This window comes from Oncorhynchus mykiss, chromosome 19, assembly GCF_013265735.2.
Source record: "Oncorhynchus mykiss isolate Arlee chromosome 19, USDA_OmykA_1.1, whole genome shotgun sequence".
Lineage (NCBI taxonomy): Eukaryota > Metazoa > Chordata > Actinopteri > Salmoniformes > Salmonidae > Oncorhynchus > Oncorhynchus mykiss.
Window position 1 is genome coordinate 63,244,071 of NC_048583.1, and position 72,089 is coordinate 63,316,159.

The window sequence follows — 72,089 nt, forward strand, 5'->3', positions numbered from 1 at the left end:
CAACCAGAATTCATGGATTACAGGCAACATTCCAACTGAGCTAAAGGGTAGAGCTGCTGCTTTCAAGGTGCGGGACTCTAAACCGGAAGCTTATAAGAAATCCTGCTCTGCCCTCCGAAGAACCATCAAACAGGCAAAGTACCAATACAGGACTAAGATTTAATCATACTACACCGGCTCGGACGTTCGTCGGATGTGGCAGGGCTTGAAAACCATTACAGACTACAAATGGAAGCACAGCCAAGCTGGTGTAACTGGGGTAGGTCTGAACACCACTGTTGCCATTCTCGTGTCAGATCATCCATTTGCAGAGGTCCATGCCTGCAATCGACAGCATTCGCTTTGCAGTTGTTGTGGTAATTCTCTTCAACATTGCGTGAACTTGCAATGAAGTCATCTACATAGAGTGACTCTCTCAGTATCTCTACAACTTCTGGTTGTTCTGTTTCATATTGTTTCAGGTGCTTCCTGGTTGTAGCTGCCAGCAAGAATGGACTTGGCGAAGCTCCAAATACCACTCTTTTCATCCTCAGCATGCGCAGCTCCTCTTCATGTTCTCCCCTTGGTGGGCCTCTGAGCCATAGAAATCTCATGGCGTCTCTGTCTCTCTCTGCTAGGGATATCTCCAGGAAAGCCTTCTTGATGTCTGCCATGAATGCGATCTCATGTAGTCTGAACCTTATCAGAACGCTGAGCAGATCCGGATTCAGGTTCGGTCCTGTGAGTAGACAGTCATTGAGGGATGGACAGCCATCTTCATGGGATCTCATGTAGTCTGAACCTTACCAGAACGCTGAGCAGATCCGAATTCAGGTTTGGTCCTGTGAGTAGACAGTCATTGAGGGATGGACCGCCATCTTCATGGGATCTCATGTAGTCTGAACCTTACCAGAACGCTGAGCAGATCCGGATTCAGGTTCGGTCCTGTGAGTAGACAGTCATTGAGGGATGGACAGCCATCTTCATGGGATCTCATGTAGTCTGAACCTTACCAGAACGCTGAGCAGATCCGGATTCAGGTTAGGTCCTGTGAGTAGACAGTCATTGAGGGATGGACAGCCATCTTCATGGGATCTCATGTAGTCTGAACTTTATCAGAACGCTGAGCAGATCCGGATTCAGGTTCGGTCCTGTGAGTAGACAGTCGTTGAGGGATGGACAGCCATCTTCATGGGATCTCATGTAGTCTGAACTTTATCAGAACGCTGAGCAGATCCGGATTCAGGTTCGGTCCTGTGAGTAGACCGTCGTTGAGGGATGGACAGCCATCTTCATGGGATCTCATGTAGTCTGAACTTTATCAGAACGCTGAGCAGATCCGGATTCAGGTTCGGTCCTGTGAGTAGACCGTCGTTGAGGGATGGACAGCCATCTTCATGGGATCTCATGTAGTCTGAACTTTATCAGAACGCTGAGCAGATCCGGATTCAGGTTCGGTCCTGTGAGTAGACCGTCGTTGAGGGATGGACAGCCATCTTCATGGGACGAGGCATCAAACATTACTCTCAGTTTTGTCGTCACCTTATCTTCTCGGAGTACTGCATGGTGAGGTAAATAGTATTTTACTTTGTCTGCACTTGGTGCGTTGTCCTTGGGCACGTCCTCTGCCATATCCTGTTGCAAGTCGTCCTCTACCACTTCATTGGATCTGCTGTACAACGTCAACGTCTTTTTCTTCAGACCTTCAAACCGTTTCTTGGCGATTCTACAGTCGTCTTGGAGTTCTGGCATTTCTCGTTTCCATGGCAACTCCACGTGGTATCGTCCATCTTTTGAAGGTGGTTGTTTCCTCGAGGAACCTCCGCCTCTCGGTTTCCTCTGGGTTCTGTGTTTTCTCGCTTAGAATACCCAGAGACTCAAGCTCCCAGAATGCATGCAGTTGCTTGGAGACTAGTGTGTCTTCATCAAGTGGGATGAACATGCAGGTTGCCTCGGCGACACTTGACATGGACACGGGTCCCTGCACCGACCATCCAAAGGTGCTCTCTAAAGCAACTAGCGTCTCCGTCAGTCGCTCCACTCTGCCTGATACTATCTGCCAGTAGTAGTCTGCTCCTATCAGGACAGAGAGTTCAGGATCATTGTCATCTCCTGGAAAGTCTGCGAGCTGCAGTCCCCTTTTTACTGAGCTCATGCTGAATCCGTTCACCAGGAACCTTCATCACAGCTGTGCACACTTGTGGGGTTTCAATTGCCTCTGTCTCTATTCTCTGCTGTTTGTCCCAGACATTCTCCAAGATGACTTTCACTGTGTTGCGTTGGGATGTTGCTGGGGCAGAGGAGCCAAACGTGTGAAGAGTGAGTGCCTCTTGTCTGATTACTGGTAGCTTCAAGCCCTTCACAAGGTTTTCATGTATGAAGCTTCTCTGACTGCCTCCATCTAGTAAGCAACGAGCTATCTTCCTGCCCGATGGGCCTTCTACCCATGCCTTTGCCGTTTGTAGCAACACAGTGTTCTGTCCATCTGGTTTCATCTTCACTGAATGGGGAATAACTGAGGAAACAACAGCATCTACAGAAACAGTAGGGGGTTGCACCTCACTCCTCTTACTGGTACACACAGCAATGTGATGTCTGCTTCCACATGTTGCACATGACACATCTCTGACTTTACAGAATTGTGCAATGTGTTTCTGTCCTAAACATACAAAGCATCTTCCCATGTTCTTTAGTTTCTCTTTGCGTGTAGCAATATTGTAGTCAGGGCAGTTTTCTGATTTGTGGTCTGCACTGTCACAGAATAGACAGTTTTGTTCCTTCTGGCTGGTTGTATGCAGTGCTGCAGCAGAGGGCATGTTGGGTCTTTTTGTTTTCATTTCATTGGAGAAGCATGACTTGTTCCATGGTTTGCTCTCTTTCTGTTGGTTGTATGATCTTGTCATTTGTAGCGCTCTCTCCCTGCTCTGAACCTCTTTCTGTAAGAAACTGACGATCTCAGACACTTTCCATTCATCATCTACTCCCCTCTGACGACTATAGTCAAGAGCTATGTCCTCTGGAATCATCTGCAGGAAGATTGGGCAAAGTAGGCTTCCATAGGTTTCTGACACTACACCCAGTGATTCCAGGCTCCTAATCTGAATTACACATTCATTATATAGCTGCCTCTATGCATTTAGATCAGAGGATTTCTTCACAGGTGTGAGATTCAGCAGCTTTGACATATGAGCACTAATCACAATATCTTTCCTTCCAAATCTGCTCTTGAGTAGAACGATTGCATCATCATAGTTACGGTCTGTTAACATCCGTCCTGCTACTGCCTTTGCAGCTGGTCCAGTGAGATGTGTTTTCAGATAGGTAAACTTCTCTTTATTACACAGTGAATCATTGTTGTGAATAAGCAGTCTCATACTGGCTCCAAAACTCCTGCCACATACTGACATCTCCATTTCTCAATAATCAACTTTGATTGTCTCTGTGATCTGTTTGAGTTAGCATCACGTAGTGGATTGACGTCCTGTTTTTTCTTTATCACTCGTTGTGCACGACTCTTTAGCATGATAACGCGCTCTTTGTAATCCTCCGCAATCTCTGCCTCCAATCCGTCCAATGGCGTTAACTGTTCAATTCCACGATCAAGTTCAAACAAAAAAAAATACAAGTGTATTGGAAAGGGTTTCCGTACTGTATCATGACACTGCAGTAGTTTGTCTAGACCAGGGACATATGCAATCTTTTTTTATTTTTCAACTAGGCAAGTCAATTAAAGAACATTGTTATTTTCAATGACGGTCTAGGAACAGCGGGTTGATTGCCTGCTCAGGGGCAGAACGACAGATTTGTTTGTAGCTGTTTGAACTTGCAACCTTGCGGTTACTGGTCCAACGCTCTAATAACCACTAGGCTACCCTGCCGCGCCAAATGATGGAGAGCCAACGAGAACGGTATAAAACCAGGAACATTTCACCCTAGTTCCATAGTACACAGGGGCAGGTGCTGAATTGAGTGGGTTGGATGCTCTACTAAAACTAGTCACGAGGTATCTACGGTGTTCAGGATGTCGCTGTACAATTTCTGCTGAGCAGTCCAATAAAATCATTGTTTTTCATAGAAATGGGTCACAAGACGGTGCCGATTTGGGAGTTTATGGAGAGACGAGCGAAGTGCATCATATTTGTATAAATTGTGCACATCAGTGTTATTTGGGTGACTTACAGTATAACACATCGGTGACTAAAATAAACACCCCTTTGCAGTTATTCAAACATACATGTTAACATTACTGTTTTCTTTATGCATACATATAACACATCGTATAATAAGTGTCTTCCTCGTAAAATGAAATCAAAATCAACCTTTGTCCAAATTGTTATTACAGTATAACCTAATATAGGAAAGCTAGATTTAACACAAAATGTCCTGTTGTGTTTGTTTAAACAGTAAAGACAGTACTTTCAAAGACGCTTATTTTTATCAAAGAAAGAGAAAAATCAAATTTCTTTGAATCGCAGTGTTTACGGTCATTGTCCCCCCCCGCCCTTCCCCGCTCTTGGCGCAGTCTGATTGGCTGTCGGCCAAAACCCTCACGGTTTCCCCATCTCCAACGTGTATAAAAGTCCTGTCTCCTAGCATGTCCCAGCTACACACGTTTTTGGAGTCTTCCTGATAGCAACAAAGAGGTTTTTTTTTTTTTTAAAAAAAAGGTAATCAAACGTTTTTACATTTTCTATGGCACCTCTAAATATAGCTAACTTTAGAGAATTTACAGTGATATAATGTGCTACTTGTAGCTAGACCTGTGCTTTAAAAATGCTGAAGTAGGTAACAGCTAACTTAGCTAGCAATGTTTGTTGGCAGCCATAGGATCAACAACACGTATGATGCTTTTAGATGGTACTAGGTAGACGGCAAACCGGATGTCAGTGTTTTATTTAAACGTTTTATTATTAACATCAAATCAATACAGGAAGTACATGTGGGAACACACGTATATATAAATAACATACAAAGGACAATTGGGGTGTATAATATCCCATTACACAAGGACTTTAAGGGACATACAGACACTCATAAATCTAACAGCTTTTTTGTTAGTAGATTGTCTTAAAATACAGTTCAATTTATTTTTGTAAGGTAAGAAAATGTGGTGTTTCGTTTGTAAATTTACATTTGTGAATATGGAATTTGGCCAAAAGAATAATGAAATGAATTACATAAAATTGTTTCAGCTTATTTCTATCATAGGTAAAGAATCCAAGCAGTACATCCCTCCACAATAGTGTAAAATCTTCATGAATGTGCTCAATTATAAATCTACTGATGTCTTGCCACAGTTTTCTTACATTAATACAATGCCAAAAAAGATGCAACAAAAGATGGTCATTACAAAAGGAGCTTCTTCATATAGTGGTTGGCAGGACAATAACCAGTAGGTATATGCGTGTCAACATCCAAATGTTTTTCCAACAGATATTACGAATAAATCTGTTCCATTAAGGCATGACAACATCCTGCTGAAACAAGGTTCGTATCGCTCTGTTGTTCAATGGACCAAAAGAGAAACAAATCTTTCCTACTGATGAGTCAACAGGGTCAACAGAAGGTAGGTTCTGAGGGTCAGGTCTTTCCTACTGATGAGTCAACAGGGTCAACAGAAGGTAGGTTCTGAGGGTCAGGTCTTTCCTACTGATGAGTCAACAGGGTCAACAGAAGGTAGGTTCTGAGGGTCAGGTCTTTCCTACTGATGAGTCAACAGAAGGTAGGCTCTGAGGGTCAGGTCTTTCCTACTGATGAGTCAACAGGGTCAATAGAAGGTAGGCTCTGAGGGTCAGGTCTTTCCTACTGATGAGTCAACAGGGTCAACAGAAGGTAGGTTCTGAGGGTCAGGTCTTTCCTACTGATGAGTCAACAGGGTCAACAGAAGGTAGGCTCTGAGGGTCAGGTCTTTCCTACTGATGAGTCAACAGGGTCAACAGAAGGTAGGTTCTGAGGGTCAGGTCTTTCCTACTGATGAGTCAACAGGGTCAACAGAAGGTAGGTTCTGAGGGTCAGGTCTTTCCTACTGATGAGTCAACAGGGTCAACAGAAGGTAGGCTCTGAGGGTCAGGTCTTTCCTACTGATGAGTCAACAGGGTCAACAGAAGGTAGGTTCTGAGGGTCAGGTCTTTCCTACTGATGAGTCAACAGGGTCAACAGAAGGTAGGCTCTGAGGGTCAGGTCTTTCCTACTGATGAGTCAACAGGGTCAACAGAAGGTAGGTTCTGAGGGTCAGGTCTTTCCTACTGATGAGTCAACAGGGTCAACAGAAGGTAGGTTCTGAGGGTCAGGTCTTTCCTACTGATGAGTCAACAGGGTCAACAGAAGGTAGGCTCTGAGGGTCAGGTCTTTCCTACTGATGAGTCAACAGGGTCAACAGAAGGTAGGTTCTGAGGGTCAGGTCTTTCCTACTGATGAGTCAACAGGGTCAACAGAAGGTAGGCTCTGAGGGTCAGGTCTTGACACGTTCCTGAATAGCATAGCAACACCTGAGGGAATGGCATCTGAAAACAATTACAACATCTTTAGGTGTTACAGGGACCTTGTAAAATGATAAGAATTCTTTATAACTGAGTAAAAGACCCTCTGCATTTACCAGTTGGCTCACCAATAGGATATTATTTCAGAACCAATATTCTAAAAACAGAGAGGTATTGTTATACAATATATCCCGACTATTCCATATATAATATCTGTGTGGAGGAAATTATGTTTATAAATGAAGGACCATGACAAGAGAACCTGCCGATGAAAAGCAGAAAGTTTCACTGGAACTTTGTCAATGTTATAATTGCAAAACAACATGAAGTTAAGGCCACCAAAAGTAGAGAAGACATGATGAGGAATAAAATTCCACATAGAAGTGCGTCTTATTCTTAGGAATTGTTTTATCCAATTGATCTTAAAAGTATTATTGAAAAGTAGTAAAGTCCAGAGAACTCAGCCCACCATAATCATAAGTGTTCATTACAACAGTTCTCCTAATGTAATGGGTACGGTTTCTCCACAGAAAGTTGAAAAGCATCTGGTCTATCTCCTTGCTTATTTTACCATCAAGATATAAAGACAGAGCACCATATGTTAGTTTAGAGATACTTAATAACCGAGGACGAAGGTCTCTTCCTTTGAAAAATACGTCCCTCTGTAGCCATTGATTTAGCTTCTTCTGGTTTTTTTTTTTTTTAATAAGAGGGTTAAAATGTAGTAAGCCTCTAGACTCCTGATCCTTTGTAATGGTTATGCCTAAATATGTAAGTTCTTATTTTACTGGAATACCATAATATGAAGGTGTCACACAATATTTGACAGCTATGAGTTCACATTTATTAATGTTAAGATACAGACCAGACGCTTTGGAAAAGGATTGTGTCACATCGATCGATATGGGAATTTGGATATCGTCTTTCAGAAAAAAAAGTATAGTATCGTCAGCCAGACTGTCTGGCACCTGTTTTGTTACTCTAAGTGAACAGAAAGTTGGCCGGAAACCTCTCTCTCCATATATCAGTAATATTAAACCCACATTCTGATTGGTTGGCCTACCTGGTGGCCATCTATCAGTTTAATTATCTATAGTGATGTTAAAGTCCCCTCCTATCAATAATAACGAATTGGGAAATTTAGATAACCAATGAAGTATATGTTTCCCTATAGATTCAAGCAACTTATCATTCTCATGTTTGGTGTTGTACCCGTAGAGGTTTACAGTAATGAGCGTAGGGTCATTGTAACGGATCACAAGAAAAATAAAGTGACCAAAGGGCTCACAGAGTGTAGAATATTACCACCAATATTACCACCAAAGGGATCACAGAGTAGAATATTACCACCAAAGGGGTCACAGAGTGTAGAATATTACCACCAAAGGGATCACAGAGTAGAATATTACCACCAAAGGGGTCACAGAGTGTAGAATATTACCACCAAAGGGGTCACAGTGTAGAATATTACCACCAAAGGGGTCACAGAGTGTAGAATATTACCACCAATATTACCACCAAAGGGGTCACAGAGTGTAGAATATTACCACCAATATTACCACCAAAGGGGTCACAGTGTAGAATATTACCACCAAAGGGGTCACAGTGTAGAATATTACCACCAAAGGGCTCACAGAGTGTAGAATATTACCACCAAAGGGGTCACAGAGTGTAGAATATTACCACCAATATTACCACCAAAGGGGTCACAGAGTGTAGAATATTACCACCAATATTACCACCAAAGGGGTCACAGTGTAGAATATTACCACCAAAGGGGTCACAGTGTAGAATATTACCACCAAAGGGGTCACAGTGTAGAATATTACCACCAAAGGGGTCACAGTGTAGAATATTACCACCAAAGGGGTCACAGTGTAGAATATTACCACCAAAGGGGTCACAGTGTAGAATATTACCACCAAAGGGGTCACAGAGTGTAGAATATTACCACCAATATTACCACCAAAGGGGTCACAGAGTGTAGAATATTACCACCAAAGGGGTCACAGAGTGTAGAATATTACCACCAAAGGGGTCACAGAGTGTAGAATATTACCACCAATATTACCACCAAAGGGGTCAGTGTAGAATATTACCACCAATATTACCACCAAAGGGGTCACAGTGTAGAATATTACCACCAAAGGGGTCACAAAGGGGTCACAGTGTAGAATATTACCACCAAAGGGGTCACAGAGTGTAGAATATTACCACCAATATTACCACCAAAGGGGTCACAGAGTGTAGAATATTACCACCAATATTACCACCAAAGGGGTCACAGTGTAGAATATTACCACCAAAGGGGTCACAGTGTAGAATATTACCACCAAAGGGGTCACAGAGTAGAATATTACCACCAATATTACCACCAAAGGGGTCACAGTGTAGAATATTACCACCAAAGGGGTCACAGAGTGTAGAATATTACCACCAAAGGGTCACAGAGTGTAGAATATTACCACCAAAGGGGTCACAGTGTAGAATATTACCACCAAAGGGGTCACAAAGGGGTCACAGAGTGTAGAATATTACCACCAATATTACCACCAAAGGGGTCACATAGTGTAGAATATTACCACCAATATTACCACCAAAGGGGTCACAGTGTAGAATATTACCACCAAAGGGGTCACAGTGTAGAATATTACCACCAAAGGGGTCACAGAGTGTAGAATATTACCACCAATATTACCACCAAAGGGGTCACAAAGGGGTCACATAGTGTAGAATATTACCACCAAAGGGGTCACATAGTGTAGAATATTACCACCAATATTACCACCAAAGGGGTCACAGTGTAGAATATTACCACCAAAGGGGTCACAGTGTAGAATATTACCACCAAAGGGGTCACATAGTGTAGAATATTACCACCAAAGGGGTCACAGTGTAGAATATTACCACCAAAGGGGTCACAGTGTAGAATATTACCACCAAAGGGGTCACAGAGTGTAGAATATTACCACCAAAGGGTCAGAGTGTAGAATATTACCACCAATATTACCACCAAAGGGGTCACAAAGGGGTCACATAGTGTAGAATATTACCACCAAAGGGGTCACATAGTGTAGAATATTACCACCAATATTACCACCAAAGGGGTCACAGTGTAGAATATTACCACCAAAGGGTCACAGAGTGTAGAATATTACCACCAAAGGGGTCACAGTGTAGAATATTACCACCAAAGGGGTCACATAGTGTAGAATATTACCACCAAAGGGGTCACAAAGGGGTCACAGAGTGTAGAATATTACCACCAGAGGGGTCACAGTGTAGAATATTACCACCAAAGGGGTCACAGTGTAGAATATTACCACCAAAGGTATTTTCTATTGTAGCAACACCAGCGGAGCGTTCAGATCCATGGGAAAGACAAATATCGCTGCCCCACTGTGACCTCCAGAAGTTGGCATCAGCCAAAATTGAGCGAGACTCTTGGGAAAAAGCAAAAATCTGTTCGAAATTGTTTAGCAAATAAAAATAAAATAAGACATTGTTTCGTAACCCCCCTAGCATTAAGAGTAAAAGTTTAAACCGTAGCAGCAGTGGAACGTAAGCTGCACTTTTAATTCAACTTAAAGCGAAAATAGTTTGTCAGTGTTTTCAATGGTACATTTTATTTAACTAGGCAAGTCAGTTAAGAACAAATTCTCATTTTTCAATGACTGCCTAGGAACAGTGGGTTAACTGCCTGTTCAGGGGGCAGAACGACCTTGTCAGCTCAGGGGTTTGAACTTGCAACCTTCCGGTTACTAGTCCAACACTCTAACCACTAGGCTACCCTGCCGCCCCTCCACTCTAACCACTAGGCTACCCTGCCGCCCCTCCACTCTAACCACTAGGCTACCCTGCCGCCCCTCCACTCTAACCACTAGGCTACCCTGCCGCCCCTCCACTCTAACCACTAGGCTACCCTGCCGCCCCTCCACTCTAACCACTAGGCTACCCTGCCGCCCCTACACTCTAATCACTAGACTACCCTGCCGCCCCTACACTCTAACCACTAGGCTACCCTGCCGCCTCTACACTCTAACCACTAGGCTACCCTGCCACCCCTACACTCTAACCACTAGGCTACCCTGCCGCCTCTACACTCTAACCACTAGGCTACCCTGCCACCTCTACACTCTAACCACTAGGCTACACTCTAACCACTAGGCTACCCTGCCGCCTCTACACTCTAACCACTAGGCTACCCTGCCACCTCTACACTCTAACCACTAGGCTACCCTGCCGCCCCTACACTCTAACCACTAGGCTACCCTGCCGCCCCTACACTCTAACCACTAGACTACCCTGCCACCCCGACACTCTAACCACTAGGCTACCCTGCCGCCTCTACATTCTAACCACTAGGCTACCCTGCCAGCCTCTACACTCTAACCACTAGGCTACCCTGCCGCCTCTACACTCTAACCACTAGGCTACCCTGCCTCTAACCACTAGGCTACCCTGCCGCCTCTACACTCTAACCACTAGGCTACCCTGCCGCCTCTACACTCTAACCACTAGACTACCCTGCCGCCCCTACACTCTAACCACTAGGCTACCCTGCCGCCCCTACACTCTAACCACTAGGCTACCCTGCCTCCTCTACACTCTAACCACTAGGCTACCCTGCCGCCTCTACACTCTAACCACTAGGCTACCCTGCCACCCCTACACTCTAACCACTAGGCTACCCTGCCGCCTCTACACTCTAACCACTAGGCTAACCTGCCGCCTCTACACTCTAACCACTAGGCTACCCTGCCGCCCCTACACTCTAACCACTAGGCTACCCTGCCGCCTCTACACTCTAACCACTAGGCTACCCTGCCGCCTCTACACTCTAACCACTAGGCTACCCTGCCGCCTCTACACTCTAACCACTAGGCTACCCTGCCGCCTCTACACTCTAACCACTAGGCTACCCTGCCGCCTCTACACTCTAACCACTAGGCTACCCTGCCTCTAACCACTAGGCTACCCTGCCGCCTCTACACTCTAACCACTAGGCTACCCTGCCGCCTCTACACTCTAACCACTAGACTACCCTGCCGCCCCTACACTCTAACCACTAGGCTACCCTGCCGCCCCTACACTCTAACCACTAGGCTACCCTGCCGCCTCTACACTCTAACCACTAGACTACCCTGCCGCCCCTACACTCTAACCACTAGGCTACCCTGCCGCCCCTACACTCTAACCACTAGGCTACCCTGCCTCCTCTACACTCTAACCACTAGGCTACCCTGCCGCCTCTACACTCTAACCACTAGGCTACCCTGCCACCCCTACACTCTAACCACTAGGCTACCCTGCCGCCTCTACACTCTAACCACTAGGCTAACCTGCCGCCTCTACACTCTAACCACTAGGCTACCCTGCCGCCCCTACACTCTAACCACTAGGCTACCCTGCCGCCTCTACACTCTAACCACTAGGCTACCCTGCCGCCTCTACACTCTAACCACTAGGCTACCCTGCCGCCCCTACACTCTAACCACTAGGCTACCCTGCCGCCCCTACACTCTAACCACTAGGCTACCCTGCCTCCTCTACACTCTAACCACTAGGCTACCCTGCCGCCTCTACACTCTAACCACTAGGCTACCCTGCCACCCCTACACTCTAACCACTAGGCTACCCTGCCGCCTCTACACTCTAACCACTAGGCTAACCTGCCGCCTCTACACTCTAACCACTAGGCTACCCTGCCGCCCCTACACTCTAACCACTAGGCTACCCTGCCGCCTCTACACTCTAACCACTAGGCTACCCTGCCGCCTCTACACTCTAACCACTAGGCTACCCTGCCTCCTCTACACTCTAACCACTAGGCTACCCTACCTCCTCTACACTCTAACCACTAGGCTACCCTGCCGCCTCTACACTCTAACCACTAGGCTACCCTGCCGCCTCTACACTCTAACCACTAGGCTACCCTGCCGCCTCTACACTCTAACCACTAGGCTACCCTGCCGCCTCTACACTCTAACCACTAGGCTACCCTGCCGCCTCTACACTCTAACCACTAGGCTACCCTGCCGCCTCTACACTCTAACCACTAGGCTACCCTGCCTCCTCTACACTCTAACCACTAGGCTACCCTGCCGCCCCTACACTCTAACCACTAGGCTACCCTGCCGCCTCTACACTCTAACCACTAGGCTACCCTGCCGCCTCTACACTCTAACCACTAGGCTACCCTGCCGCCCCTACACTCTAACCACTAGTCTACCCTGCCGCCCCTACACTCTAACCACTAGGCTACCCTGCCGCCTCTACACTCTAACCACTAGGCTACCCTGCCGCCTCTACACTCTAACCACTAGTCTACCCTGCCGCCTCTACACTCTAACCACTAGGCTACCCTGCCGCCTCTACACTCTAACCACTAGGCTACCCTGCCGCCTCTACACTCTAACCACTAGGCTACCCTGCCGCCCCTACACTCTAACCACTAGGCTACCCTGCCGCCTCTACACTCTAACCACTAGGCTACCCTGCCGCCTCTACACTCTAACCACTAGGCTACCCTGCCGCCTCTACACTCTAACCACTAGGCTACCCTGCCGCCTCTACACTCTAACCACTAGGCTACCCTACCTCCTCTACACTCTAACCACTAGGCTACCCTGCCTCCTCTACACTCTAACCACTAGGCTACCCTGCCGCCTCTACACTCTAACCACTAGGCTACCCTGCCGTCTCTACACTCTAACCACTAGGCTACCCTGCCGTCTCTACACTCTAACCACTAGGCTACCCTGCCGCCTCTACACTCTAACCACTAGGCTACCCTGCCGCCTCTACACTCTAACCACTAGGCTACCCTGCCGCCTCTACACTCTAACCACTAGGCTACCCTACCTCCTCTACACTCTAACCACTAGGCTACCCTGCCTCCTCTACACTCTAACCACTAGGCTACCCTGCCGCCTCTACACTCTAACCACTAGGCCACCCTGCCGCCTCTACACTCTAACCACTAGGCTACCCTGCCGCCTCTACACTCTAACCACTAGGCTACCCTGCCTCCTCTACACTCTAACCACTAGGCTACCCTGCCGCCTCTACACTCTAACCACTAGGCTACCCTGCCTCCTCTACATTCTAACCACTATATTGCAACTTGTAGCGTTATTTTACACCGGATGTTGATTTGCGCTGTTTGTTTACTGAAATCACCACAACAACAACTGGCTTGCTTTTTATTTTATTTAACCTTTGACTAGGCAGTTCCATGCAATAAGGGCTCTATATTTGTTCTGGATTTGGGGACGATGAAAAGACCCCTGGTGGCATGTCTTGAGTAAAAGTAAAGATACCTTTTTTAATAGAAAATGAGTCACCCAGTAAAATCCTACTTGAGTATTTGGTTTTAAATATACTTTAGTTTCAAAAGTAAATGTAATTGAATATTAAAAATAAAAAAAATAATATAAATATAATAATAATAATAATAATAATAATATAAGAATATAAAATATTCTTAAGTAGTATAAAGCAAACCAGACAGCACCATTCTTTATTTAGGCTACCCTGCCTAGTGGTTATTTAGCCTCAGACATCATTTACAGATAGCCAGGGGGACACTCCCAACACTCGGACATCATTTACAGATAGCCAGGGGGACACTCCCAACACTCAGAGATCATTTACAGATAGCCAGGGGGACACTCCCAACACTCAGAGATCATTTACAGATAGCCAGGGGGACACTCCCAACACTCGGACATCATTTACAGATAGCCAGGGGGACACTCCCAACACTCGGACATCATTTACAGATAGCCAGGGAACACTCCAACACAGACATCATTTACAGATAGCCAGGGGACACTCCCAACACTCAGACATCATTTACAGATAGCCAGGGGAACACTCAGACATCATTTACAGATAGCCAGGGAACACTCCAACACTCAGACATCATTTACAGATAGCCAGGGGACACTCCCAACACTCAGACATCATTTACAGATATCCAGAGGCACACTCCAACACTCAGACATCATTTACAGATATCCAGAGGCACACTCCAACACTCAGGCATCATTTACAAACAATGCGTTTGTGTTTAGTCTGCCAGATCAGATGCAGTAGAGATGACCAGGGATTTTCACATTAAGTGCGTAAATTAGACAATTTTTCTGTCCTGCTAAGCATTCAAAATGTAACGAGTACTTTTACGTGTCTGGGGGGTAATGTATGGTGTAAAATGTGCATTATTGTCTTTAGGAATGTTTTAGTGGAGAAAGTCAAAGTTGTCAGAAATATAAATAATCCCCCAAAAACTACTTAAGTAGTACTTCAAAGTATTTTTTACCTTAAGTTCTTGACACTACTGCTCTGTAGCTAACTAGTATTTTACAAAATAATGTGAGTATCATCGTTCACTGTGTAAGGACAGTGGAGACTAAAACTAAACATTTAGTTAGTAACCTGTGTAACACATGGAGCTGTGAAACCAACTCCCCGGCCTTGTGTCCACGTTTTGCGCTGGTCAGTTGCTAGTTTTTTTTGAGTGGCTGCGACCGGTAGGAAGACACTTAAGTGTTTTTTTTTTTTTGAAGCAGAGGTGAGGATTTTGAGCAATGTGTAGGTGCCCGAAATCAGGGGAAACTGGAAGACGCTAAGCACCGTAACATCCGGTCCATATGCAGTGAATGTGATCAATGTCATTTATCCTTTTCCAGAAACACAAGACGGACACCGGGAGAGGATCATGTTGACGTTGACGCTAGCCCTTCTGGGCCTCAGTATAGGACTGGTGGCTAATGCTTTCCCCACACAGCAGTCTGGAAACGGGAAGAACTGGGTGGTGATTGTCGCTGGCTCCAATGGCTGGCACAACTACAGACACCAGGCAAGCGTACAATCTGTTACCACATTTCCACCATCGGTAGACTGAGTATTTACTATTTGAGACTATGAATACAGACCTGCCATTGACCTCTGTTATGTAACTACAGGATTGTCTCTAGCGTTGCTGGAAAGAAAAAAATACATAATATACTCAATAACCCAGTAGGGGACTGAGCACGCACCCCTGAGGGGCTCCAGTGTTGGGGATCAGTGTGGCGGAAATGTTGCTACCTACCCTCAACACCTGGGGGGGGCCCGTCAGGAAGTCCAGGATCCAGTTGCAGAGGGAGGTGTTTAGTCCCAGGGTCTTTAGCTTATTGATGAGCTTTTATGGCACTATGGTGTTGAACGCTGAGCTGTAGTCAATGAACAGCATTCTGACATAAGAGTTCCTTTTGTCCAGGTGGGAAAGGGCAGTGTGGAGTGCAGTAGAGATTACATCATCTGTGGATCTGTTTGGGCGGTATGCAAATTGGAGTGGGTCTAGGGTTTCTGGGATAATGGTGCTGATGTGAGCCATGACTAGCCTTTCAAAGCACTCCACGGCAATGGATGCGAGTGCTACGGGTCTGTAGTCATTTAGGCAGGTTACCTTACTGTTCTTGGGCACAGGGACTATGGTGGCCTGCTTGAAACATGTTGGTATTACAGACTCAATCAGGGACATGTTGAAAATGTCAGTAAAGACACCTGCCAGTTGGTCAGCACATGCCCGGAGCACACGTCCTGGTAATCCGTCTGGCCCTGCGGTGTTGTAACTTTAATGGGTTACAGAGTTGATGTTTACAGTTAATTCATTGAGCTGTATCTACAGATATTTTCTTTACAGTTATTTACATATGTAATTGTATTTGAGAGAACTACATAAATATTTGTGTTTGTATTAGTTAGCATTGGATTACTCTTTTGACTGCAAGTTCCAGAATGCCTTGCGACAGGAAGTAGAGAGAGAACGCGGCAGTTATGTACAAGTGATTATTCTGACTTTCGCTAGCAACTTTCTTTTATTGTTTTGTAGAATCTAAAGTTGTTAAATGTAACGTGAACAAGTAGTATTACTTAAAGAAGCTTTCATTTCAAACCCGACGTCCCGAGTCATTACTTTGAAGATAGTTATTCTATATGCGGCCTTGTGAATGTTGACCTGTTTAAAGGTCTTACTCATGTCGGCTACGGAGGGCATTATCACACAGTCGTCTGGAACAGCTGATGCTCTCATGCATGCCTCAGTGTTGCTTGTCTCGGCACGAGCATAGAAGGGATTTAGCTTGTCTGGAAGGCTCGTGTCACTGGGCAGCTCTTGGCTGTGCTTCCATTTGTAGTCTGTAATGGTTTTCAAGCCCTGCCACATCCGACGAGCATCAGAGCTGGTGTAGTATGATTCAATCTTAGTCCTGTATTGGTACTTTGCCTGTTTGATGGTTCGTTGGAGGGCAGAGCAGGATTTCTCATAAGCTTCCGGGTTAGAGTCCCGCACCTTGAAAGCAGCAGCTCTACCCTTTAGCTCAGTGTGAATGTTGCCTGTAATCCATGGCTTTTGGTTGGGGTATGTACGTACAGTCACTGTGGGGACGACGTCCTCGATGCACTTATTGATTTTCATTCATCAGAATGTGATGGAGTTCATTTGTTGACTTACAGTACCTTATTTTTTCTTCCTAGGCCGGTGCTTGCCATGCGTACCAGATCGTCCACAAGAATGGCATCCCTGACAAGCAGATTGTTGTGATGATGTATGATGATCTGGCAACCAATAAGACGTGAGGATTCACTTCCTTGACATTTCTGTTCTCCATCTGAACGGTGTCCTAGGGTTGGACGACATCAACAATAATTTAATCAACTATCTTCTAAGCCTATATACAGTGGGGCAAACAAGTATTTAGTCAGCCACCACTTGTGCAAGTTCTCCCACTTAAAAAGATGAGAGAGGCCTGTAATTTTCATCATAGGTACACTTCAACTATGACAGACAAAATGAGAAAAAAAATCCAGAAAATCACATTGTAGGATTTTTTAATACATTTATTTGCAAAGTATGGTGGTAAAAAAGTATTTGGTCACCTACAAACAAGCAAGATGTCTGGCTCAATAATTTAATCAACTATCTAAGCCTATATATAACGATATAAAGGATGACTGTCATCACATTAATTTAGGGCTAGGCGGTATACGGTATTTTACTATATACCGGCACTGATGCATTGACTGGTTTGGGCTTTTACCATCTATAATGGTATTTTAATGTTTGGTTTGTTAAATGTGCCGTGTGTAACGTCCATTAAAAAAAAAATAGTTTACACACACTTGCCATGACGCTTACCACAGATCTAGGCCCACCCCCTGTCACTCAAGGAGCGCATCTGTTTGGCCACAAGACACTTGTGTTCAGTTCAGCAAGTTTTTTGCCAAAATTGTCTTAGCTGCTAATTTAACCGTATTCAAAGTGCTATACTATTATTTATATTCTAAATATAGAATTAATATGATAGTTTCCTGATTCCAACAGTTCACCCAAGTGATTTGATCTAAATCACAAGTCAAATCAAATCGCAAATGCAACATTTGGTTAAAAATAAGGCCTAGAGTTTTTTGCCAATATCGTGCAGCCCTACATGGCAGTGTGGAAATTCTCTAGTGCAGGAAATGCAGAAAATTATTTTTGGTTGAATTTGAATTGAACAGTATAAAACAATCAGAATGGAGAAAGACCCATTGACATCACTTATAATGTGTGTGTTGCCCAGGGTCTCACTACTCCCATTTAGAAATGTTATTGTTAGACAACATAAAATACAGTCAAATGTGAAAAATATTGTGATGTTATCTTTACCATATCGCCCAGCCCTACATATAAACTCTGTATTTCAAAGACAATTGGTTAGAAATCCAAGTAACTTCACAGATCTTCATTGTAAAGGGTTTTAACACTGTTTCCCATGCTTGTTCAATGAACCATAAACAATGAATGAACATGTTGTTAATACACTAACAGCTTACAGAAGGTAGGCAATTAAGGTCCCAGTTATGAAAACTTAGGACACTAAAGAGGCCTTTCTACTGACTCTGAAAAACACCAAAAGAAAGATGCCCAGGGTCCCTGCTCATCTGCGTGAACGTGCCTTAGGGATGCTGCAAGGAGGCATGAGGACTGCAGATGTGGCCTGGGCAATAAATTGTAATGTCCATACTGTGAGACGCCTAAGACAGCGCTACAGGGAGACAGGACGGACAGCTGATCTTCCTTGCAGTGGCAGACCACGTGTAACAACACCTGCACAGGATCGGTCATCCGGACATCACACCTGTGGGACCGGTACAGGATGGCAACAATAACTGCCCGAGTAACACCAGGAACGCACAATCCCTCCATCAGTGTTCAGACTGTCCGCAATAGGCTGAGAGAGGCTGGACTGAGGGCTTGTAGGCCTGTTGTAAGGCAGGTCCTCACCAGACATCACCGCAACAACGTTGGCTATGGGTACAAACCCACCATCGCTGGACCAGACAGGACTGGCAAAATGTGCTCTTCACTGACGAGTCACAGTTTTGTCTCACCAGGGGTGATGGTCGGATTCATGTTTATCGTCGAAGGAATGAGCGTTACACCGAGGCCTGTACTCTGGAGTGGGATCGATTTGGAGTTGGAGGGTCCGTCATGGTCTGGGGCGGTGTGTCACAGCATCATCGGACTGAGCTTGTTGTCATTGCAGGCAATCTCAACGCTGTGCGTTACAGGGAAGACATCCTTCTCCCTCATGTGGTACCCTTCCTGCAGGCTCATTATGACATGACCCTCCAGCATGACAATGCCACCAGCCATACTTCTCGTTCTGTGCATGATTTCCTGCAAGACAGGAATGTCAGTGTTCTGCCATGGCCACGAAGAGCCCAGATCTCAATCCCATTGAGCACATCTGGGACCTGTTGGATCAGAGGGTGAGGGCTAGGGCCATTCCCCCCTGAAATGTCTTGGAACTTGCAGGTGCCTTGGTGGAAGAGTGAGGTAACATCTCACAGCAAGAACTGGCAAATCTGGTGCAGTCCATGAGGAGGAGATGCACTGTAGTACTTAATGCAGCTGGTGGCCACACCAGATACTGACTGTTACTTTTGATTTTGACCCCCCCCCCTTTGTTCAGGGACTCATTATTCCATTTCTGTTAGTCACACGTCTGTGGAACTTGTTCAGTTTATGTCTCGGTTGTTGAAGCTTGTTATCTTCATTCAAATATTTACACATGTAAATAGTTTATAATCACCATAGCCATACAGTCCTCTGATGTCACCAGCACTAGATGGTTAGTAGGAGTTTGTTCTGCAATAGTTACGTTCTTGAGACTAAGGCAGAGCATGTACATAATCCTATCTGTGGATGCACAGGCCTAAACCCTGTCCTCGCCGTGCTGTGTTGTGCAAACGGCCAGGCCCACGGGTAAACCGTTTGGAACTCGTGGGACGCTGCTGTGGAAGTCACAAGGGCGTCATTTAGCTCCTCTCCTCTCGCCAGGCCTGGGAGTTATGGGCCCTAGATGGGAGACACGAGACTTGCCAGGCCTGTGAGTTATGGGCCCTAGATGGGAAACACGAGACTCACAAGCTGTGTTAGAGGCTGAAGATCTAAGAAAAATAGGATTGCGTCATTATGTCTCTAATTGTTTAGTAGTTTTAGTAGCAACATCAGTCATTGGTAAGTCATAAGCAGTTATTGGAGCTGTTCATCTCTGTCGTTGGTAAGTCATAATGTTGGTCAACCTTTGGTTAACTTTGTCAAGTACTTTGAATGATTTAAATGCTGCTTCGGTTAAAGCTGGTTTTCAGTATCGGTGGGTTTCGATTGAACAACTCTTGGACTAAATGACAGTGTGATTCCTGTTATTGGAGGACAGAGGAAGTGATGTTATATGTTTTTGATAAGGAGACTATAGATTTTTCCAAGCTGTCACCTAATAACCTAATCACCACTGGCATTTGGAATTACCCATGTTTTACAGTACTATTGTGTATTGCCATAGAGTTGTTGGGGTATGTTCCTTGTCAATCATTGGCTTATTGGTGAAATCAGCAATTAGACAATATCTTTATGTAAATCAATCAAACTTTTATTAATGCAATTGCAGACTAGAAGTTGACAACGGGAACATAGCACGCATGTTTCCGAGTAAGTTCTGCCAAATAGGAAAGGGTCCGAGTTGCTTTAATTACGCTTGCAGTCAACCCCTAGTGATGTCACTGCCTACGTTAACACCTTCTACTCATGAGACCAAGACCATGCATATATAGTTATACAAACTTGCAGGAGAGAAAATAGTTCTCAGCAGGGCTCAGCAGTAAATGTCCCTAAGTTGCGTCATCGTGTTATGTCTGACTAGTCTCTTATCTCTTTCACTCCCCCGCAGGGTTCTGTGTCTATGAATCTCTTTTAGCCTTGAGGCGCTTTCTCACAGACACCCTGTTTTGACTGCAATAATAACTCACACATCTCTCAGACCGTTTCTTTATATCTTTTTATCTTTTGCACGCCCAGTTTTTCAGTTTTTGATTTGTTAAAAAAGTTTGAAATATCCAATAAATGTCGTTCCACTTCATGATTGTGTCCCACTTGTTGTTGATTCTTCACAAAAAAATACAGTTTTATATCTTTATGTTTGAAGCCTGAAATGTGGCAAAAGGTCGCAAAGTTCAAGGGGGCCGAATACTTTCGCAAGGCACTGTATATATTGCTAATCTGTGGTCCAGGACCCTATAGATGTAGTGGGGGAGGGGTCTTATAGCCCCTCCCCTTCTATTAATACAACATAAGCATAATCAATTATTGTAATACATCAATCATTTGGTGCAGCCCCTCTCATGACCCCAAGGTGAACCCCATCAGAGTACACTGTCCACCCCTCCGCCCACACGCGCGGATCAGACACAGTACACTACCCCGACGCTAGTTTTGTGGTTAAGTGCTTTGCTTAACTTCACTAGGGTAGGGGGCAGCATTCTGAATTTTGGATGAAAAGCATGCCCAAATTAAACGATCTGCTACTCAGTCCCAGAAGATAGGATATACATATAATTAGTTGATTTGGATAGAAAACACTCTAAAGTTTCCAAAAATGTTACAATAATGTCTGTGAGTATAACAGTACTGATATGGCAGGCGAAAACTCGAGGAAAATCCAACCAGGAAGTGCTATTATTTTGAAAGGCTGTTTTTCCATTGAAAGCCTGTCCACCATACAAAGACTTAAGACCCAGTTCACAATCTCTATGGCTTCCTCTACATGTGGCCAATCTTTAGGCATTGTTTCAGGCTTTTACTCTGAAAAATGAGGGAGATGCAGCACTTTCAATCAATGGCCAGTGGAAATTTCCTTTCATCAGTCATGCGCCCTGATCGTGAATGCGCCTTTCTTGTTTCTCCTTTCCTATTGACCAAACTTTTGTCCGGTTGAAATATTATTGATTATTTATGACAAAAACAACCGAAGGATTGATTTTAAACATAGTTTGGCATGTTTCTACTAACTTTTATTGTACTTTTAAAAAAAAACTTTCATCCTGGTATTAGTGCTCGCGCCTTCTGCATTCAGGTTAATGGACAAAACGCGCGAACAAAAAGGAGGTTTTTGCTCATAAAGAGGGACATTATCGAACAAAACAAACATTTATTGTCTAACATGGAGACCTGGGAGTGCCACCAGATGAAGATCATGAAAGGTAAGTGATTCATTTTAATGGTATTTCTGACTTTGGTGACACTCCTTGGCTGGAAAATGTCTGATTCGGGTTATTTACCCTCTTTGTTTTTCAGAAACCCCACCCCAGGGGTGGTGATCAACCGACCCAACGGGACAGACGTCTACAAGGGAGTCCCCAAAGACTACACTGGAGACGTGAGTGGATGGAAAATGGAACGTTTCAAATGCCTTTGTTTTTTTGCGTGTCTGTGTGTGTGTCTATGGAGCTAATATCATTACATAACTATCAACAATAGGGCGGCAGGGTAGCCTAGTGGTTAGAGCGTTGGACTAGTAACCGGAAGGTTGCAAGTTCAAATCGCCGAGGGTGGTGATCAACCGACAGGCGAAAACTCGAGGAAAATCCAACCAGGAAGTGCTATTATTTTGAAAAGGCTGTTTTTCCATTGAAAGCCTGTGGATGGATGGAAAATGGAACGTTTCAAATGCCTTTGTTTTTTTTGCGTGTCTGTGTGTGTCTATGGAGTTAATATCGGCAGTTATAATCGGCAGGGTAGCCTAGTGGTTAGAGCGTTGGACTAGTAACCGGGAGGTTGCAAGTTCAAATCGCCGAGCTGACAAGGTACACATCTGTCGTTCTGCCCCCTGAACAGGCAGTTAACCCACTGTTCCTAGGCCGTCATTGAAAATAATATTTTTTTCTTAACTGACTTGCCTAGTTAAATAAAAGGTACATTTTTTTAATTAAAAATAACAATCAATGGTCTATACAAATGGAACAGATCTTCTGTTTACATGCAGTATAGTGTAATGTTCACAATGTGTTGTGTTTGTCTAATGATGTGTTTTGTGTCCTGCAGGCTGTGACCCCTGACAACTTCCTGGCGGTGCTGAAGGGTGACTCTGCCAGTACAAAGCAGGGTTCTGGAAAGGTACTGAAGAGGCAAGTAATGAGAGGGAGGATTGAGAAATAATGGAGAAAAGGAATTTGAGTGAGGGCATGGAGGATGGGTTGGAATATATTATAGAAAGATCCACACGAGGGAGAAATTATTCCAGAACTTTAAGGTAGAATTCTAAAATGATATGAAAATAATTTGTTAGAACAACGTATTGTTATACATTTTCTGGACAGAATTTTCATTTTTATTTTATTATTATTTTTATTTTTTTCAGGGAATGTTTCTGTACTTTACTTGTTCTCAAAAAAAAAATGTGATTTTTCTTTGTCATCTTTCAGTTCACATTTTGTTCAAAGAAGGCTTAATTTTTCTCTTCCTGTTGACAGTGGTCCCAACGATCACGTGTTTGTGTACATCACTGCTAACGGAGCGCCTGGTCTGCTGGCCTTCCCCAATGATGAGGTGAGTACAGTAACACTTCCTGTTGGGGCGAGGGGTTCCCCTACAGGAACTACACCCCCCCCCCCCCCCCCCACCCGTTCAGCTGAAACGGTGGCGCAGGGAATGCAAAAATATTCTTAGAAATATTTAACCTCCACACATTAACAAGTCCAATACCTCAAATGAAAGACCTTGTTCATCTACCCAGCGTGTCAGATTTTTTAAATGTTTTACGGCGAAGACACAGTACATATTTATGTTAGACCACCACCGAAACAAAGAGAAGAGGTAGCCATTTTGTCCCAGAAAATATTAAACGATAAAAGCAGGATTAAAAAATAAATCATTGACTAACCTTTTGAAAATCTTCATCAGATGACAGTCATATGACATGTTACACAAAAAAAATGTATGTTTTGTTCGATAATATGCATTTTATATCCATAAATCACGGTTTACATTGATGCCATGTTCATAAAATTATCAAAAAATGTCCGGAGAAATTATAGAAAGCTACGCCAGATAACAGAAATACTCATCATAAACTTTGACTAAAGACACATGTTCTACATATAACTAAAGATACACTGGTTCTTAATGCAACCGCTGTGTCAGATTTTTTTTTAACGTTACGGAATTAGCCTACCATGCAATAATCTGAGACGGCGCTCAGACGTAACAATATTTCTCCGCCATGTTGGAGTCAACAGAAATACAAAATTACAACATAAATATTCCCTTACCTTTGATGGTCTTCCATCAGAATGTAGTGGAAGGAGTCATACTTACCCAATACATCCGTTTTGTTTCATAATGTTCAATTCTAGTGTCCATGTAGTAGCATATGCTACCACTTTCAGCTCAAATGCCCCAAAAAATGACTTCTGGTCCAGAATAATTGCGCATCAAAACTTCCAAATTACATATTACAGGTCGACCAAACTGGTCAAACTAAGTGCAGAATCAAGCTTCAGGATGTTATAAACGTACAAAACGGACGATCCTAGTTCATCTCGGGCTGACTGGAACAGAGGAAGCTCTCTCTCCCAAAGCGCGCCTTCACGCACATGATAATTCTCGCGACACCTACACTTTTTTCCCCCCCATTGGGTCAAAGTTCACAGCATATGCATTATTAAACGCTCTACTGAATGAGGACATCTAGTGGAAGACATAGGAAGTGTTTCCAGATCCATAACTGGATGGGAAGGGAGGGGGGCGATGACGTCAAAGTTGCCCCAACTTTAAGGATTCCAAAACTAGTTTGGAAGATTGCCTGCCCTGTGAGTTCTGTTATACTCACAGACATAATTCAAACGGGTTTAGAAGTTTCAGAGTGTTTTCTATCCAATAATAATAATAATAATAATAATAATAATAATAATAATAATAATAATAATAATAATAATAATAATAATAATAATAATAATAATAATAATATGCATATATTAGCAATTTAGGTCAGATTTTTATGCAGTTTACTATGGGCACGCAATTCATCCAAAGGGGAAATACCGCCCCCTATCCTGAACAGGTTCTAACACTTCCTGTGCTCCTCGGTCAATGTTTGTCTCAACGCTATCGGGTCTGTCACAAATGCCTCCCTGTTCACAGGGCCCTGGTCAAAAAAAATAGTGTGCTTTATAGGGTGCTGTTTAGGACACTTCTCCCTTTGCATGTGGATGAATGACCTATTTCTGCCCTGTGAAATAGACCGCTGACATATAGTTATTTTTTAAACAGTCGTTCAGAAAAGTTTATCATAAAGATCTAATATTTTAAGACTGGATGAATGAAAGTGAATGTTCTCTCACTCAGCAGTAAGTGTTTTGTGGGAAAGAGTGAGTGACTGAATCATTTTTATTTTTTTACACCTTTATTTAACCAGGTAGGCTAGTTGAGAACAAGTTCTCATTTACAATTGCGACCTGGCCAAGATAAAGCAAAGCAGTGTGACACATACAACAACAACAACAACAGAGTTACACATGGAATAAACAAAACATACAGTCAATAATACAGTAGAAAAAGAAGTCTATATACAGTGTGTACAAATGAGGTGAGATAAGGGAGGTAAAGGCAAAAAAACGTAATGGATCTTGTCGCTGACTTTTGTGGCCTGGACCTCATGCATTTCTAGTGCCTCTTTTTTTTGGGGGGGGGGGGGGTGGTTTAAGCTAAAATAAATGTTATTGTACTGGGGGGGGGGGTTAAGTTAAAACAAATGTTATTGTACTGGGGGGGGGGGGGTTAAGCTAAAATAAATGTTATTGTACTGGGGGGGGGGGGGGGGTTAAGCTAAAACAAATGTTATTGTACTGGGGGGGGGGGGTGGTTTAAGCTAAAATAAATGTTATTGTACTGGGGGGGGGGGGGGGTTAAGCTAAAACAAATGTTATTGTACTGGGGGGGGGGGGGGGTTAAGCTAAAACAAATGTTATTGTACTGGGGGGGGTAAAAAAACTAACACAAATGAAACTTTTATGTTGTGTTTTTCTTCTTTCTACAGCTCTATGCTTCCGACCTCATGGACGTTATTATCTACATGCATAAGAACAGGAAATACAAAAAGGTGCAGAGGTTAAACTTGTTATTGTTTTCTGGCTGTGGAGGACATATCATCACATGACGGGCTGCAGTTGATGAAGTCTCGTGGAACGATATGCCAAAATGACATTTAATGTTGATCTTAGACATACGGTACTTTGATTGATAGTACACAAAGTTACTGCCAGGGCAGCAGCTACTCTTCCTGGGGTTTATTATGGATCCCCATTAGTTCCTGCTACTCTTCCTGGGGTTTATTATGGATCCCCATTAGTTCCTGCCAGGGCAGCAGCTACTCTTCCTGGGGTTTATTATGGATCCCCATTAGTTCCTGCTACTCTTCCTGGGGTTTATTATGGATCCCCATTAGTTCCTGCCAGGGCAGCAGCTACTCTTCCTGGGGTTTATTATGGATCCCCATTAGTTCCTGCCAGGGCAGCAGCTACTCTTCCTGGGGTTTATTATGGATCCCCATTAGTTCCTGCCAAGGCAGCAGCTGCTCTTCCTGGGGTTTATTATGGATCCCCATTAGTTCCTGCCAGGGCAGCAGCTCCTCTTCCTAGGGTTTATTATGGATCCCCATTAGTTCCTGCCAAGGCAGCAGCTACTCTTCCTGGGGTTTATTATGGATCCCCATTAGTTCCTGCCAAGGCAGCAGCTACTCTTCCTGGGGTTTATTATGGTTCCACATTAGTTCCTGCTGAGGCAGCAGCTACTCTTCCTGGGGTTTATTATGGTTCCCCATTAGTTCCTGCCAAGGCAGCAGCTGCTCTTCCTGGGGTTTATTATGTATCCCCATTAGTTCCTGTCAAGGCAGCAGCTACTCTTCCTGGGGTTTATTATGTATCCCCATTAGTTCCTGTCAAGGCAGCAGCTACTCTTCCTGGGGTTTATTATGGATCCCCATTAGTTCCTGCCAAGGCAGCAGCTGCTCTTCCTGGGGTTTATTATGGATCCCCATTAGTTCCTGCCAAGGCAGCAGCTGCTCTTCCTGGGGTTTATTATGTATCCCCATTAGTTCCTGCCAAGGCAGCAGCTACTCTTCCTGGGGTTTATTATGGTTCCCCATTAGTTCCTGCCAAGGCAGCAGCTGCTCTTCCTGGGGTTTATTATGGATCCCCATTAGTTCCTGCCAAGGCAGCAGCTGCTCTTCCTGGGGTTTATTATGTATCCCCATTAGTTCCTGCCAAGGCAGCAGCTACTCTTCCTGGGGTTTATTATGGATCCCCATTAGTTCCTGCCAAGGCAGCAGCTACTCTTCCTGGGGTTTATTATGGTTCCCCATTAGTTCCTGCCAAGGCAGCAGCTGCTCTTCCTGGGGTTTATTATGTATCCCCATTAGTTCCTGTCAAGGCAGCAGCTACTCTTCCTAGGGTTTATTATGGATCCCCATTAGTTCCTGCCAAGACAGCAGCTACTCTTCCTGGGGTTTATTATGGTTCCACATTAGTTCCTGCCAAGGCAGCAGCTACTCTTCCTGGGGTTTATTATGGTTCCCCATTAGTTCCTGCCAAGGCAGCAGCTGCTCTTCCTGGGGTTTATTATGGATCCCCATTAGTTCCTGCCAAGGCAGCAGCTACTCTTCCTGGGGTTTATTATGGATCCCCATTAGTTCCTGCCAAGACAGCAGCTGCTCTTCCTGGGGTTTATTATGGATCCCCATTAGTTCCTGCCAGGGCAGCAGCTGCTCTTCCTGGGGTTTATTATGGTTCCACATTAGTTCCTGCCAAGGCAGCAGCTGCTCTTCCTGGGGTTTATTATGGATCCCCATTAGTTCCTGCCAGGGCAGCAGCTGCTCTTCCTGGGGTTTATTATGGATCCCCATTAGTTACTGCCAAGGCAGCAGCTGCTCTTCCTGGGGTTTATTATGGATCCCCATTAGTTCCTGTCAAGGCAGCAGCTGCTCTTCCTAGGGTTTATTATGGATCACCATTAGTTCCTGCCAGGGTAGCAGCTGCTCTTCATGGGGTTTATTATGGATCCCCATTAGTTCCTGTCAAGGCAGCAGCTACTCTTCCTGGGGTTTATTATGGATCCCCATTAGTTCCTGTCAAGGCAGTAGCTACTCTTCCTGGGGTTTATTATGGATCCCCATTAGTTCCTGCTACTCTTCCTGGGGTTTATTATGGATCCCAATTAGTTCCTGCCAAGGCAGCAGCTACTCTTCCTAGGGTTTATTATGGATCCCCATTAGTTCCTGCCAGGGCAGCAGCTGCTCTTCCTGGGGTTTATTATGGATCCCCATTAGTTCCTGCCAAGGCAGCAGCTACTATTCCTGGGGTTTATTATGGATCCCCATTAGTTCCTGTCAAGGCAGCAGCTACTCTTCCTGGGGTTTATTATGGATCCCCATTAGTTCCTGCCAAGGCAGCAGCTGCTCTTCCTGGGGTTTATTATGGATCCCCATTAGTTCCTGCCAAGGCAGCAGCTGCTCTTCCTGGGGTTTATTATGGATCCCCATTAGTTCCTGCAGCAGCTACTCTTCCTGGGGTTTATTATGGATCCCCATTAGTTCCTGTCAAGGCAGCAGCTACTCTTCCTGGGGTTTATTATGGATCCCCATTAGTTCCTGTCAAGGCAGTAGCTACTCTTCCTGGGGTTTATTATGGATCCCCATTAGTTCCTGTCAAGACAGCAGCTACTCTTCCTGGGGTTTATTATGGATCCCCATTAGTTCCTGTCAAGGCAGCAGCTACTCTTCCTGGGGTTTATTATGGATCCCCATTAGTTCCTGTCAAGGCAGCAGCTACTCTTCCTGGGGCCCAAACACATTAAGACGCTACTTACATTACCCATAAAACAACAGATAAATCAGTACATCATATAACATTATTACACCGCTATATATCTACAATACAACATGTATAATACCACCATACAACTATATTACTGTGTGTGTGTGTGTGTGTGTGTGTGTCTCTCCACAGTCCCTGCTGTTCCATTCTGGATACACTGCTCGCGTTATACAATAAATGTACACATGCATGTTATTCAATCATTTCATCCAACCTGCTTGCGCGCGTCAACGAGTGTCTGCGTAGCCAAGAGCTAATATAGAACTTGATTCTATTTGTGATGCTTGACGCACTGCAAGTCCCGCCTCTTCCATCTCATTGGTTGTTAGGAGCACATACTCACGTGGGTGATTGAAAGTTGAACTGAGGTTTACACTCCAGTCCAGTTGGTGGCGGTAACGCACCTTAAAGTTGATTGCCAACCGCCATATAAAGAGCACAGAAGAAGAAGAAGCCTGACGGAGGAGAGATTACTTGAAACAAACTCTGTTTACCTTTTTATCTGTGGATGAATTGTCAAGTAAAGGACCTTGTGTATTTCAGGTAAAATAACAACCCAAAGTTTATGTCCCAGGAAAAATTTGCCAGCAACAGCAAGCTCGCTAGCTGAATTGCGTTGACTCTTTCATGCATTTCGACCTGTCCCCAAATGAATATAGTTGGTTCAGAGTTCGTTTTGATATTTCAACTTGCGTGTCCTGATCGCATCTGGTGTGGGTAGACAAAATCAACATACGCACTCGTGTACCCGGTCTAGTCAGCATGTTTAGGTGTAATTTTTACCTGTTTTTAAAACAATTTTTTTCTTCTGATTTTTGATTTTAAAATCGGAATCTTGTTTATTGATATTTCCCGGTTCTCCAGTTGATTTACATATTTTGGCGAACAATGTCATAGCGTTACTTCCATTGAAAGTACAGGAGAAGATAGTGTCGACTGACTCATCTTGTTCTTAATCTTCCTACACAGTTGGTGTTCTATATTGATGCCTGTGATTCAGGATTAATGATGACCAAGCTGCCTGATGACATCAATGGTGAGTTACGCTGCGCTTGAACCTCCCCTGTGACTCTATCACTTTCCAGGAACAAACCCAAAACACTATCACAAGATGCACTTGACCGTCCCTCGTGACTGGGACGAGGTTGACCGTCCCTCGTGACTGGGACGAGGTTGACCGTCCCTCGTGACTGGGACGAGGTTGACCGTCCCTCGTGACTGGGACGAGGTTGACCGTCCCTCGTGACTGGGACGAGGTTGACCGTCCCTCGTGACTGGGACGAGGTTGACCGTCCCTCGTGACTGGGACGAGGTTGACCGTCCCTCGTGACTGGGACGAGGTTGACCGCTCTTTACCGGCTCTTTGACTCCACCCCCCCCCCAAACACACCAGTTTCTAAGTTATTTCAATGCACTTTTATGACTCAAAAGAGTCTTAAACTATAAAGGTGCTATTTTTAAGCTCTCCTAGCTGTGAGGAGCAGACAGACGTATCGGTGCTATTTTTCAGCTCTCCTAGCTGTGAGGAGCAGACAGAAGTGTCGTTGTTTGGAATTACTATCCTCCAGCCCCGCAATTACAGTTACTGTTGTGGTTTACGCATTCCAAAAACATCCCATTTTTATAATAACAACCCAAAGTCGGTATACGGGTCGGTATACGGGTAGGTAAATATAGTGTTAAGGTAGGTCTGGTCGGTATACGGGTCGGTATACGGGTAGGTAAATATAGTGTTAAGGTAGGTCTGGTCGGTATACGGGTAGGTGTATATAGTGTTAAGGTAGGTCTGGTCGGTATACGGGTAGGTGTATATAGTGTTAAGGTAGGTCTGGTCGGTATACGGGTAGGTGTATATAGTGTTCTTAAGGTAGATCTGGTCGGTATACGGGTAGGTGTATATAGTGTTCTTAAGGTAGGTCTGGTCGGTATACGGGTAGGTGTATATAGTGTTCTTAAGGTAGGTCTGGTCGGTATACGGGTAGGTGTATATAGTGTTAAGGTAGGTCTGGTCGGTATACGGGTAGGTGTATATAGTGTTAAGGTAGGTCTGGTCGGTATACGGGTAGGTGTATATAGTGTTAAGGTAGGTCTGGTCGGTATACGGGTAGGTGTATATAGTGTTAAGGTAGGTCTGGTCGGTATACGGGTAGGTGTATATAGTGTTCTTAAGGTAGGTCTGGTCGGTATACGGGTAGGTGTATATAGTGTTAAGGTAGGTCTGGTCGGTATACGGGTAGGTGTATATAGTGTTCTTAAGGTAGGTCTGGTCGGTATACGGGTAGGTGTATATAGTGTTAAGGTAGGTCTGGTCGGTATACGGGTAGGTGTATATAGTGTTCTTAAGGTAGGTCTGGTCGGTATACGGGTAGGTGTATATAGTGTTAAGGTAGGTCTGGTCGGTATACGGGTCGGTGTATATGTAACGGATGTGAAACGGCTAGCTTAGTTAGCGTGGGCGCTAAATAGCGTTTCAATCAGTGACGTCACTTGCTCTGAGACCTTGAAGTAGTAGTTCCCCTTGCTCTGCAAGAGCCGCGGCTTTTGTGGAGCGATGGGTAACGATGCTTCGAGGGTGACTGTTGATGTGTGCAGAAGGTCCCTAGTTCGCGCCCGGGTATGGGCGAGGGGACGGTTTAAAATTATACTGTTACATTGATGCTGTTGACCCGGATTACTGGTTGCTGCGAAAAAAGGAGGAAGGTCAAAAGGGGGGTGAGTGTAACGGATGTGAAACGGCTAGCTTAGTTAGCGTGGGCGCTAAGTAGCGTTTCAATCAGTGACGTCACTTGCTCTGAGACCTTGAAGTAGTAGTTCCCCTTGCTCTGCAAGGGCCGCGGCTTTTGTGGAGCGATGGGTAACGACGCTTCGAGGGTGACTGTTGATGTGTGCAGAAGGTCCCTGGTTCGCGCCCGGGTATGGGCGAGGGGACGGTCTAAATTTGTACTGTAACATATATAGTGTTCTTAAGGTAGGTCTGGTCGGTATACGGGTCGGTGTATATAGTGTTAAGGTAGGTCTGGTCGGTATACGGGTCGGTATACTGGTAGGTGTATATAGTGTTAAGGTAGGTCTGGTCGGTATACGGGTAGGTGTATATAGTGTTAAGGTAGGTCTGGTCGGTATACGGGTAGGTGTGTTAAGGTAGGTCTGGTCGGTATACGGGTAGGTGTATATAGTGTTAAGGTAGGTCTGGTCGGTATACGGGTAGGTGTATATAGTGTTAAGGTAGGTCTGGTCGGTATACGGGTCGGTGTATATAGTGTTAAGGTAGGTCTGGTCGGTATACGGGTAGGTGTATATAGTGTTAAGGTAGGTCTGGTCGGTATACGGGTAGGTGTATATAGTGTTAAGGTAGGTCTGGTCGGTATACGGGTAGGTGTGTTAAGGTAGGTCTGGTCGGTATACGGGTAGGTGTATATAGTGTTAAGGTAGGTCTGGTCGGTATACTGGTAGGTGTATATAGTGTTAAGGTAGGTCTGGTCGGTATACGGGTAGGTGTATATAGTGTTAAGGTAGGTCTGGTCGGTATACGGGTAGGTGTGTTAAGGTAGGTCTGGTCGGTATACGGGTAGGTGTATATAGTGTTAAGGTAGGTCTGGTCGGTATACGGGTAGGTGTATATAGTGTTAAGGTAGGTCTGGTCGGTATACGGGTCGGTGTATATAGTGTTAAGGTAGGTCTGGTCGGTATACGGGTCGGTATACTGGTAGGTGTATATAGTGTTAAGGTAGGTCTGGTCGGTATACGGGTAGGTGTATATAGTGTTAAGGTAGGTCTGGTCGGTATACGGGTAGGTGTGTTAAGGTAGGTCTGGTCGGTATACGGGTAGGTGTATATAGTGTTAAGGTAGGTCTGGTCGGTATACGGGTAGGTGTATATAGTGTTAAGGTAGGTCTGGTCGGTATACGGGTCGGTGTATATAGTGTTAAGGTAGGTCTGGTCGGTATACGGGTAGGTGTATATAGTGTTAAGGTAGGTCTGGTCGGTATACGGGTAGGTGTATATAGTGTTAAGGTAGGTCTGGTCGGTATACGGGTAGGTGTGTTAAGGTAGGTCTGGTCGGTATACGGGTAGGTGTATATAGTGTTAAGGTAGGTCTGGTCGGTATACTGGTAGGTGTATATAGTGTTAAGGTAGGTCTGGTCGGTATACGGGTAGGTGTATATAGTGTTAAGGTAGGTCTGGTCGGTATACGGGTAGGTGTGTTAAGGTAGGTCTGGTCGGTATACGGGTAGGTGTATATAGTGTTAAGGTAGGTCTGGTCGGTATACGGGTAGGTGTATATAGTGTTAAGGTAGGTCTGGTCGGTATACGGGTCGGTGTATATAGTGTTAAGGTAGGTCTGGTCGGTATACGGGTAGGTGTATATAGTGTTAAGGTAGGTCTGGTCGGTATACGGGTAGGTGTATATAGTGTTAAGGTAGGTCTGGTCGGTATACGGGTAGGTGTATATAGTGTTCTTAAGGTAGATCTGGTCGGTATACGGGTAGGTGTATATAGTGTTCTTAAGGTAGGTCTGGTCGGTATACGGGTAGGTGTATATAGTGTTAAGGTAGGTCTGGTCGGTATACGGGTAGGTGTATATAGTGTTAAGGTAGGTCTGGTCGGTATACGGGTAGGTGTATATAGTGTTAAGGTAGGTCTGGTCGGTATACGGGTAGGTGTATATAGTGTTAAGGTAGGTCTGGTCGGTATACGGGTAGGTGTATATAGTGTTAAGGTAGGTCTGGTCGGTATACGGGTAGGTGTATATAGTGTTAAGGTAGGTCTGGTCGGTATACGGGTAGGTGTATATAGTGTTAAGGTAGGTCTGGTCGGTATACGGGTAGGTGTATATAGTGTTCTTAAGGTAGGTCTGGTCGGTATACGGGTAGGTGTATATAGTGTTAAGGTAGGTCTGGTCGGTATACGGGTAGGTGAATATAGTGTTCTTAAGGTAGGTCTGGTCGGTATACGGGTAGGTGTATATAGTGTTAAGGTAGGTCTGGTCGGTATACGGGTAGGTGAATATAGTGTTCTTAAGGTAGGTCTGGTCGGTATACGGGTAGGTGTATATAGTGTTAAGGTAGGTCTGGTCGGTATACGGGTAGGTGTATATAGTGTTAAGGTAGGTCTGGTCGGTATACGGGTAGGTGTATATAGTGTTAAGGTAGGTCTGGTCGGTATACGGGTAGGTGTATATAGTGTTAAGGTAGGTCTGGTCGGTATACGGGTAGGTGTATATAGTGTTAAGGTAGGTCTGGTCGGTATACGGGTAGGTGTATATAGTGTTCTTAAGGTAGGTCTGGTCGGTATACGGGTAGGTGTATATAGTGTTAAGGTAGGTCTGGTCGGTATACGGGTAGGTGAATATAGTGTTCTTAAGGTAGGTCTGGTCGGTATACGGGTAGGTGTATATAGTGTTAAGGTAGGTCTGGTCGGTATACGGGTAGGTGAATATAGTGTTCTTAAGGTAGGTCTGGTCGGTATACGGGTAGGTGTATATAGTGTTCTTAAGGTAGGTCTGGTCGGTATACGGGTAGGTGTATATAGTGTTCTTAAGGTAGGTCTGGTCGGTATACGGGTAGGTGTATATAGTGTTCTTAAGGTAGGTCTGGTCGGTATACGGGTAGGTGTATATAGTGTTCTTAAGGTAGGTCTGGTCGGTATACGGGTAGGTGTATATAGTGTTCTTAAGGTAGGTCTGGTCGGTATACGGGTAGGTGTATATAGTGTTCTTAAGGTAGGTCTGGTCGGTATACGGGTAGGTGTATATAGTGTTCTTAAGGTAGGTCTGGTCGGTATACGGGTAGGTGAATATAGTGTTCTTAAGGTAGGTCTGGTAGGTGTTAAAAAGGGTTAAGTTATGGGTTAAGGGTAGATCTGGTCACTACGACAACGTGCTCTTCTTCGTACAAGCAGATACCAGCTGTTTTTTGTTGTTGGTTTTTTTTCCCCATTGAAGTGGAGGAGTGAGTGGTCTGCGTTTGGTAACTGTCCTGCTCTGATCTACAGGCCTGTTACATCCTACACTCCTCTAGTCTAGTTAGTATTTTGACCGGATCACTACCCCTGCCTTGTGTGACAAGAAGTCCCATAGACTCTCTTTTTTTTCTATTGTGTTATTGACTGTATGTTTGTTTTACTCCATGTGTAACTCTGTTGTTGTTTGTGTCGCACTGCTTTGCTTTATCTTGGCCAGGTGGCAGTTGTAAATTAGAACTTGTTCTCAACTGGCCTACCTGGTTAAATAAAGGTGTTCTCAACTAGCCCACCTGGTTAAATAAAGGTGTTCTCAACTAGCCTACCTGGTTAAATAAAGGTGTTCTCAACTAGCCTACCTGGTTAAATAAAGGTGTTCTCAACTAGCCTACCTGGTTAAATAAAGGTGTTCTCAACTAGCCTACCTGGTTAAATAAAGGTGTTCTCAACTAGCCTACCTGGTTAAATAAAGGTGTTCTCAACTAGCCTACCTGGTTAAATAAAGGTGAAATACATAAAATAAAATGTATAACGTTGTATTGTTACCCACAGGCCAAAGTCTTCCTTTGTCTACAGTACAGCAATAAATCATGACGAGCTCGACGTTGCGCTAAAAACTGTAAAAACACTCAAGAAAGCTATGGATGTTTAGTTATAACTTATAACATATGGAATGGCTGCGAGCCCGACTTGGTCGTGGCTATTCAAACTATGCATTCCATACCTCAAGCGTGATTTAATGTTGTGTTGTTTGTTTAGGCTACAAGCAGTGATCATGTTGTACACAAAATACCTGATCAACGTGTTTTTACAAACTTTGTAGTGTGTTGTAACAACAGTATATTTAGGCAAGCATACCGAACAGAAGCAAGACATGCAGGCAGTCAAAATAGTGACTGTATCGTTATTACAAACATTGGCTAGTTATTTTTTCAGCAACTCTTGCTATGATATAGCAGAATAACTATGTCGATTATCATCACCAATAGGAGACAGTCTAAAGCAGATTAACTATGTAGATTATCATCACCAATAGGAGACAGTCTAAAGCAGTATAACTATGTAGATTATCATCACCAATAGGAGACAGTCTAAAGCAGTATAACTATGTAGATTATCATCACCAATAGGAGACAGTCTAAAGCAGAATAACTATGTAGATTATCATCACCAATCGGAGACAGTCTAAAGCAGAATAACTATGTAGATTATCATCACCAATAGGAGACAGTCTAAAGCAGCAGTATAACTATGTAGATTATCATCACCAATAGGAGACAGTTATTCTGCTTTAGACTGTCTCCTATTGGTGATGATAATCTACATAGTTAATCTGCTGCTTTAGACTGTCTCCTATTGGTGGTGATAATCTACATAGTTAATCTGCTGCTTTAGACTGTCTCCTATTGGTGGTGATAATCTACATAGTTAATCTGCTGCTTTAGACTGTCTCCTATTGGTGGTGATAATCTACATAGTTATACTGCTGCTTTAGACTGTCTCCTATTGGTGATGATAATCTACATAGTTAATCTGCTGCTTTAGACTGTCTCCTATTGGTGATGATAATCTACATAGTTATACTGCTGCTTTAGACTGTCTCCTATTGGTGATGATAATCTACATAGTTAATCTGCTGCTTTAGACTGTCTCCTATTGGTGATGATAATCTACATAGTTATACTGCTGCTTTAGACTGTCTCCTATTGGTGGTGATAATCTACATAGTTATACTGCTGCTTTAGACTGTCTCCTATTGGTGATGATAATCTACATAGTTAATCTGCTGCTTTAGACTGTCTCCTATTGGTGGTGATAATCTACATAGTTAATCTGCTGCTTTAGACTGTCTCCTATTGGTGGTGATAATCTACATAGTTATTCTGCTTTAGACTGTCTCCTATTGGTGGTGATAATCTACATAGTTATACTGCTGCTTTAGACTGTCTCCTATTGGTGGTGATAATCTACATAGTTAATCTGCTGCTTTAGACTGTCTCCTATTGGTGATGATAATCTACATAGTTATACTGCTGCTTTAGACTGTCTCCTATTGGTGGTGATAATCTACATAGTTATACTGCTGCTTTAGACTGTCTCCTATTGGTGATGATAATCTACATAGTTATACTGCTGCTTTAGACTGTCTCCTATTGGTGATGATAATCTACATAGTTATACTGCTGCTTTAGACTGTCTCCTATTGGTGGTGATAATCTACATAGTTATACTGCTGCTTTAGACTGTCTCCTATTGGTGATGATAATCTACATAGTTATACTGCTGCTTTAGACTGTCTCCTATTGGTGATGATAATCTACATAGTTATACTGCTGCTTTAGACTGTCTCCTATTGGTGATGATAATCTACATAGTTATACTGCTGCTTTAGACTGTCTCCTATTGGTGATGATAATCTACATAGTTATACTGCTGCTTTAGACTGTCTCCTATTGGTGATGATATTCTAAAGTAGAATAACTATGTAGATTATCATCACCAATCAGTAGTAGTTGAGCTCGAACTGTCTAAAAAAAGTTGGGCTCTTTTTCTGGAACTCTGACTAGTGGCTCTGATATGGCAGCAACTATAAAGATGAGCCTAAATCATCATACAAACCGTGTATTGTTTGTACTCCAATGCAAGATGTAGGGACTGAGTCCTGCTTGTGCAACTGTAATTTCAGACAGACAGAGAAGGTAGCATGGCCAGTAAATATTTTGGGGATTGTGCAGGGTTTTTATTTCAGCTGTTCAGAATTATGAGGCAGAGAGAGACTTCATCATCATGGTGCGTACGAGGGTGAGAAGAGAAACCTAAAGCCAGGGGGGGCAGTAGCCACGTTAAATTACTCCTGATCAGAATGTGATCCGGCTCCTTAGCTTTGAGAGAGGTTTCCGGAGGGAGAACATCTGTATTCGCAGCCATGGCCAGCCATGGCCCCCTTTTTGTGATGGTGTATAACCAGTGTCCTGGAAGCCATATAGCCTGTTTTTAACGCTCTCCCTCTTCCAGTGTCTTAATAAATCGGTCTAAATAAGTCTCTCCTTCAGTGTATGCCACCACAGCAACCAACTCCTATGCCTGTTACTATGACGAGAAGAGGAAGACCTACCTGGGGGACTGGTACAGTGTTAATTGGATGGAAAACTCTGATGTGGTAAGTCTGGTACAGTGTTAACTGTTCACTGTGATTACTATTATTTGACCATGCTGGTCATTTATGAACATTTGAAAAATATTGGCCATGTTCTGTTATAATCTCCACCCGGCACAGTCAGAAGAGGACTGGCCACCTCTCAGAGCCTGGTTCCTCTCTAGGTTTCTTCCTAGGTTTTGGCCATTCTAGGGAGTTTTTCCTAGCCACCGTGCTTCTACACCTGCATTGCTTGCTGTTTTGGGTTTTAGGCTGGGTTTCTGTACAGCACTTTGAGATATCAGCTGATGTAAGAAGGGCTATATAAATACATTTGATTTGATTTAACTGGATGGAAGACTCTGGTGTGATTAATGTCTTCCTCTCCCTGATTTTGTTGTCCAGGAGGACCTGAGCAAGGAGACCCTAATGAGACAGTTCAAGATCGTCCAGAGCCACATCATGCAATTTGGAAACGAGGTGAGGGATTCAGAGGGGGGGAAAAGTACCTAATTCCCATTGAAATGGCTAGCGATAAGGAATCACAATATATTCTGTTAACTTCAAATCAATTGTCTAGCTTTAAATCTAAAAGAAAAGTTAAATAGTATACAAGTATAAACACCATGGGACCACACAGCCGTCATACCGCTCAGGAAGAAGATGCGTTCTGTCTCCTAGAGATGAATGTAATTTGGTCCGAAAAGTGCAAATCAATCCCAGAACAACAGCAAAGGACCTTGTGAAGATGCTGGAGGAAACGGGTACAAAAGTATCAATATCCACAGTAAAACGAGTCCTATATCGACAACCTGAAAGGCCGCTCAGCAAGGAAGAAGCCACTGCTCCAAAACTGCCATTAAAAAGCCAGACTACGGTTTGCAACTGCACATGGGGACAAAGATTGTACTTTTTGGAGAAATGTCCTCTGGTCTGATGAAACAAAAATAGAATTGTTTGGCCATAATGACCATCGTTATGTTTGGAGGAAAAAGGGGGAGGCTTGCAAGCCGAAGAACACCATCCCAACCGTGAAGCACAGGGGTGGCAGCATCATGTTGTGGGGGTGCTTTGCTGCAGGAGGGACTGGTGCACTTCACAAAATAGATGGCACCATGAGGAAGGAAAAGTATGTGGATATATTGAAGCAACATCTCAAGACATCAGTCAGGAAGTTAAAGCTTGGTCGCAAATGGGTCTTCCAAATGGACAATGACCCCAAGCATACTTCCAAAGTTGTGGCAAAATGGCTTAAGGACAACAAAGTCAAGGTATTGGAGTGGCCATCACAAACCCCTGACCTCAATCCTATTGAAACTTTGTGGGCAGAACTGAAAGCGTGTGCGAGCAAGGAGGCCTACAAACCTGGCTCAGTTACACCAGCTCTGTCAGGAGGAATGGGCCAAAATGTATGTAAAGCTTGCAGTTAGCCACTGATTCATTCCCAAACCACTCATTGTCGAATTTGCGATTTCCGACTTGTTGTGTAATGTTTGTCAAATTGCCGATGAGCACCGATACGTTTTATCTATATGTAATGGATGTGAAACCGCTAGCTTAGTTAGCGTTTGCGGCCGACACGTTTTATCTATATGTAATGGATGTGAAACCGCTAGCTTAGTTAGCGGTGCGCGCTAAATAGCGTTTCAATCGGTGACGTCACTCGCTCTGACACCTTGAAGTAGTTGTTCCCCCTTTGCTCTGCAAGGGCCGCAGCTTTTGTGGAGCGATGGGTAACGATGCTTCGAGGGGTGTCTGTTGTTGATGTGTGCAGAGGGTCCCTGGTTCGCGCCCGGGTAGGGGCGAGGGGACGGTCTAAAGTTATACTGTTACATATACTTTCTCATATGACAAGGATTAAAAAGGATTTGCCAGTAGATTGCCAACTTGATTCATGAGGACTGTTAGCTAAGATTTTGAAAGTATGATGTTGACATGATCAGTCCAATCAAAGCTACGGTAGATATAACGTGATGTGACATCATTTTATCTGTGGCCAATGACCTTGAGCCTTCTTGGATGGGCACTTCTAATGTAACTCTATGGCAGCACCCAAAGGGGCTTGAATTTTCGAGCTCTCCCTGTAGATTTTGCAGGGATGTGTCTCCATGAGTGACAGAACACTGAGCCAATCACGGCGCAACGCTCCGTATTTTCTGCTGGCTCGCCCCACTACCACAGAAGGCACTGAGCTAGGCTGAAACACCTGCATTTTGGAGCTGCCTTACTCAAGAAAGCAAAACAGAGATCATGTTTGTAGTGGCTTTATTAACTCTGTGATCTTTTTACATTGTTTGCAAACTGATATGTGACTCGTATTAATGCCAACATAACATGCAAAACAGACAAGCCCCTCCCCCCTTTTTTTTTTTGCTAAAAATGTGGGGCTCAAAACAGACCCTGAATGACTGGTAGCCACTGGTCTCGGTGTTGAACCAACTGGGTGTCTCGGTGTTGAACCAACTGGGTGTCTCAGTGTTGAACCAACTGGGTGTCTCAGTGTTGAACCAACTGGGTGTCTCGGTGTTGAACCAACTGGGTGTCTCGGTGTTGAACCAACTGGGTGTCTCAGTGTTGAACCAACTGGGTGTCTCGGTGTTGAACCAACTGGGTGTCTCAGTGTTGAACCAACTGGGTGTCTCGGTGTTGAACCAACTGGGTGTCTCGGTGTTGAACCAACTATATCTATGTTTGTGTAATCTTTCCCTAGACTCTGGCCAATATGAAGGTAAAGGCTTTTCAAGGTAATGCCAACGCCCGGCCTGCCCCCCCCATGACCCTGCAGCCTGTAGTGGAGCCAGGTCTGATCCCCAGCGCTGACGTCCCTATGGCCATCCTCACTAGGACATCCACAGCCGAGGCGTATCTCTACCAGCTCAAGGTAATTGTTACGTTCCCCAGTTTGTGTGTGTGTGTGTGAAATTCCCCCAATCAGCTGATTGGTCGGCCCCATTGATGATTGGAGCTGACCTCTACCCTCTTGTCAGAAACAGCTGTCTTTAATTCCAGACTCCTATAGCTATAGAAGTCAGTGTTTGATCAGGGGGAGAGGGCTTATTGTTATATCCTGTGTTGGTTGTTTCTCAGAGTTTTTTTTTTTTTGTGAAGTGTTTTTGTAGCTGGTCCTGAGGTTTGTTTATGTCCAAAGGACCGTTTTGATGATTGAAATGGTTGTATTGTTCTGTTTTTGTTCCCGGGGGGGGGGAAGGGGAAGGCACCTTGGGAGTGCTTAGGCAAGAGGCCTGCGGGCATACATAACCTGTAGTATTTACTGTCTATATACACTAGGTAAGACCTGGGAGGACCACCCCCTGTATTTTGGTTAGTGCACCAGGTGGTGCTAGTTAGGTAAGTTGTGGGTCGGCAGGTGAGGGGGCTTGGACATTTACTTCCTTTGCTTTGGTTCCGTCCAGCCCCCTTTTCCCCATATTACCGTGTGACAGAATAAATTCCTTGTAAACGGTACCACATTCTGCCTGTTGTCATCCTTACTCACACCTACAGTCCCATACCTGTTTCACTCCACGGGGAGTTGAGTTGTAGCAGGGTGTTGCGTTCCATCTCTGAGAGGCGTAATGGACAGGAAATGGTGTTTACTTGACACTTTTTTTTAAATTTCCTGACGAACCTGGGTTGTATGCATTTGGGCACACTGTAATGGAAACCAAAGTGTTTCTCAATGAAGTCGCATGGTACCTCCCCATTTCGCTCTATTTTGGATCGTTTTCCGTTTCGTGCCTAATGAACATGACCCCTGGCTATATCATAAGATGCTTCTGTTATTTAATAGAAGTGGGAACCTTGGAGAACTGTTCTGATTGTCTGTGTCCTGTGTGTCCACTAGGAGATTGAGCAGCTGACACAGAAGATGCGCAAGGTGGTGCAGTGTGTGACGGGCGATAACCACGAGAATCCGAAGATTCTGAGTGTGAAGATGGATCTGATGCAAAACCAGTGCTACAAGGATGCTGTCAGTCGCTACAAGAAACATTGCTTAACCTGGTTTTCCACTGAGGTACGTATAGCCCGGCCCAGGGTACCCCGGCTCTGACCCAGCCCCAAGATCTCCCCGGCTCTGACCGAGCCCCAAGGTCTCCCCGGCTCTGACCCAGCCCCAAGGTCTCCCCGGCTCTGACCCAGCTCTGACCCAGCCCCAAGGTCTCCCCGGCTCTGACCCAGCCCCAAGGTCTCCCCGGCTCTGACCCAGCCCCAAGGTCTCCCCGGCTCTGACCCAGCCCCAAGGTCTCCCCGGCTCTGACCCAGCCCCAAGGTCTCCCCGGCTCTGACCCAGCTCTGACCCAGGTCTCCCCGGCTCTGACCCAGCTCTGACCCAGGTCTCCCCGGCTCTGACCCAGGTCTCCCCAGCTCTGACCCAGGCCTCCCCAGCTCTGACCCAGGCCTCCCCAGCTCTGACCCAGGCCTCCCCAGCTCTGACCCAGGTCTCCCCAGCTCTGACCCAGGCCTCCCCAGCTCTGACCCAGGTTTCCCCAGCTCTGACCCAGCCCCAAGGTCTCCCCGGCTCTGACCCAGGTCTCCCCAGCTCTGACCCAGGTCTCCCCAGCTCTGACCCAGGTCTCCCCAGCTCTGACCCAGGCCTCCCCAGCTTTTACCCAGCCCCCAGGTCTCCACAGCTCTGTCCCAGTTGTCATTGTTGTGATTTTAAGTTAGATCAGAGTACAGTATGTGGAAGTTGTGGCGTGTGTTCTTGTGTTACAGCATGAGTATTATCTGCGGGACCTGTACATGTTGTTCAACCTGTGTGTGTCAAGATATGGAACAAATTGGTACTGTATCCATCTCATACCTCCCTCTTTTTATACTTCCCCACAAGGGTTTAGATCAATTCAATTTCTATTCAGAAAATTCCACATTTTCCGCATTGAAGATAATTGGAAGTGACCCCGACCTTGCGTTACACTATCCATGTCAATTCAAGCTTTTCAATGAAGACGAGTTTCACTAATGCACGATTTGACCAACAAAAACAAAACAAAAAATGGGTTTGTTCAAGGTTTATTTCATTTCCAGTGAGCTGCTTCCATGGTCTAATAATGTTATTTTTTTTGTCTCTCTCCCTCAGTATCCTGATGACAATAGAGAAAGTGTGTCTAGTTGAAGAGACAGGTTGCGGTGTCTGCAAAAAGGAGGGGTCCGAGTAGACAAGTCTTGTCTTTTCACTGACAAGGAATAAAGTTTGAATCTTTTTTTTTATTTTTTAATCACTACTCTCTTCTAATCATAGCTTTGATTTCTTGTTTTTTTCCCCCTCCGGTTTTAATGAGACCTTTTTTTAAAGATGTGTTTTTATGATGAATTTCACTATATCCCTGTGAGAGTTTGTTTTGGATGAGAATCATGTTTTTCTATTTTTAATTTTTTTTACTGCTCTGATTTCTATGAACACTAACTAATGAGAGGAGATCAGGAGCCAGTTTGCCCACTTGGTTGTCAGCTCTGCTCTGCTGGTAGCTCTGCTGGTTGCTCTGCTGGTAGCTCTGCTCTGCAGGTAGCTCTGCTCTGCTGGTTGTCTGCTCTGCTCTGCAGGTAGCTCTGCTCTGCTGGTTGCTCTGCTCTGCTGGTTGCTCTGCTCTGCAGGTAGCTCTGCAGGTAGCTCTGCTCTGCTGGTTGTCTGCTCTGCTCTGCTGGTTGTCTGCTCTGCTCTGCTGGTTGTCAGCTCTGCTCTGCTGGTTGTCAGCTCTGCTCTGCTGGTTGTCAGCTCTGCTCTGCTGGTTGTCAGCTCTGCTCTGCTGCTCTGCTCTGCTGGTTGTCAGCTCTGCTCTGCTGGTTGTCAGCTCTGCTGCTCTGCTCTGCTGGTTGTCTGCTCTGCTCTGCTGCTCTGCTCTGCTGGTTGTCAGCTCTGCTCTGCTGGTTGTCAGCTCTGCTGCTCTGCTCTGCTGGTTGTCAGCTCTGCTCTGCTGCTCTGCTCTGCTGGTTGTCAGCTCTGCTCTGCTGGTTGTCAGCTCTGCTGCTCTGCTCTGCTGGTTGTCTGCTCTGCTCTGCTGGTTGTCAGCTCTGCTCTGCTGCTCGTCAGCTCTGCTCTGCTGCTCGTCAGCTCTGCTCTGCTGGTTGTCAGCTCTGCTCTGCTGGTTGTCAGCTCTGCTGCTCTGCTCTGCTGGTTGTCTGCTCTGCTCTGCTGCTCTGCTCTGCTGGTTGTCAGCTCTGCTCTGCTGGTTGTCAGCTCTGCTGCTCTGCTCTGCTGGTTGTCTGCTCTGCTCTGCTGGTTGTCAGCTCTGCTCTGCTGCTCGTCAGCTCTGCTCTGCTGCTCGTCAGCTCTGCTCTGCTGGTTGTCAGCTCTGCTCTGCTGGTTGTCAGCTCTGCTGCTCTGCTCTGCTGGTTGTCTGCTCTGCTCTGCTGCTCTGCTCTGCTGGTTGTCAGCTCTGCTCTGCTGGTTGTCAGCTCTGCTGCTCTGCTCTGCTGGTTGTCAGCTCTGCTCTGCTGCTCTGCTCTGCTGGTTGTCAGCTCTGCTCTGCTGGTTGTCAGCTCTGCTGCTCTGCTCTGCTGGTTGTCTGCTCTGCTCTGCTGGTTGTCAGCTCTGCTCTGCTGCTCGTCAGCTCTGCTCTGCTGCTCGTCAGCTCTGCTCTGCTGGTTGTCAGCTCTGCTCTGCTGCTCTGCTCTGCTGGTTGTCAGCTCTGCTCTGCTGGTTGTCAGCTCTGTTCTGCTGGTTGTCAGCTCTGTTCTGCTGGTTGTCAGCTCTGCTCTGCTGGTAGCTCTGCTGGTTGTCAGCTCTGCTCTGCAGGTAACTCTGCTGCAGTAGGGTGAAGTTCACCTAGTTTCTGATCTTAATGTCAGTTCTGCTTCCCCCCCCCCCACACTAATGGTTAAGTTTATGACTTGTAGAAGGGGAAGCAGATCCTAGAAGGGACTTCACCCCTGAGCGAGACTGACCTGGAGGTTGAATCCTACAGCATCACACATGATCTGCAAGATAGATCTGCAAGATAACCCCATCTCCTGTTTTCAAAGGATCAGGCTATGTTGATGTTGTCACACGGATTTTGAAATACAACCTGGACAGTCTAAAACAGCTGTGGGCTAGTCATTGCTCTCGTCGTCGGTACCTTCCATATCTAGTCAAGGTTTAATTAAGATATTGCCCGAGTCAGATAATTGTTATCATATCAGGATTGTTTGAGTTAAACGATACAGCTGCTGTACCTGGTTTTGCAGAGGATAGGTACAACAGACACGATGCTCTTTTTAAAAGGTGACGTTTCTGAATGGTTCGTCTTGTAGAGCACATATGTTCTGAGAATCGTCACCTCTTTCTCAGTGCATCAAAATGATTTTCAAATACAAAAATGAATACACTGTCCTAATTATACGTAACATATTTTACATTGATAAAACCACAGACCTGCATCCAAAATGAAATAAAACATTTGTAGAGCACATCTGTTCTGAGAATCGTCGCCTCTTTCTACAACAGACGCACAACAGGAGGGACTGGGATCATTCGAGGAGCTAGCCATCGTTCACACGTACAGTAGCCTGCTAATACCTTAGCTAGCTATTAACCACATGTTGAATTCAGAATGTTGATATCATCCTAAAAAGTACAATTACAAGTGCATCGTAACAATACCCTCCACTTATGAGTAACCTCTAAATATACATCATTATTCATGAACAAAACACTGTGTGTGTATGACTTTGTACTTGAAAGAATCAAACTTTTCTGAAGACAGAAAAAAGCGTGCCTACCCCTCTCAGTGCATCAAAATGATGTGAGCACGAGCACGCCGGGCAAAACGTAAGTACACACTCTCCTTCTCCCAGGATGCAGGCATGCATAATAACAAATCAACACAACATATTGATATATGAACCTGGTGAAATTCAAACTACTGATTTGTTTTATCCCAGTCATTTTGAACCTCCGATTAAGAAATTGTGCACAGATGTCAATTCAATGTCTATTCTTCCACGTTGATGTTTGGTTTTTGCCATCAACAAAGTCTAGCTGGCCAAATTATTTTCTTTTGAATTCCTGCAGTGAAAATCTATTATCTCCTGGAGAACTACATTCTACAGGAATGGGAACACATATTTTACTCAGGAGGGTTAAACAAATCCTGAGTAAGGAGGGAGGAGAAGAAAAAAAAAGATTTTGACTTGGATTCCAATTTCTAGCAGCATCTGGTCTCCCATCCAGGGGGTCAGTCCCTGGACCAGCCCTGCTTAGTGTAACAGTATAGCTTCCGTCCCTCTCCTCGACCCTCTGCACACATCAACAACTGACACTCACGAAGCATCGTTACCCATCAGTCCACAAAAGATGCCCTTCAGAGCAATGGTGGAACAACTTTTTTTTAACATTTATTATTATTTATTTTATTTTTATTAACAACAAATCAATACATAAAGCACATGAGGGAACACAAGCATACATAGATTACAAACAATAGACAATCGAGCTAGGGGCGGGGCTGGGGGCGGGGCTAGGGGGGTACAATATCACATTACAATTACATAAGGACCTTAAGGGACATGCATATACTTACAATTCTAACAGCTTTTTTGTTAGTAGAGCATTTAACCGTCTTAAAATACAGTTCAATTTATTTTTGTAGGTTACGAAAATGTGGTTTTCTGTTTGTAAATTTACATTTGTGTATATGACATTTGGCCAAAAGAATAATGAAATTAATTACATAAAAATGATTCCGCTTATTTCTATTGTATGTAAAGAATCCAAACAGTACATCTCTCCACAATAGTGTAAAATCTTCATAAATGTGTTCAATTATAAACCTACTGATGTCTTGCCACAGTTTTCTTACATGCATACAATGCCAAAAAAGATGCAAAACTGTTTCTGGGTGGTCATTACAAAAGGAGCAATTTGAGTTGATGTTTTCCTTAAACTTCTTCATATAGTGGTTGGCAGGATAATATTTATGGCTAATTTTAAATCAAATCAAATCAAAGAAGAGGACTGGCCATCCCACATATGCTCTCTCTAATTCTCTGAGCCCTAGGACCATGCCCCAGGAATACCTGACATGATGACTCCTTGCTGTCCCCAGTCCACCTGACTGTGCTGCTGCTCCAGTTTCAACTGTTCTGCCTTATTATTATTTGACCATGCTGGTCATTTATGAACATTTGAACATCTTGACCATGTTTTGTTATAATCTCCACCCGGCACAGCCAGAAGAGGACTGGCCACCCCACATAGCCTGGTTCCTCTCTAGGTTTCTTCCTAGGTTTTGGCCTTTCTAGGGAGTTTTTCCTAGCCACCGTGCTTCTACACCTGCATTGCTTGCTGTTTGGGGTTTTAGGCTGGGTTTCTGTACAGCACTTTGAGATATCAGCTGATGTACGAAGGGCTATATAAATAAATTTGATTTGATTTAATTTTAAAGGAAACTTCCTTAATTTTGTTAACAAGTAGGTATGTGTGTGTGGCAACATTCAAACTTTTTTTCCAACAGATATTATCAATACATCCATTCCAATAAGGCAGGACATAAGGTAGATAGATACAACATCCTGCTGAAACAAGGATCGTATCGCTCTGTTGTTGAATGGACCAAAAGAGAAACACATTTTTGGTGGAACAACTACTTCGAGGTCTCGCGAGCAAGTGACGTCACCGATTGAAACGCCGTTAGCGCGCACCACCCGCAAACTAACTAGCCATTTCACGTCGGTGTTTCATTCGCTTCAGAGCCAAGGCAGCAGTGGGATGCTGGGTGATTTGCTGCTGGCCCAGGTCACACCTTTCAATGCATAGCCTGTACAATAACTACAGTGTCTTCACAAAGTGTTCATGGTGTGTTTGATACCATTCTATTCACTCCAGTCCAGCCATTATTATGAGCCGTCCGTCCTCCCCTCAGCAGCCTCCATTGATATATGTAGTTATGTTTTTTTATTTTTAGGAATCCTGTTTCGAACCTGCCCAGCAGGTAACGTTTTACAGCTGACAAGGTAAAACGTGAAGGCAATTAACCCACTAGGCCATCATTGTAAATAAGAATGTGTTATTAACTGATTTGTTTAGTTAAATAAAGGTTAAATAGCAGCATGGCGCTAGTTAAAACTTGTAAAATAAAGTTATGTTTATTTTGATATTGGTCATCTGGATGCCATCGTAACATGCCAATTAGGTAACGTAACGGCAATGACCAGTACAACGGTGTCGTATCGAGGTGCTCTGCGAAAGGCTCTTCTATAATATTGTGTCTGTCCGCTAACAAGTGCCGCCACCTACTGTACTGGAGTGTGTAGTAAAATCACGGGTTGTCACTAGTTCCCACAGCCACAAAGTCATAATTATTGCCTAAACCCCGCCTATTCCTACAATTTATCTTCTTAAATTCAGATTTGAACCCTAAACCATGAGTTTAACCACACTGCTAATCTTATGCGTAACTCTAACCTTAAATGAAGACCAACCCAATCGCAGCGTTGAAGTGCTCATCGTCTCTTTCTGTTATTTTTTAATTCAAATTACAGATCTACAATTTACGTTCTTACATTACAGCAAAACAGAACGCAGGTATTAATGAGAAAATACTGGAACAAACAAACGAAACGTATTTTTTTAAAATAAACAATTCTAGTGCAATTGTAATCACAGAAAAAAAATGTTATTATAATTATGTAGAAAAATGAATCATTTAATTAACATTCGACTCACTCTGCGTGGCTACGTCATGAATTCGGCGCATCAGGCGTGACCCCCCCCCCCCCCCCCCCCCCCCTGACCTCTCCACAGTGCTGAGCAGAGCAAACTGACAGTTCTCCGGTCAGCTGTTTCACAGGCTAACTCGGAATAATTCTTTTTAAAAACGATTACAAGGAAATTATTAACGGTAGACAATTGGATTCAACGTAGACTACCGAAACGTTGCGACATTTGCTAGCTTGCTTCGTGTATATCCAGTTTTTTTTTCTCTCTGTCTCTCTCTTCCGCTAGTTAGCACGAATCAGCAAACGTTAGCTAACAAATCTCTTCGAAACCTGCGGCGAACAACTTGTTAGCGTAACTAGGGATTTTTTAAATTGTATTATTATTTTTTTGTAGCTTTTGTTGTGAAGGAAGGACTTTACAATGGGATCCAGAGCATCGACATTACTGAGAGAAGAGGAGATTGAAGAAATCAAAAAGGAGACCGGCTGTGAGTTGAGTTCTCCACTTTTACCAAAGCGGGTGTGGGGCCAACTAGCCGTTAATGACAAGCTCTCACTATCTTGTAATATCATAGCACGTTGTTATTTCACATAACTAGCTAAGCTATATATACAAAAGTATGTTGGCACCCTTTCAAAATAGTGGATTTGGATATTTCAGCCACACCCGTTGCTGACAGGTGTATTAAATCGAGCACGTAGCCATAGACAAACATTGGCAGTAGAATGGCCTTACTGAAGAGCTCCCGTCATAGGGTGACACCTTCTCATCATGTCAGTTTGTCAAATTTCTGTCCTGCTAGAGCTGCCCCCCGGTCAGCTGTAAGTGCTGTTATTGTGAAGTGGAAACGTCAAGGAGCAACACCGAAGTGGTAGGTAACACAATCTCACAGAACTGGACTGCCGAGTGCTGAAGCATGTAGGTCGTAAAAAAAAAACTTATGTGTGTCCTCGGTTGCAACACTCAATAACAAGTTCCAAGCTGCCTCTGGAAGCAACTTCAGCACAATAACTGTTTGTCGGGAGCCGCACACAAGCCTCAGATCACCATGCTCAATTCCAAGCGTCGTCTGGAGTGGTGTAAAGCTCGCCGCCATTGGACTCTGGAGCAGTGGAAAAGCGTTCTTTGGAGTGAAGATTCTCGCTTCACCATCTGCCACTCCGACGGACTAATCTGGGTTTGCCCCAATTCATAGTACTAACTATAAAGTTTGGTGGATGAGGAATAATGGTCTGGGGCTGTTTTTCATGGTTCAGACTTGGCCATTTAGTTCCAGTGAAGGGAAATCGTAACGCTACAGCGTACAATGACATTGTAGACGGTTCTGTGCAGCCCACATTTTGGCAACAGTTTGAGGAATGCCCTTTCCTGTTTCAGTGCCCGTCCTCACTAATGCCGTGGTTGAATGGAAGCAAGTCCCCCGCAGCAATGTTCCAACATCTAGTGGAAAACCTTCCCAGAAGAGTGGAGGCTGTTATAGCAGCAACGGGAGAGCCCAACTCCATATTAATACCCATGATTTTGGAATGAGATGTTCAACAAGCAGGTGTCCACATACTTTTGATCATGTCGTGTTATATATACTGGTGTTGTGGTATTTTTATGCCTGGTGATGGAGAGTTTTGGGTTTCTCTGCTGATCTGTGACTTGAGCAGAGCCATTATTGTTACCAGAGGAAAGCTCTACTAAGTCATTACATGTGTGTTAGTCCAGTGGATCACAACAATGAAACAATCTACTGACAAAGTGTGGACAAGCCTTCTCCTTTACAGCATCGTAGTCCTGTGTAGAAGTGTTGTTCGTACATTAAGACCTGAGGCCTTTAAAAGCAAGATCCCAACAATCCCTGTCACTAAACACGGTGTGTTTCTTTGCAGTTTCCCACAGCCAGATCACCCGGCTCTACAGTCGCTTCACCAGCTTGGACAAAGGAGAGAACGGCACACTCAGGTACAGACAGCAGCCCCATCATGCAATGCCACTGGGACACACACACAACGACAAGCTTGATGAAACACTCGTAAATTCACTTTGGCTGTCTACTCCGATTTTCAGAGCACTCTCGCCTGAGTGTGCCAGAGGACAGAATAACTGATGAATGTACGAACACTCGACACCCGTTGAATATGGCCGGTGTCAGTAAACGTCGGCAAAAAAAGCATAATTAAATTGTTGCCAGCAGCAGAGTTACAGTCACCAACGCTTTGGATAACATGAAAACTGCCTAACCAGCTCTGCTAGGGAGAGTAAAATGGTCAGAGTGAGATGTTCTATCATTTGTGTCTGGAAGTAGCTGACAAGCTAGCCAACGTTAGCTTGGGTGCTTGACTGCCGTTGTGAGGTCAGAACGATCGGATCAACCCTAATCCTTGACCAGAGCGTCCAGTGTGCACTCTGAACGCTCTGGAGAGCGAAAAGCTCCGAATTTACCAACGCCCAGAGCGCACTCTGAACGCTCTCTTGCTCTCCAGATTGAATTTACAAACACACCCTCAGACTTCCAGCCAAACACTGAAGTCATAGCCACGACACAATAGGCCTACACAGAAAGGAGGACAAGGTGAATCTGTGATGTCCTCTGGCTCTCTGTGGGAGGGGAGGTATTAGTGATGGGGGGGGAAAATCAATAGTTGCAATATTATTTTTGGATGATATTAAATCGATATTTGACTCGTATCATTAAAAAAATATATATATATATATTTTGCAACTGTAGGTAGTGTTATCCAAAACTCAGCTATTTTTAATCCTATAGCTTGTTCTCAGTCATTTTAAATAGGGGGGGCTTTTTTCAGCACTTATTCCCTTATTTTCGTTTTCTTACGCTCTTGTCTCTCTACAGCAGATATAGTGAGGAATATGTTTGGAACATCAAATCACAGTATCGAATCGAATCAAATTCATATAGAATCAGAATACATGTAGAATCACACTTCATATAGAATCCCACTATTCATATAGAATCACACTTCATATAGAATCACACTATTCATGGAGAATCACACTATTCATGGAGAATCACACTATTCATATAGAATCACACTATTCATATAGAATCACACTATTCATATAGAATCACACTATTCATATAGAATCACACTATTCATATAGAATCACACTATTCATATAGAATCACACTTCATATAGAATCACACTATTCATGGAGAATCACACTATTCATGGAGAATCACACTATTCATATAGAATCAGAATACATGTAGAATCACTATTCATATAGAATCACACTATTCATATAGAATCACACTATTATATAGAATCACACTATTCATATAGAATCACACTATTCATGGAGAATCACACTATTATATAGAATCACACTATTCATATAGAATCACACTATTCATATAGAATCACACTATTCATATAGAATCACACTATTCATGGAGAATCACACTATTCATGGAGAATCACACTATTCATATAGAATCACACTATTCATGGAGAATCACACTATTCATGGAGAATCACACTATTCATATAGAATCACACTATTCATGGAGAATCACACTATTCATGGAGAATCACACTATTCATATAGAATCACACTATTCATATAGAATCACACTATTCATATAGAATCACACTATTCATATAGAATCACACTATTCATGGAGAATCACACTATTCATGGAGAATCACACTATTCATATAGAATCACACTATTCATATAGAATCACACTATTCATGGAGAATCACACTATTCATGGAGAATCACACTATTCATATAGAATCACACTATTCATGGAGAATCACACTATTCATATAGAATCACACTATTCATATAGAATCACACTATTCATGTAGAATCACACTATTATATAGAATCACACTATTCATGGAGAATCACACTATTCATATAGAATCACACTATTCATATAGAATCACACTATTCATGGAGAATCACACTATTCATATAGAATCACACTATTCATATAGAATCACACTTCATATAGAATCACACTATTCATATAGAATCACACTATTATATAGAATCACACTTCATATAGAATCACACTATTCATATAGAATCACACTATTATATAGAATCACACTATTCATGGAGAATCACACTATTCATGGAGAATCACACTATTCATATAGAATCACACTTCATATAGAATCACACTATTCATATAGAATCACACTATTATATAGAATCACACTATTCATATAGAATCACACTATTCATATAGAATCACACTTCATATAGAATCACACTATTCATATAGAATCACACTATTATATAGAATCACACTTCATATAGAATCACACTATTCATATAGAATCACACTATTATATAGAATCACACTATTATATAGAATCACACTATTCATATAGAATCACACTATTCATATAGAATCACACTTCATATAGAATCACACTATTCATATAGAATCACACTATTCATGGAGAATCACACTATTATATAGAATCACACTTCATATAGAATCACACTATTCATATAGAATCACACTTCATATAGAATCACACTATTCATATAGAATCACACTATTATATAGAATCACACTATTCATATAGAATCACACTATTATATAGAATCACACTATTCATGGAGAATCACACTATTCATGGAGAATCACACTATTCATATAGAATCACACTATTCATGGAGAATCACACTATTCATATAGAATCACACTATTCATATAGAATCACACTATTCATATAGAATCACACTATTCATATAGAATCACACTATTCATATAGAATCACACTATTCATATAGAATCCCACTATTCATGGAGAATCACACTATTCATATAGAATCACACTATTCATATAGAATCACACTATTCATGGAGAATCACACTATTATATAGAATCACACTATTCATATAGAATCACACTATTCATATAGAATCACACTATTATATAGAATCACACTATTATATAGAATCACACTATTCATGGAGAATCACACTATTCATATAGAATCACACTATTCATATAGAATCACACTATTATATAGAATCACACTATTCATATAGAATCACACTATTCATATAGAATCACACTATTCATATAGAATCACACTATTATATAGAATCACACTATTCATATAGAATCACACTATTCATATAGAATCACACTATTCATATAGAATCACACTATTCATATAGAATCACACTATTCATGGATAATCACACTATTCATGGAGAATCACACTATTATATAGAATCACACTATTCATATAGAATCACACTATTCATATAGAATCACACTATTCATATAGAATCACACTATTCATGGAGAATCACACTATTCATATAGAATCACACTATTCATGGAGAATCACACTATTATATAGAATCACACTATTCATGGAGAATCACACTATTATATAGAATCACACTATTCATGGATAATCACACTATTCATGGAGAATCACACTATTATATAGAATCACACTATTCATGGATAATCACACTATTCATGGAGAATCACACTATTATATAGAATCACACTATTCATATAGAATCACACTATTCATATAGAATCACACTATTCATATAGAATCACACTATTCATGGAGAATCACACTATTCATATAGAATCACACTATTCATGGAGAATCACACTATTATATAGAATCACACTATTCATGGAGAATCACACTATTATATAGAATCACACTATTCATGGATAATCACACTATTCATGGAGAATCACACTATTATATAGAATCACACTATTCATGGAGAATCACACTATTCATGGAGAATCACACTATTCATATAGAATCACACTATTCATGGAGAATCACACTATTCATGGAGAATCACACTATTCATATAGAATCACACTATTATATAGAATCACACTATTCATATAGAATCACACTATTCATATAGAATCACACTATTCATATAGAATCACACTATTCATGGAGAATCACACTATTCATGGAGAATCACACTATTCATATAGAATCACACTATTATATAGAATCACACTATTCATATAGAATCACACTATTCATATAGAATCACACTATTCATATAGAATCACACTATTCATGGAGAATCACACTATTCATGGAGAATCACACTATTCATATAGAATCACACTATTATATAGAATCACACTATTCATATAGAATCACACTATTCATATAGAATCACACTATTCATATAGAATCACACTATTCATATAGAATCACACTATTCATGGAGAATCACACTATTCATATAGAATCACACTATTCATATAGAATCACACTATTCATATAGAATCACACTATTCATATAGAATCACACTATTCATGGAGAATCACACTATTCATGGAGAATCACACTATTCATATAGAATCACACTATTCATATAGAATCACACTATTCATATAGAATCACACTATTCATATAGAATCACACTATTCATATAGAATCACACTATTCATGGAGAATCACACTATTCATGGAGAATCACACTATTCATATAGAATCACACTATTCATATAGAATCACACTATTCATATAGAATCACACTATTCATATAGAATCACACTATTCATATAGAATCACACTATTCATGGAGAATCACACTATTCATATAGAATCACACTATTCATATAGAATCACACTATTCATATAGAATCACACTATTCATATAGAATCACACTATTCATGGAGAATCACACTATTCATATAGAATCACACTATTATATAGAATCACACTATTCATATAGAATCACACTATTCATATAGAATCACACTATTCATATAGAATCACACTATTCATATAGAATCACACTATTCATATAGAATCACACTATTATATAGAATCACACTATTCATATAGAATCACACTATTCATATAGAATCACACTATTCATATAGAATCACACTACATGGAGAATCACTCTACATGTGTAGTTCATTTCGAAACAGCACCTAGGTATGGTGATAATATCCCACGGTGAAGTTCCTGGGAATTCCCAGCCCTAGGAGGCATTGTAAATGATTTACAATTCATTTAAATTAGAGCTAATGGTGTTTGTCCAATGGAAAATAGTGGATTTATGCCGATAGCTGCTTTCCTTACGTTCTATTGGTTATGGAATGTAGTCGACCGCCAAACGAAGAGAGTATTGAGGATGTGAGACAGCTGTAAAGACATTTACTTGACTGTGTTCACGATTGCCCTTCGTCCCCATATTACTTCTCTGTGACCATCAGAGCCAACTTGGCAATGTTGTGTAGGAACACAGTATGCCTCCATGCCAGTGAATATCGCTTAGAGGCACGTGACCCTTACTTCAAAGTGGCCGTGTAAGTACAGAATGTTCTGAGCTTATGTGATATTGACGTTTGTCGCTTCGACCTGGGGCGGCAGGGTAGCCTAGTGGTTAGAGAGTTGGACTAGTAACCAAAAGGTTGCAAGTTCAAATCCCCGAGCTGACAAGGTACAAATCTGTCGTTCTGCCCCTGAACAGGCAGTTAACCCACTAGGCCGTTATTGAAAATAAGAATTTGTTCTTAACTGACTTGCCTAGTTAAATAAAGGTCAAATAAAAAACCTCTGGTCTGTGGGAACACACTACTCCTTTGGTTCAAGAGGCTTCACTCTTGCATCACTCTTGGCTCGGGCGTTGCCTGCAGTACCCTACTACCCATACTGGTGGTGTGTGTGTGTGTGTGTGTGTGTCACTGTCTAGAAGAATCAGATTGTTTTGACCGGAGTCTGACAACTCGAACTTCGATATGAACTTCGACCTCACTATGTAGTTCTTTATTTCCACATCTAGTGCCGGCAAGTAAACACGCCATTGCAAACAGACGTGGAAGACGGTGTGATTGACCTTCTCAGTTGCTCGCTGACTGACCTTCAGAGGGGAAAAACAATCGGTCATTTTTAAATCCCATCACAGTTCAACTCCAGCTCTGTTCTCTCTCTCTCTGAGTGGCCTAGGCTCCATAGTTTTCACCCACTATGCAGAAAGAAACCGCCGGGATTCCAGCCACACATTGACCCCGTTTATCCAGTCTGTCTATGAAATGATGTTACTACTGACTATTAAGCTGGGTGGGGGTCATTAACCAGATATAATACTGAAATGTAACTGCACCACTTTGTCTGTTTACACACAACAAGTGTGTGTTTTCTGTGTCCTCTCAATGAAGCGTCCAGTCTGTATTGGGGTATACAGTGGCGCTGGGCCAGATTTTTAAAGCTGGTCTGGTGAATCCAAGGTGACTTGTCTTAATCATTCATCAGTTGCCACAACACTACAGCCACGTCAGGTATACAGTGGAGCTAGCATGCAGTCTGTATTGGGGTATACAGTGGTATGTGATATCATTTCAACTAGACATTACCCAGAGTGATGTCAGTATCTCTCCACTCATCTGCTGGTCTTTGATCCATGGTGTGTGATTGGAAGTGGGGTCAAACTCATAGGCTGCGTTTAAACAGGCAGCCCAATTCTGATATGTTTCACTAATTGATCTTTTGATCAATCCGATCAGCACTGAAAAAGATCTGATGTGATTGGTCAAAAGACCTATTAGTTGGGGGGGGGGGAGAGATCAGAATTGGGTTGCCTGTGTAAACGCAGCCTTGGAAAATAGTCCATAGTTCCCTTTGTTGTCGTTGAGTAAATTCTTCCTCTCCTGTTTCTGAAGTCGGGAAGATTTCCAACGGATCCCAGAGTTGGCCATCAACCCTCTGGGAGACAGAATCATCAATGCCTTCTTTCCCGAGGGGTGAGTAGTATGTGACCTTCCCTGATTTCTTTAAAGATGCACATGGCTTTGACTCGAGTCACTCACCACACGAACAAACCCATTTAGTAATGTGCGTTAAACATACAGTAAACATTCCTTTGTTTGAGTCTACCTTAACATTGTATTTATATTGTAATGCATTTTCTTACGTTTTTAAGTGTGTGGGACCGGTTGTGCTGGTCTTTGAAATTCACATGAAAGTTTCGTGTTTTTTTTCGACAACATGACTTGGATAGACCTATATCATTACCATCCCAAAACAAACAGCCTTGGATAGACCTATATCGTTACAATCCCAAAACAAACAGCCTTGGATAGACCTATATCATTACCATCCCAAAACAAACAGCCTTGGATAGACCTATATCGTTACCATCCCAAAACAAACAGCCTTGGATAGACCTATATCATTACCATCCCAAAACAAACAGCCTTGGATAGACCTATATCATTACCATCCCAAAACAAACAGCCTTGGATAGACCTATATCGTTACAATCCCAAAACAAACAGCCTTGGATAGACCTATATCATTACCATCCCAAAACGTACAGCCTTGGATAGACCTATATCATTACCATCCCAAAACAAACAGCCTTGGATAGACCTATATCATTACCATCCCAAAACAAACAGCCTTGGATAGACCTATATCGTTACAATCCCAAAACAAACAGCCTTGGATAGACCTATATCATTACCATCCCAAAACGTACAGCCTTGGATAGACCTATATCATTACCATCCCAAAACGTACAGTGTGTAGACTTAATTTTACCTTATAACAATGTCATGACCGCAGTCAAATTCCATGTGACCGTTGAGTCACAGTAACTAGGCTTCTCTAAAACGGCGCTCTGATGCTGCTGATGGTCATTAGTAGCCTAACAAGCTTGCTAACGACCAGTCGCTATTGTCCCTCCATCAGGTACTAATGGCCTGGTACTCAGAGCTCTATTGTCCCTCCATCAGGTCCTAATGGCCTGCTACTCAGGGCTCTATTGTCCCTCCATCAGGTTGCTAATGGCCTGGTACTCAGGGCTCTATTTTCCCTCCATCAGGACCTAATGGCCTGGTACTCAGGGCTCTATTGTCCCTCCATCAGGTTGCTAATGGCCTGGTACTCAGGGCTCTATCGTCCCTCCATCAGGTCCTAATGGCCTGGTACTCAGGGCTCTATTGTCCCTCCATCAGGTTGCTAATGGCCTGGTACTCAGGGCTCTATTGTCCCTCCATCAGGTCCTAATGGCCTGGTACTCAGAGCTCTATTTTCCCTCCATCAGGACCTAATGGCCTGGTACTCAGGGCTCTATTATCCCTCCATCAGGTTGCTAATGGCCTGGTACTCAGGGCTCTATCGTCCCTCCATCAGGTCCTAATGGCCTGGTACTCAGGGCTCTATTCCCTGTTCAAAGGTACTTAGGCATATTTTGTCTTGTCCATTTAAACTCTATATGGCACACATACACAATCCATGTCTCAATTGTCTCAAGGCTTTTAAACAATGTTATTTAATTAACCTGTCTCCTCCCCTTCATTCTACACTGATTTAAAGTGGATTTAACACGTGACATCAATAAGGGATCGTACCGTTCACCTGGATTCACCTGGTCAGTGTATATCCTAAGGTTTCTATCACAACTAGTGTTGCATAAGCAATTGTAATTTAACCCTATAGAAGGACCAGTTTCAAATCCTGACTTTGTTAATTGCTCAACGTGGCATGACCGCCACAGCCCTAGTCATGTGGACCACAATGAGTAGCCTGATATTAGAAGGTTGCGTTGGTCTAAGGTGTTCTGACCTCCCAAGTCATGACCAATCATGTGAATGACCTGTTTTGCTGTGTGTCTATTCAGCAAATTATACAGCTTAAAAATAGAAATATCCTATGTCTCTATGAAGGCTCTTCTGGTCGGGTTGATGTAATTGTTGTTGTCCCGGCTGTGTGTTTTCTCAGGGAGGACCAGGTGAACTTCAGGGGCTTCATGAGAACTCTGGCTCACTTCCGTCCCATAGAAGACAATGAGAAGAACAAGGACCCCACTGCCTCTGAACCTCTCAACAGCAGGACCAATAAGCTGCTCTGTAAGTCTAATCAGAGGGTGCGGTCCTAGCCCGAGTCCCAGATCTCTTTGTGCTGTCTTGACAATAAATGATGAGTGACAAGGGGTCAAGACAAACAGAACTGCGACCCAGGCCAGATCAGTTGACAATTTCCTATAGAGTACTAAACTCAGCAACAAAAAGAAACGTCCTCTCACTGTCAACTGCGTTTATTTTCAGCAAACTTGTAATGTGTAAATATTTGTATGAACATAAGATTCAACAACTGAGACATAAACTGAACAAGTTCCACAGACATGTGGCTAACAGAAATGGAATAATGTGTCCCTGACAAAGGGGGGGGGGGGTCAAAATCAAAAGTAACAGTCAGTATCTTTTGTGGCCACCAGCTGCATTAAGTACTGCAGTGCGTCGTCTCCTCATGGACTGCACCAGGTTTGCCTGTTATTGCTGTGAGATGTTACCTCACTCTTCCACCAAGGCACCTGCAAGTTCCCAGACATTTCTGGGAGGGGAATGGCCCTAGCCCTCACCCTCCGATCCAACAGGTACCAGACGTGCTCAATGGGATTGAGATCCGGGCTCTTTGCTGGCCATGGCAGAACACTGACATTCCTGTCTTGCAGGAAATCACATACAGAACGAGCAGTATGGCTGGTGGCATTGTCATGTTAGGATAAGCCTGCAGGAAGGGTACCACATGAGGGAGGAGGATGTCTTCCCTGTAACGCACAGTGCTGAGATTGCCTGCAATGACAACAAGCTCAGTCCGATGATGCTGTGACACACCGCCCCAGACCAGGACGGACAAATCGATCCCGCTCCAGAGTACAGGCCTCGGTGTAACGCTCATTCCTTCAACGATAAAAGTGAATCCGACCATCACCCCTGGTGAGACAAAACTGCGTCTAGTCAGTGAAGAGCACTTCTTTTCAGTCCTGTCTGGTCCAGCGACGGTGGATTTGTGGCCATAGGCAACGTTGTAGGCCTGTTATAAGGCAAGTCCTCACCACACATCACCGGCAACAAGCCCTCAGTCCAGCCTCTCTCAGCCTATTGTGGACAGTCTGAGCACTGATGGAGGGATTGTGCGTTCCTGGTCTAACTCGGGCAGCTGTTGTTGCCATCTTGTACCTGTCCCGCAGGTGTGATGTTCGGATGTACCGATCCTGTGCAGGTGTTGTTACACGTGGTCTGCCACTGCGAGGATGATCAGCTGTCCATCCTGTCTCCCTGTAGCCCTGTCTTAGGCGTCTCACAGTACAGACATTGCAATTTATTGCCCTGGCCACATCTGCAGTCCTCATGCCTCCTTGCAGCATGCCTAAGGCATGTTCACACAGATGAGCAGGGACCCTGGGCATCTTTCTTTTGGTGTTTTTCAGAGTCAGTAGAAAGGCCTCTTTAGTGTCCTAAGTTTTCTTAACTGTGACCTTAATTGCCTACCGTCTGTAAGCTGTTCGTGTCTTAATGACCGTTCCACACGTGAATGTTCATTAATTGTTTATGGTTCATAAACAGTGTTTTTTTGTACAGTGGTTTATGGTTCGTGGAAAATGGTGTTTAAACCCTTTACAGGGAAGATCTGTGAAGTTATTTGGATTTTTACAAATTACCTTTGAAAGACAGGGTCCTGAAAAGGGGACATTTTCTTTTTTTTTGCTGAATTTATACTCTATACCAACAGACTGTTGGTTAACTGTACTATAGAATACTATATACCAACAGGCTGTTGGTTAACTGTACTATAGAGTACTATATACCAACAGGCTGTTGGTTAACTGTACTATAGAATACTATAAACCAACAGGCTGTTGGTTAACTGTACTATAGAATACTATATACCAACAGACTGTTGGTTAACTGTACTATAGAATACTATATACCAACAGACTGTTGGTTAACTGTACTATAGAATACTATATACCAACAGGCTGTTGGTTAACTGTACTATAGAATACTATATACCAACAGGCTGTTGGTTAACTGTACTATAGAATACTATATACCAACAGACTGTTGGTTAACTGTACTATAGAATACTATATACCAACAGGCTGTTGGTTAACTGTACTATAGAATACTATATACCAACAGGCTGTTGGTTAACTGTACTATAGAATACTATATACCAACTGACTCTTCTTCTTTCCCAATCTGATGGATATAAATGTATTTTGAAAATGATTATTTGACCTCAAAACCCCTTTTCTCTTGTCTCCCCCACCCCCCTTCCAGTTGCTTTCCAGCTGTACGACCTGGACAGAGATGATAAGATCTCCCGTGACGAGCTGCTACAGGTGAGAATAGAGTCAGGGTTAAAATTACACACTCTTGTGGTTCCCCCACTAGAAATCTTTGTTTTTTTGGGGGGGGGGCCTTAATCTCTTGATACCAGACCTCAACACCATATTCTCATTCAACAATCAGGGCTTGAATGTTGTGGAGTAGTTTGATGTTAAGAGTTTGCATCAAGGGGGACCAGGCATCTCTTCACCCTGATGATGGAAATGACCCTAGAGCTGAATAACAAGATCTTAGGCAGAGAGAGAATTGTCCTTCGGTTTGTTCCTCGTGTCATGATGTAATTTGAGCCTATTAAAGTTAATACCAAGACGGACAAGGAGGTAAATATTTATTTGTCAGGAGCCCTGCTGCTCAGCATATACTGACGGGAATTTCAAAGTGTTTTTGGCATTGAGAAGGAGAGGGAATTTGCCCTGGACAGTAAACAATTGTGTAAATTTCCAACCCTAACTAAATGTTGTTTTCGTCATACTACATTGTCCCCATTCTAGCTCCCTCTCCTCCTGTCTCTCCTCTTCTTCCCCTCCTGTCTCTCCTCTTCCCCCCCCCTCCCTCTCCTCCTGTCTCTCCTCTTCTTCCCCCCCTCCCTCTCCTTCTGCCCCCCCCCCCAACTAACTAAATGTTTTCGTCATACTACATTGTCCCCATTCTAGCTTCTGTTTATTCCATGTCATTGGCTGTGCAGTGCCCTATGACACCTGGTGTGTTTTTACTCTGAACCAAACAGAAGAAACCAGAACGGGACCTACCTGAATTTGTCCAATAAACTAAATAAATACACCCATGCTCTTCTCTGTGTGACTGGTCTGGGATTATGACCTACAATCACTGTAATCTCCGGGTTCAATGACTCAGTGGAAACCGATCTCTTGTTTTGCAAACAACGTTGCTGCCTAACGTTGTTCGTGACGTCATGAACATGCCTTCTGTAGAGCTTATCGACACAGGAACTTCCAGCCTGAATCAGTTTCTGCACCCTTCATGTTACCAGCACATTGAAGTATATATATATTTTTTGTCTCTCACTTACACTCATTATTTGTCATTTTATGTATAGTACATTTAGGATGTCCTCTTGTACTTTACAACTCTGCTGTTAAGACTTGGAGAAAACTGTCAACTTTAGACCCTAGGGAACGTTGGTGTGAACGTGATTTATTCCAGGTTCTTAGGATGATGGTTGGCGTGAACGGGATTTATTCCAGGTTCTTAGGATGATGGTTGGTGTGAACGGGATTTATTCCAGGTTCTTAGGATGATGGTTGGTGTGAACGGGATTTATTCCAGGTTCTTAGGATGATGGTTGGTGTGAACGGGATTTATTCCAGGTTCTTAGGATGATGGTTGGTGTGAACGGGATTTATTCCAGGTTTTTAGGATGATGGTTGGTGTGAACGGGATTTATTCCAGGTTTTTAGGATGATGGTTGGTGTGAACACGTTTATTCCAGGTTCTTAGGATGATGGTTGGTGTGAACATGATTTATTCCAGGTTCTTAGGATGATGGTTGGTGTGAACATCTCTGACGAGCAGCTGGGCAGCATCGCTGATAGGACCATCCAGGAGGCCGACCAGAACGGAGACAACTCCATTTCCTTTAATGAGTTCATCAAGGTTGGAAACTTACAACATATTTATGTTTGGGCCGGGGATCATTACCTAATACTAACCTAGAATATACAGTCTGTTGTCAGTTCTACAGTACTGCAGTGTGTGAGCCAAGTCCGTTGATATTTGGTCAGTTTGTGTATTCAGTACCCTTGACTTTTTCCACAGCCTTATTCCTAAAATGGATTAAGTTGTTTCCCCCCCTCATCAATCTACACACAATACCCCATAATTACAAAGCAAAAACAAGTTGTTGTTTTTTTTTGGGGGGGGGGGGGGGGGGGGGGGGGGGGGGGTAAAAATGGAAATATGACATTTCCATAAACACTCAGACCATTTACCCAGAACTTTGTTGAAGCACCTTTGGCAGTGATTACAGCCTTGAGTCTTCTTGGGTATGATGCTACCTGCTTGGCACACCTGTATTTGGGGAGTGTCTCCACGTTCTTCTCTGCAGACCCTCTCAAGCTCTGTCAGGTTGGAACTGGAGTGTCGCTGCACAGCTATTTTTCAGGTCTCTCAGAAAATGTTTGATTGGGTTTCAAGTCTGGGCTCTGGCTGTGTGCTTAGGGTCGTTGTCCTGTTGAAAGATGAACCTTCATCCCAGTCTGAGGTCCTGAGTGCTCTGGATCCTTGGTATTCATCAAGGATCTCTCTGTACTTTGCTCTGTTCATCTTCCCCTCCATCCTGACTAGTCTCCCAGTCCCTGCAGCTGAAAAACATCCCCACAGCTTGACACTGCCACCACCATGCTTCACCGTAGGGATGGTGCCAGGTTTCCTCCAGAAAGCGTCACGCTTGGCATTCAGGCCAAAGAGTTCAATCTTGGTTTCATCAGACCAGAGAATCTTGTTTCTGAGAGTCCTTTAGGTGCTTTTTGGCAAATTCCAAGCGGGCTGTTATGGAGGCCACTTCTCAGTAAAAGGCACGTCTGGCCAATCTACCATAAAGGCTTGATTGGTGGAGAGCTGCAGAGATGGTTGTCCTTCTGGAAGGTCCTCCCATCTCCACAGAGGAACTCTGGAGCTCTGTCACAGAGTGACCATTGGGTTTTTGGTCACCTCCCTGACCAAGGCCCTTCTCCCCTGATTGCTCAGTTTGACCAGGCGGCCAGCTGTAGGAAGAGTCTTGGTGGTTCCAAACTTCCATTTAAGAATGATGGAGGCCACTGTGTTCTTGGGGACCTTCAATGCTGCAATAATGTTTTGGTACCATTCCCCAGATCTGTGCCTCGACACAATCCTGTCTCAGAGCTCTACGGACAATTCCTTCAACCTCATGGCTTGGTTTCTGCTCTGACATGTACAGTCAACTGTAATGTAACGTTGACAGGCCAATGTAACGTTGACAGGCCAATGTAACGTTGACAGTCAACTGTAACGTTGACAGTCAACTGTAACGTTGACAGTCAACTGTAACGTTGACAGGCCAATGTAACGTTGACAGGCCAATGTAACGTTGACAGTCAACTGTAACGTTGACAGGCCAATGCAACGTTGACAGGCCAATGCAACGTTGACAGGCCAATGTAACGTTGACAGGCCAATGCAACGTCTAGTTATGTCATTTCGATGGTAATAAATTAGAATCACTGTTACTTGCCAAGGACATTTACATATACCCAGAGTTTGACATGGTGAAAGGCTGCTGCCAGCAGTAGACAGGATCTAGAGCTAACTAATACCATGTTGTTGAGGACTGAAGCTGTTCCTTTCCTCCTCAGGTTCTGGAGAAGGTAGATGTTGAACAGAAGATGAGCATCCGCTTCCTGCACTGAGACACTGATTGGTTGCACTTTCTGACAGGACTGTCTCTCTGATTGGCTGGATATTTTACTACCACCACCATGCCCGCTGGAACATGACCTAAGCTGTGTCTCCCTGTCTCCTCCTCCATACAGTACTAGCCCCTCCCTCTCTCTGTCTCCTCCTCCATACAGTAACAGCCCCTCCCTCTCTGTCTCCTCCTCCTCCATACAGTACTAGCCCCTCCCTCTCCCTGTCTCCTCCTCCTCCATACAGTACTAGCCCCTCCCTCTCCCTGTCTCCTCCTCCTCCATACAGTACTAGCCCCTCCCTCTCTCTGTCTCCTCCTCCTCCATACAGTACTAGCCCCTCCCTCTCTCTGTCTCCTCCTCCATACAGTACTAGCCCCTCCCTCTCTCTGACCCCTCCTCCTCCATACAGTACTAGCCCCTCCCTCTCTCTGTCTCCTCCACCATACAGTACTATCTCCTCCACCATACAGTACTAGCCCCTCCCTCTCTCTGTCTCTTCCTCCACCATACAGTACTATCCCCTCTCTCTGACCCCTCCTCCATACAGTACTATCCCCTCTCTCTGACCCCTCCATACAGTATTAGCCCCTCCCTCTCTCTGACCCCTCCTCCTCCATACAGCACTAGCCCCTCCCTCTGTGACCCCTCCTCCTCCATACAGTACTAGCCCTTCCCTCTCTCTGACCATCCTCCTCCATACAGTACTAGCCCCTCCCTCTCTGACCCCTCCTCCTCCATACAGTACTATCCCCTCCACCATACAGTACTATCCCCTCTGTCTGACCCCTCCTCCTCCTCCATACAGTACTATGCTCTTTTGCTGACCAAGGATTTGTTAGATAAGATAACATTTTTATAGTTTGTATTATTTAGTCTCTTGTCTGTTCTGCCTTGCACCGCTCTGTGTAAACTAAAGGGAGGTACTTGCGTGCCTTGGGTTGCTTTATGTTGTTGTCACGACTACGGCTTCTCTCTCAGAGATGGAACCTTATGGTTTAGACCACTCCTTGTTGGAAGTAGACCTGTGGTTATTACCAAGGCTCTGCGTTTATACCACCTTTCCACCTGTTTGTTAGATGTCGTTCCATGTAATGGTAACGGTATCTTTGTTATTGTGATGTATTGTTAGCCAGGGCAGAACAGGCCAAATTTAGCCTCTTATTTAAACTAACTTATCAATTCCATGATGATGAAAACATGTTGCTGTTTTCTTCGTCATTATGAATATGCAGATATATGACAGGAACATGCATGGGGGTTGTTAACGCTAACGAGAATCGATGTCCCTTCCTCTTCACTGAGCTACGACTTGTTTTTCTAAAAACGAGGCCGCTTCCTGAAAGGCACTCTCTCTTCCTTATAACGGAGAATTCATTTTGACTGGGTGCCATAGGATTCCCACAGGGCTCTGGTCGACAGGAGTGTGCACTATGTAGGGAATAGGGCTCTGGTCGACAGGAGTGTGTGCACTATGTAGGGAATAGGGCTCTGGTTGACAGGAGTGCACTATGTAGGGAATAGGGTGCCATTTGGGACAGTCCCCTGAGCTGCCTCAGTCTCTGGCAATTGGAGCTTGGCGTCTCTCACTATTAATATACACACACACTATTTTTTTTTTAAACGTTTTGTCGGGTTCATGTTTTTGTCTCCCATCTGTCAATATCATACGGGTTAAATGAGAACCAAATGATCATGTTTTTATTTTATCTTACAGGTCAACCTACCTAGTTACTGCCAGTCAACTGGCCATTACCCAAATGGCACCCTATTCTCTCTCTCTCTCTCTCTCTCTCTCTCTCTCTCTCTCTCTCTCTCTCTATATATATATATATATATATATATATATATATATATATATATATATATATATATATATATATATATATATATATGTATATGTATATGTATATATGTGTGTGTGTATATGTATATGTGTGTGTGTGTGTGTGTATATATATATATATATATATATATGTGTGTGTGTACTACTTTAGACCAGAGGCCTATGGGTCTCCTATCCCTCTAATCCTGGGGGAAATACGGTGCCATTTGGAACAACCTTCATTTTCTACTGCGTCAGACCTAGCCCTGACCCTCTCTGGTCTCGTGACTGTATGGTGCAGAGGCTCAGAACCAGTCTACACACACACACACAGCGGTCTGTCCATCATCAATAGAACATTTTAAGACTCATTGTGAATCAACCTAGATATATTGTAGCCTTGTATTAATAACATTACACACTGTACAATGTTTTTCATTGTTTTGATGATCATCAGGTTAGTTCCAGGTACTTCTGATGGAGAGTTGAAGAAAAATAAACATTAGAATTTGATTTCTGCTTATGTAAAGTGTTAATATATTACAGAACATTAAGCTGTGTTTGTGGGTCTGTCTTTTTTCAAATGATAACAATTGTATAGCTTCACCAGCTGCTCCTTGATGCTGGAAGTAGATATTTTATTTTTCATCAGTTTTTATTAAACAATGTGATCATCAAAGTCAAATGTACTATATTATATATATATATTTTATCTTGTGAAATGTTAGGACAAAATTGTAAAAAAAATAATAATAATTTGATTTAAATAAAACATATGTGCCATGCTTGCTCAAAATTAAATGTTATGTTTGTTTCATTTTGGATGGCCTAATATCAAATTTTATTATTGTACTAAGCTTAGCAATGGACTCCTGAGTGGCGCAGCGGTCTCAGTGCTTGAGGCGTCACAACAGACACCCTGGTTCGATTCCAGGCTGTATCACAACCGGCCGTGATTGGGAGTCCCGTAGTGCGGGCGAGCAATTAGCCCAGCGTCGTCCGGGGGTAGGCCGTCCATAGTAAATAAGAATATGTTCTTAACTGACTTGCCTAGTTAAATAAAATAAAAGCCTCAAATGAGCTAATGTAGCATCTGGTTGGCGTTTCTACTCACACTACCAAATATGTTGGATGCGTAGTTTAGAAGTCCGAAGGCAAGTTTAGTTACGTCACGGGCGCATTCCCTAACGGAAATATGCAAATAAATGCTACAACGCGCCAATAGGATCTCACTAGCTGGTGCTTGGCTCTGCCCACCTTGCTTGTTTTTTATTTCACCTTTATTTAACCAGGTGGGCTAGTTGAGACCACGTTCTCATTTACAACTGCGACCTGGCCAAGAATAAAGCAAAGCAGTTCGACACAAACAACAGTTACACATGGAGTAAACAAGCAGTCAATAATACAGTAGAAAAGGTACAGTGTGTACAAATGAGGTAGGATAAGGGAGGTAAGGCAATAAATAGGCCACGGTGATGAAGTAATTACAATGCAGAAGATTGATGTGCAAGTAGAGATACTGGGACGCAAGATAAATAAATAATACATTATTCTGCCCCACTATGACATTTGTTCATATTTGGAAGTGGACAGGCTGTGGTCTCTTAGGTTAGTTATATACACATCTTTGGTATGAAGATAGGCTAAAAGCTGCTTATCCGATCACGCATGGCGACCTTGGCTGGCAAAAGAAAAAAGCTCATGCGTAGAAACACGTCATTGGGTCTAACGGTCCTATATATCGCCGAACTGCGCATGTGCATGACGTCAAATCAAAAGGCACTCCTGTATAAAAATTTTTTATTTTTTTTTAACGAAAATGCAAACTTGTCCGTTTTTTTATGCTTGTTTTACCTTCACGAGGTTGGAGTAATAACACGTTGAACTACGTATAAGACATTGGCTCGGATGTAGGTTGTTCCTTTTAGTTGTCGAAGGAAGAATTATTCACTTCTCTCATTGACAAACACCGGTCTGGTCTGTTTCGCAAGCGTTCCCGGAAGTACCGCGATGTTGTGCCTCTGGCTTTAGAAACTCTGTGTTATCAAGGACTCCATATTAACTTCTCCATTGGATTGGTCGAACAGTGCAAAATAAAACCTCCCCCTACAGTTTTCTCTCTCGTCAACACCAGTATGCGGGCAATCTAGTTTCAGACGTTTTTTATTTTTTTAAGATAATTACAGTATTTTTAATGGGAGGAAAATTGAGGGGAGGGCTTTAGGATTTGTGTGACAGTTCAACAGCGCAATCTCCGTACAGGGCAGTCAGACGGCTGGGGGCAAAAAAATCGTAGAACTGGTTCTCGTAAGAGCTCGCAAGGGGGTGTCAAATACGGACATTGCCCCCCCCCCCCCGGGAATATAGCATTTACTGATGATGTTGGTGTCTTTGAAGAGTTTCTGTGAGTATCCTAATGATTCAAATAGGGTTAAAACGTAAGGGTTGTTGGATGACCAGTTTTTGCTGGGCAGTCCTTTGTTTACTTGTGTAGCCATCTGCGAGATAATAATATGATTGCGGCCCTCAATTTGGGGTTTTCGTACATGTGTGCCCATTCCTGAGTGGTAATACTGATGGTATGTCAAGGGCAGATGGTTCGTTTTATAAAGTAGGTTAGGATAATTCGTTTTAACAGGTTAGGTGAATTGAGGTTAAGGTTAAGAAAAGGGTTAGGCTTAGCGACAACGCTACGGTTGTCAACAACTGTTGTCCCCGACGGCGGCCACTATGGTGCTGTAGACCTACTCCATCTAGTCACAACGGTACAAACGGAAGCGGATCATTAGCATCATGAACACCTGTACACCCTTCATATGCTCACTCGCTCCTGGATCGGAAAAATATCCTATTCAGCTAATTCTTCTTGTCTGCTAAATGAACAAACCAACAGCCTGTGGCATGGTGCATAGCCATATAATGTACATGTAATGTACAGTAGGTCAACTCATTCTGTTCTTCTGAAACATATTTCCATCATATCATAATGTTTCTTTAGACCTGCCTAAAATAAGTAAATAATTTATTGTGATGGTGTGTATTCAATTGATTTATTAGAATTTTTTTTAAAAAGTAGATAATAGTGAAGACATCAAAACTATGAAATAACACATATGGAATCATGTAATAACCAAAAAAAAAGTGTTAAACAAATCACAATATATTTGAGATTCTTCAAAGTAGCCACCCTTTGCCTTGATGACAGCGTTGCACACGCTTGGCATTCTCTCAACCAGCTTCATGAGGTAGTCACCTGGAATGCATTTCAATTTACAGGTGTGCCTTGTTAAAAGTACATTTTTGGAATTTCTTTCCTTAATGCGTCAGTAGTGTTGTGACAAGGTAGGGGTGGTATACAGAAGATAGCCCTATTTGGTAACAGACCAAGTCCATATCATGGCAAGAACAGCTCAAATAAGCAAAGAGAAATGACAGTCCATCATTACTTTAAGACATGAAGGTCAGTCAATCTGGAAATTTCAAGAACTTTTAAAGTTTCTTCAGGTGCAGTCGCAAAAAGCATCAAGCGCTATGATGAAACTGTCTCTCATGAGGACCACCACAGGAAAGGAAGAACCAGAGTTACCTCTGCTGCAGAGGATAAGTTCATTAGAGTTACCAGCCTCAGATTACAGCCCAAATAAATGCTTCACAAAGTTATTTCAGGGAAAGGGGGGATACCTAGTCAGTTGTACAGGGAAAGGGGGGGATACCTAGTCAGTTGTACAGGGAAAGGGGGGTTACCTAGTCAGTTGTAAAGGGAAGAAGGAGAGTGATGGAGTGCTGCTTCAGATGACCTGGCCTCCGCAATCACCCGACGTCAACACAATTGAGATGGTTTGGGATGAGTTGGATCACAGAGTGAAGGAACATCAGCCAAAATGTACTTTGAAGAATTTCAAATATATTTTGATTTGTTTAACACTTTTTGGTTGCTACATGATTCCATATGTCAAAATTATGAAATAACACGTCTTCACTAGTATTCTACAATGTAGAAAATAGTAAAAAAAATGAAGAAAAACCTTTTGAATGAGTAGGTGTGTCCAAACCTTTGATTGGTACTGTATATAATTTCTCATTGATGTAAAATATACACGTTCCTTATGTTTCCAAAACCGTGCCACAAGCGATGCGTTTTAAAGTTCAAAGTGAGCGTCGGGGATGTTAACAAAATTCCCCTGGCCAGAAAATACTATCGTCAATACGTGCTAAAGCAGTTAGCGACTATGAATGGGGGTTAGCCGCAATAGCTAGCTAGCTAACACTAAATGTATGTAGCACGAATTATTGGTTGTCATTGTATTCCCCTCTAATGTGCCACAGGTTGTTTGCCATAATAGCTCATTTGGATCACATTTGTGGAAGGTCGTTTCGTGCAATTTAAAAACAGCTACCTATTTTCTTAGCTATATTTATATATAAATAAATGTCCTAGCTATATTATGAAATAAATAAATGTCCTAGCTATATTTATATATAAATAAATGTCCTAGCTATATTTATAAATAAATAAATGTCCTAGCTATATTTATATATAAATAAATATCCTAGCTATATTATGAAATAAATAAATGTCCTAGCTATATTATGAAATAAATAAATGTCCTAGCTATATTTATATATAAATAAATGTCCTAGCTATATTTATAAATAAATAAATGTCCTAGCTATATTTATAAATAAATAAATGTCCTAGCTATATTTATATATAAATAAATGTCCTAGCTATATTTATATATAAATAAATGTCCTAGCTATATTTATATATAAATAAATGTCCTAGCTATATTTATAAATAAATAAATGTCCTAGCTATATTTATAAATAAATAAATGTCCTAGCTATATTTATAAATAAATAAATGTCCTAGCTATATTATGAAATAAATAAATGTCCTAGCTATATTTATATATAAATAAATGTCCTAGCTATATTTATAAATAAATAAATGTCCTAGCTATATTATGAAATAAATACATGTCCTAGCTATATTTATATATAAATAAATGTCCTAGCTATATTTATAAATAAATAAATGTCCTAGCTATATTTATAAATAAATAAATGTCCTAGCTATATTTTGAATGAGGTATGTATGTTTGTCCATCCACAGGCTGCCTCTCCAGCTTCTAGACAAGATCATCTCTGACAGTGCAACAACCTGTCCAGCATTTGACAAAGGTCTTCTCAGCCATATCATAATGATATGTAGCTAGCTACCAGCTACTAGCTACATACTTTGTCAGAATACTAACTATTCTCTCATTTGTGACTCAAATCACTAAACAGATGCGAAGTGAACGAGTGCC

The 72,089-nt window shown here is 43.2% G+C and overlaps 2 protein-coding genes and 2 long non-coding RNA genes across 6 annotated transcripts in view; all 4 read left to right on the plus strand.

Annotated features, from left to right (window-relative positions):
- The first annotated feature begins 4,551 nt into the window (after positions 1-4,551).
- LOC110498282 (legumain) lies at positions 4,552-43,302 on the plus strand. 3 transcript variants are annotated; one of them, XM_036955353.1, is made up of 13 exons: positions 4,552-4,646; positions 15,152-15,321; positions 16,983-17,080; positions 22,123-22,204; positions 22,870-22,952; positions 23,298-23,373; positions 25,862-25,924; positions 29,664-29,730; positions 37,709-37,815; positions 38,197-38,271; positions 40,502-40,672; positions 41,636-41,806; positions 42,508-42,865. In XM_036955353.1, the coding sequence occupies exons 2-13, from the start codon at positions 15,181-15,183 to the stop codon at positions 42,688-42,690; spliced, it is 1,317 nt and encodes a 438-aa protein (XP_036811248.1). In that variant the 5' UTR covers positions 4,552-4,646; positions 15,152-15,180; the 3' UTR covers positions 42,691-42,865. The 3 variants fall into 3 exon arrangements, with proteins under 3 accessions (XP_036811248.1, XP_036811249.1, XP_036811250.1); XM_036955354.1 differs by lacking the exon at positions 4,552-4,646 and adding an exon at positions 5,414-5,466; XM_036955355.1 differs by lacking the exon at positions 4,552-4,646 and adding an exon at positions 42,872-43,302 and having other exon boundaries at positions 15,156-15,321; positions 42,508-42,575.
- Positions 43,303-48,498: 5,196 nt separating this feature from the next.
- Positions 48,499-65,173, plus strand: LOC110498284 (calcineurin B homologous protein 1). The gene is made up of 7 exons (XM_036955356.1): positions 48,499-48,917; positions 50,308-50,380; positions 57,094-57,174; positions 59,156-59,283; positions 61,501-61,562; positions 63,061-63,183; positions 64,902-65,173. Exons 1-7 carry the CDS (start codon positions 48,851-48,853, stop codon positions 64,953-64,955), a joined length of 588 nt encoding a protein of 195 aa, XP_036811251.1. The 5' UTR covers positions 48,499-48,850; the 3' UTR covers positions 64,956-65,173.
- Positions 65,174-65,277: 104 nt separating this feature from the next.
- Positions 65,278-66,571, plus strand: LOC118941523. Its single transcript, XR_005037832.1, has 2 exons — positions 65,278-66,376; positions 66,455-66,571. It is a non-coding gene; the product is annotated as an uncharacterized LOC118941523 (long non-coding RNA).
- A 2,233-nt stretch (positions 66,572-68,804) lies between these two features.
- LOC110498285 overlaps positions 68,805-72,089 on the plus strand; it is a 3,942-nt gene continuing 657 nt past the window's right edge. Inside the window, exons 1-3 of the long non-coding RNA XR_002469814.2 lie at positions 68,805-69,181; positions 71,894-71,961; positions 72,070-72,089. The exon at positions 72,070-72,089 is cut by the window's right edge and continues 657 nt beyond it. This is a non-coding gene — a long non-coding RNA (uncharacterized LOC110498285). The remainder of the gene's footprint in view (positions 69,182-71,893; positions 71,962-72,069) is intronic.

Bases quoted from the DNA above. Each gene is read 5' to 3' on its own strand.
- LOC110498282 (XM_036955353.1), top strand. From the start codon at position 15,181: ATGTTGACGTTGACGCTAGCCCTTCTGGGCCTCAGTATAGGACTGGTG. The intron at 17,081-22,122 runs GTGAGGATTCAC...TTTGTTTTTCAG, and splicing joins GATCTGGCAACCAATAAGAC to AAACCCCACCCCAGGGGTGG. The intron at 23,374-25,861 runs GTGAGTACAGTA...TTCTTTCTACAG, and splicing joins TGGCCTTCCCCAATGATGAG to CTCTATGCTTCCGACCTCAT.
- LOC110498284 (XM_036955356.1), top strand. From the start codon at position 48,851: ATGGGATCCAGAGCATCGACATTACTGAGAGAAGAGGAGATTGAAGAA. The intron at 57,175-59,155 runs GTGAGTAGTATG...GTGTTTTCTCAG, and splicing joins AATGCCTTCTTTCCCGAGGG to GGAGGACCAGGTGAACTTCA. The intron at 61,563-63,060 runs GTGAGAATAGAG...GATTTATTCCAG, and splicing joins CCCGTGACGAGCTGCTACAG to GTTCTTAGGATGATGGTTGG.